The sequence below is a fragment of the Gallinula chloropus genome, assembly GCF_964237585.1.
Source record: "Gallinula chloropus genome assembly, chromosome: 28".
NCBI lineage: Eukaryota > Metazoa > Chordata > Aves > Gruiformes > Rallidae > Gallinula > Gallinula chloropus.
Window position 1 is genome coordinate 1399898 of NC_140113.1, and position 56673 is coordinate 1456570.

A 56673-nucleotide genomic window follows, 5' to 3' on the forward strand; every position below is an offset into this window, starting at 1 on the left:
AGGGCTGGCCCGGCCGCTGACTCACGGCTTGTTTACACGGCGTGCCCGCCAGAGGTACTCAGAGAAGTGTGTCACGCGTGGCGGAGCCCAGACACGCGAGCACGGCTGCGGGGAGAGGGGGGATGGATGGCAGGGTGCTGCCAGGTAGGCACCGGGCACGGATTCCTGCTGCAGCTTCCTGAGACGCTTGGAGCATCCTCCTCCTCTGCCCCGTGGGATGAAGGATGCTATTTGCAGGATGGGGTGAACCCCTCCCCATCCTGCCCCTCCTGCCCTCCCCACACACACGCTCTCCTGCCCTGCCCTCCTTCATCTGCAGAAGTGGAAGTGTCCCAGGAACATGAAACGATTACTCGGTGAGGAGAATCCAGCTCAGCACTTCTTGGCATTTGTTCACGGCTTTTCATCTTCAAAGCTCCTCGCAAACATTAGCTAACTAATCCCTGCAACCTTCCTGGGAGATAGCGCGGGATCAAGCGCAGGAGCGTTATCTCACCGCAGCAGATGGGGAAACTGAGGCACGGAGCAGTGACGCTGCTGCCCCGGGGCGCGGGGCGAAGCTCCGTGTCAGCGCTGGGGGCGGAGTGTGGCCGGCTGGGCCATGCCCCTGCTCGGCCACTCTCTCTCTCCCCAACAGCAGTGATGCAGCCATGAGCCATCAGCATCTCTCCAGTTCGCCCGGCTGCACCGTGCAGGCGCAGTGAGAAAATCCAGCCCTGGGGTCAGAGCTGCTGCAGCCGCCCTCTGCCTCAGGGGCAGCTCCCTCCAGGCCCTGTGCTGTGTGGGGCTGCTGAGGAGCTGGTGCTGCCCACAGCCCCGCAGGGCTGCGGAGGGTCAGCATCAAGGAGGACCCAGCAAGGGGAAGCCAGGCAAAGGTTGCCCTGAGCCTCAGTGTACCCTTCCAAGAGCATCCCTCAGAGCACGTGGCGAGTCGCTGCTGGTGATGGAGGGTGAAACTGGCTCCTCTCGACCACCACTCACTGGAGATGTCAGGGTGGCAGACTGCAGGCCACCCAGCCCACCCCTATCTCCACGTGTGCTTAACATCCCGAGTGTTGAGCTCCTGCGTCAGGGAATTCCAGAGGGACAAAGTCAGTGGAGCCGGATCCTTCCCCTCCCCACCCCACAGGCACCTGGCACCCATCTGATCAAGCGGCAACTTGTCCTCCACCATGAAACGGGAGGAGGGGGGAGGAAAAACGCATCCCCTGCCTGGTGCAGGGCCGCGGGCTCCGTCTGGCTCTGGGGCTGCCCCACGCCGGGTTGTCTAGACCCACCGCAGGAGTAAAGGCGTAGCAGGACTAGGAGCAGTTTACTCCTCGATAAGCCCGCGGAGGGCTTATCGCCGGCTGGGATCAGCCCTCCGGCGGCTGAACCGCCCCACGTCCGGTCCGAACCCTTCGCCCACCGGTTACCGAGACATCAGGCGGCTGGGTGCCGCCCCTCACCCCCCGAGACCCGTTCCGGGGTGAGCGGCACGGAGCTTCCCCGTCCCGTCCCGTCCCCTCGGCGGCTCCCGGCGCAGGAAGCCGGAGCGGCAAAACCCGGGCGGGGGATGCCACCTGCTGGAGGGCGGCGGGGGGCTGCAGCCCGGCACCCCCAACCCCACCGCCGACACCTCTGAACTCTTCAGCCCCCTCAGCCCTTAAGCCCTGAACCCCGCGGCCCCGGAACCCCACAGCCTCATCCACCCCCATCCCTGTCACCCCAAACCCTGCATCCCCATCCACCCCCAAACCCTGCAGCCCCATCACCCCCAAAACCCTGCAGCCCCAGCCACCCCCAAAACCCTGCAGCCCCAGCCACCCCCAAAACCCTGCAGCCCCAGCCACCCCCTAAACCCTGCAGCCCCAGCCACCCCCCAAACCCTGCAGCCCCATCACCCCCAAACCCTGCAGCCCCATCACCCCCAAACCCTGCAGCCCCATCACCCCCAAAACCCTGCAGCCCCAGCCACCCCCAAAACCCTGCAGCCCCGTCACCCCAAAACCCTGCAGCCCCGTCACCCCAAAACCCCGCAGCCCCGTCACCCCCAAACCCTGCAGCCCCAGCCACCCCCAAACCCTGCAGCCCCATCACCCCCAAACCCCGCCGCCCCGCCACCCCCAAACCCCGCAGCCCCATCACCCCCAAACCCTGCAGCCCCATCACCCCCAAACCCCGCAGCCCCATCCACCCCCAAACCCTGCAGCCCCATCACCCCAGAACCCCACCATGCAGAAACCCCCAAACCCCACACCCCCAGCAGCAACACCACCCCCCACTCAGAACCCACCAAACCCCACTACCACACCACGTAGACACCCCAACCCCCAGCAACCCCACCACACAGAACCACCACCATCACCCCAAGACCCAGCCCCCGGTGCCAGAGACCCCGGTGAGGACCGTGGGCACCCAGTGCACCCCCAAAAGCTGCTACCTCAGGAAAGGGCCAGGCTTGAGCTCACCCTCCGTGGGCTCCCCCCCACGCCCAGGCAGCAGGGCTGTGTGTACCCCCACGGGCACCTGCACCCCCGGCCCGCAGACCAGGCAGGAGCAGCCCTGACAAACGGACCCCCCCATCCCCACCCCAAACCTCCCTCAGCACCTGCCAACACCCGGGAGGCGATGGGCTGAAGAGCAACCGGAGAGCTGCCGGGGGTACCGAGGGGTGCGGGGATGTTTGGCGTGTCCCCGCCCTCTCTCCTTATAAGGACAAAGCTCCGCCCCCCACCCCACCCCGCCGCGCGCCTCTGCCCTGCGCCTCTCTTGTCCTCGCTCGGCCGCCGTTGGCCTCGCGTCGCGGGGCGGGGCGAGGCGGTGGCGGCGGCGGGGGGGGGGGGGAGGTGGGAAGATGGCGGAGGCTCCACCGCAGCCGGGACGCTTCTTCTGCCACTGCTGCTCAGCCGAGATCGCCCCGCGCCTGCCCGTGAGCGGAGGGGATGGGGCCGGGCGCGGGTCGGGACAGGGAGGGGGAAGCGGGGGGTTCGGGGAGGGAGCCGGGAGGAGCCCCGGCGGGTCGGGCACGTGGGGGTGAGGCCTGAGGGGGCCGGGGGGGCCTGAGGCAGGGCCGGGCGGGCAGGGCCGAGGGGGGCCCGGGGGCGCCTTAGGAGGGGCTGGTAGGGGCGTGAGGCAGAGCTGGGTGGGGGGTCGGTTCCGTTTAGGCCCTCGGGGGGGTCGTTAGGAGGGGCTGGAGCCGGTGGAGCCAGCGCGGCGGGAGGGAGGCCTCCGCCCTCCTCGGCCTTGGGGCGGCGGGGCGGGTGGGGGTGCGGGGCTGGGGGGGGCTGCCGCGGTGATTCGTCTGTGCTGTGAGGAAAAGGAGCTCCCGCCGGGCCCTGCCATGTCCTGCCGCACCGCAGAGCGGGTCGGTAGCGCCGTGGGCCCGACCTGCAGCCCTGCTCTGGGCTTCCCACTCCCCTCCCCCCCCTTTCCCTCGTGTCTCCAGGCGGTTGGAATAAGATGAGACCCCTCTGCACAAACACTGTCAATCCTCCCCCTCCCCTGATTTGTGGGGGCGAGCTGATCCCCGTGGACCCGAAGGGGTTTGTGTCTCTCAGTAGGGGTGAAACGAGCAGGAGGAAAAAGCTTGTGGGGTGAGCAAAAAGCTTGTGGGGTGAGGGTCTGTGGTGTGAAGGCATTTCCCCCTGCTAACACACAGGGCACTGTAGGCTACCTATGGCTACACAGCACGTGTGCTTTAATCACTGAGGAGAACCCTCACTTGGAAAGGAGTGATATTTTCCTGCTGTGGGTAGGAAGGGAGAGGTGGCTGTTGGAAAGGAACCAGCTGAAGCGTCCTGGTGGGTCACAGCTAGGTCTTCAGTCGATGCCAAACATCACGAGGCATTGAATTTGGTTTGGAGGATCCTACCAGCCTTTTACTTACCCTGGAACTTTTCACATCATCAGAACAAGGCAGAAGCTTGCTGGGTTTTGACAGCCAGCCCATAGCCTGGGTGCCAGCAGAGGTGTCTCTGTGCCGGGACTGGTCCAGACTTTCACCCTCCGTTTGGTTTTGTGACGCCCTCGGCCTTGCTGCTCAGGAGGGGGTAGGCATTGCTGGTAAACCTCCCAGCCTGTACTTAGGGGTGAGGACAAACCTCTAGATAACGCTCCTGCTAAATACAGAGACTGGCTGGAGAAAGGAGCTGGGGAGTTGAAGGTTGTAACCTAGAAAGACCGGTCGCTTGGTCTTGTTTAAACACCCCATGTTGGTCTGTGCAGGAGGGCACATCTGGCAGTGAAGGCACTGAGCTGTGGCAGGGAGCAGCTTTTGTTCCCTCAGGTCTGGTTAATTGCTGGTTAATGAACTTGTTTAGGTGGGGGGTCCCAAGTTCACAGGGTTTCACTTACTGCTGCAGACCTGGCTACTGTAGCACGTGCTGCGAAAGGAGCGATTCAAATGGCCTGAGAATGAGCAAACTCTGACATTTGTGCTGTTCCAGCTGCAGAGGAATGTGCTGATCCCCATGTTCAGAGCTGTCTGTAGGCACATGCACAGAAAAGCTGCCCTTAAATAGGGGAGTTGGGAGGAGTAAGTTACTTGCTGCTCCTGAGTGCGTAATTTACCCTCCCAGTGGTAAATTAACCAATCTGATTTCCTCCCCCTCTGCTCTGCCCTGGTCAGGCCCCACCTGGACTGTTGTGTCCAGTGCTGGGCTCCCTGGGATAAAAGAGACAGGGATCTGCTGGAGAGAGTCCAGAGGAGGGACAGAGATGATGAAGGGCCTGGAGCATCTCCCCTGTGAGGAAAGGCTGAGTGAGCTGGGGCTGTTCAGCCTGGAGAAAAGAAGACTAAGGGGGGACCTTATTAATGTTTATCAATATCTTCAGTATGGGATGCAGGGGGAATGGGCAGCCCCTTTTCAGTGTCTGTGGGGACAGGACAAGGGTCAGTGGCTGCAGGTTGGAGCACAGGGAGTTTCACACCAACATGGGGAAGAACTTCTCCCCAGTGAGGTTGAGGGAGCCCTGGGACAGGCTGCCCAGGGGGTGTGGAGTCTCCTTCTCTGGAGAGATTCCAGCCCCATCTGGATGCTGCCCTGTGTGACCTGTCCTGGGGAGCTGCTTTGGCAGGGGGTTGGACCCCATGGGCTCTGGAGGTCCCTTCCCACCCCTGTGACTCTGTGATTTCCTCCAACGGACGTGGGAGTTCCCTTGAGGGGATAACCAGCTTTGAGAAGGATCTGGATGGTACAGAAATGCCTTTGAAGTCAGCAGCTGTGGAAACTGCGTGGACGTGGCTCTTTCACAACAGCAGCTCTGGAGAGTCCTGCATGGGGAGAAGGAGCAGCAGCTTCTCCTCCATTGTTTCGAGGTCTCTGCGCTCGCCGCTCCCTTATCTTGTGGGGCAGGTGGGAGCTGCATTGAGTGGATCCCTGGCCTTTGCTGCCTCCTGCTTGGGCCTTATCAAGTGGCTCTACAGCAGCTGGAGGAACCATCCCAGATGTCTTATCAGGGCAAGCCCACGTGGCTGGCATCCTCTCCTCTTTTGGGGGAACCCATTGACGTTGCCCAAGGGCCCGTGCTGATTCAAATGTAGCAGCAACAAGGGGGAAGAATGGTTATTTTTAGACCTCTTAAATTTCTGCCACGCTGAGCTGGGCTCTGCCAGCACAGGGTTAGGAGCAGTTGTGTTCTCCTGCGGTGGTTGTTCCTCCTTGGGCCGTGGTTGGGGTGAGGTACAGGGTCTGTCTCTTCCTCTTCTGACTCAGCAGCACTTCTCGCGCGCCAAAAAGCGGAGCAATTTCCTTTCAGGCCCCTTCTGGGCTTCTGCTCTGCCAGGCCAGTCTGGTTGTTGGGGTGTAAATGCTCCACAGACACCAGGAGTCAGGAGGAAGAGCGACTGTTGCAAGGCCCTGAGGAGTCCTGCCTTGGCACGCTGTGCCTGGGCACTCAGTCTGCAGTGCTGGAGGCTCTGAGGGTGGCAGCAGCTCTGGGCAGCGAGCGTTGAGCGTGGGGGTGTTGTGTTCTGGTATTGTGTGTTGCTGAATGACCCTCTTGTGTCTTCTTGACCTTTGTGGTGTAAGCCCCAGCCTGTGCGAGGAGCAGCTTCCCCGTTCAGCCCTTCTGAGGGCAGTGATGCCCTGGTTAGCCTGCCCTGCAGTTCCCTCCATGGGCAACGCTTTGGCATGCCCCCCCCACACCCCCCCAAAATGCAGCTATCTAAACATGGGTGTTTGAGGGCTGCTCTTCTGGGAAGGCCGGTGGTTTTGCTTTCACTTCACCCAGAACTACATCAGATGTTACCTAATGCTTTGTCTCTACTGGGGATTAATTAGCATTATCCAAGTCTTTCAGGGAGCTGTGTCCCAAACAGGCTCAGGCGCAGCGGTTTGTCTCACCAGCCTGATGAAGGCAAACATCTCTGGTTTGGGGTTGGCTCGGCTCTGTGAAAGGAAACAGCGTGGCCAGCAGGTCCAGGGCAGGGTGTTGCAGTTTTGTGTAGCTGGGTTTTATGGAGGAGAGGGGGGCTGCAGGGGTGGCTCCTGCAAGAAGCAGCCAGAAGCTCTCTGCCAGCCCCAGACTGTAAACATGGGCTGATTCAAGGCCAGAGTCACTGCTGACCAAGGCCCAGCACATCAGCCATGGTCACAGCGCCTCTGGGAATCACAGGGAGAAGAGAAAAAACCCAGAAGCAGACACATTTTGCCCCCAGAGAAGAGAGTGAGAAGATGTGAGGAGCTGTACAGGCACCAAGGGCAGGGAAGGAGGGGGAGGAAGCACCCCAGGTGCTGGAGAAAAAGATGCCCCTTAAGCCCCTGCAGAAACCCATGGTGGAGCGGGTGCCCCCCCACAGCCCATGGACAAGGCCCAGACCCCCCCTGCAGCCTTTGGAGAGGCCCCACGCTGGAGCAGGGGCAGACAGACAGCAGATGCTGTGACCCATGTTGGAGCAAGGCCCTGCCAGCACTTGCAGCCCATGGAGAGAGAGAGAGACCCTGCACTCAGCACTGGGGAGGCTGCACCTCGAGTGCTGGGTCCAGTTCTGGGCTCCTCACCATCAGAAGGACATTGAGGTCCTGGAGCGAGTCCAGAGAAGGGCAACCAGGCTGGGGAAGGGGCTGGAGGGCAGATCCTCTGAGGAGCAGCTGAGGGAGCTGGGGGTGTTGAGCCTGGAGAAGAGGAGGCTGAGGGGAGACCTTCTCCCCACCTCCCCTGCCCTGCCAGGAGGGTGCAGCGAGGTGGGCGATGGTCTCTTCAGCCAGGGGCCAGGAGATGGGACAAGGGGCAATGGGCTCAAGCTGTCCCAGGGCAGGGTCAGTATCAGACATGATGGAAAAGTCCTTCCCCAAAAGGGTTATGGGGCTGTGGAACAGGCTGCCCAGGGAGGGGACTGAGTCCCTGATCCTGGATGGATTTAACAGACGGGTAGATGAGGTGCTCAGGGATGTGGTTTAATTGAGGATGGGTATGTTTGGACTCGATCTCAAAGGTCTTTTCCAACCTAGTGAGCCTGTGATTCTGTAATAATGGGTGTGCATTTGGGGCAGTGGACCTCTTCCACCCTGTCACACCAAAGGTTCTCTGCAGCTTTCACTTTCTCTTCTCATTCAGTGTTTCTTCTCCCTCAGGACTATATTTGCCCACGGTGTGAATCGGGTTTTATTGAAGAACTTCCTGAAGAGCCAAGGTAAAGTGCTGCCCCAGAGGCTGTTGCTGGAATGAACTCCCTCTGCTTTGCTCTTTTTTTCCTAGTTAAAAGGCAACGTTGGATGCTAAATACACCATATTTATTCCTGCTGCCCAACCCTTGGCTCATCTTTCCTCACTCTGGGTCTGTAGCGCTTAATTTGCATGGTTTGCATCTACAGGTAAATCAGCTGCTGGAATGCTGGTAAAGGGTGGGGGAGGAATGGGTTGATCCAAAACAAAGGAAAAAGGTGACTGAGAGGCTTTTCCCATGGCACATGGCAGCTCTGGGCTGGTCTGAGTCATTGGTGCAGAGATAACCCTCTGAGAGAGGAGTCAGTTGAACAGACAGTGTACGTATGCCTCAGTGTAAAATTTAATAACTTTCAGTGTTAACAGTGAAACATTTTGACTAAGACTTTGGACTCTGCACTGGAGCAGCTGGGATCAGCATTCACGTGCTTTGCTGCTGACTCAGTAGTGGGACTGGTCTCTGGCAGCATCTGGATGGGCAAGAGTAGGAGAAATGCCCCCCCCCCAAAAAACGTCAGGGACACGTTTGTCAGACATGTCTGTGCCTGGCTTTGAGAGCAGCAGCGTGCAGCCAGGCAGGTGTGCAGTGTGAGGGCACACTGAGCTGCCCAGGGGGTGCTGCCTGTTGAGGAAGGGTCTCCACATGCTGCTGTTCCTGTGCTGATGAGGTGATGTTTGGTCTGACTGCACCAACCTCGGAGGCTGCCAGTCACCCCTGGCTGATCCTGGCTGTATCAGGGATTCACCAGGACCCCAGGAGCATCGTGTAATCCCGGAGCCTTCGGTTGTGTCTTACCACATGTGTCAAAGCCTGGACCTGGATACTGAGCCCTAAACATTCCCACAGCTCTCCACAAGCAGAAGCCTAACAGCCTTAAGAGTTTTCCTGCTAATCTGTCCCATTTCATCACGTGCCTCTGCGATCGAGGAGTTCCTTTGATTCCAGATTAGACTTAAGCGTGTTTGGGTCATAGTGATCAGGGTTTGTACCTTAAGTCCCCTCTTCCTGGTCCTCTGGAGGATTAGCTGATTTGGTTGAGGTGGATTGTGCAGGGAATCCTTGCTTGGCATGGTGGGTCAATTGCTTCTCTGTAGCTTTGTGAAATCAGGATGGAGGTGGGTGAAGATGTGGGAAAACAAAGGTTATGGGGAGGGAAAAATGAACATTGATACAGATGATTAGAAAATCAGCAGGTGAGGATGGACTAGCTCTGAGTGGAGCCAGCCCTGCCCTGCTGTGGGAGGGAAGGTGAGCAGACCTCTGAGGTCCCTTCCAGCTTTGGCTTGGCATAAATGAACGGTTGACTTTCTGTGAGCTGTTAGCAGCTGTGCTGTCTGCTTTCCCTGCCCAGCTCCCATCCCTTGCTCCCTTCTGCTGGGAAAGTCATTTTGTAGCACCCTTCTGAGGCTTACCAGTGCTCTTCATTCCTCCCAGGAACACTGAGAATGAGACCAGCTCCTCTACATCGACCAGCGATGAGAGCAGGCATCCTTTTGAGGTGAGTGAGTGAGTCCTCTCTGCCTCCTCCAACACTTCCTGCTTTGCCACCGTGGTATTTTTCCACTAGTACTTAAGTGATGAAATTTGGGAAGGGAGGTATGAACATCACCCACATGCTGCTCCTGGAATCCCTGCATGTTTTTAATAGGACTGTCACTTGTAGCTTAGGCTTGTTGTGAGGGGGCTAAGCTGGGATTTAGCGAGCCGCCTGGGTGTGTTGCTATGCAGTAGCCTCAGCTTAAAAGGCAGCTAAAGAGAAACTGGGGAAGCTGCTGGTACTTCCTCCTCTGTGTGTGGTTTTGGTCTGCACCACTTCCTCACTGAGCTGCCTTTGGGGGATGACCTGCTGGAGAAGAGCTCTGTGGAGAAGAACTTGGGGATCCTGGTGGGTGACAGGGTGGCCATGAGCCAGCAGTGTGCCCTGGGGGCTGAGAGAGACAATGGGATCCTGGGGGTCATCAGGAGGAGTGTGGCCAGCAGGTCACAGGAGGGGATCCTCCCCCTCTGCTCTGCCCTGGTCAGGCCCCACCTGGACTGTTGTGTCCAGTTCTGGGTTCCCTGGGATAAAAAAGACAGGGATCTCCTGGAGAGAGTCCAGAGGAGGGACATGGAGATGATGAAGGGCCTGGAGCATCTCCCCTGCGAGGAAAGGCTGAGTGAGCTGGGGCTGTTCAGCCTGGAGAAAAGAAGACTAAGGGGGGACCTTATTAATGTTTATAAATATCTTAAGCATGGGATGCAGGGGGAATGGGCAGCCCCTTTTCAGTGTCTGTGGGGACAGGACAAGGGGCGATGGCTGCAAGTTGGAGCACAGGAAGTTCTGCACCAACATGGGGAAGAACTTTTCCCCAGTGAGGGTAAGGGAGCCCTGGGACAGGCTGCCCAGGGGGTGTGGAGTCTCCTTCTCTGGAGAGATTCCAGACCCATCTGGACGCCGCCCTGTGCAATATGAGCTGGGGAGCTGCTCTGGCAGGGGGGTTGGACCCGATGGGCTCTGGAGGTCCCTTCCCACCCCTGTGATTCTGTGATTCTCTGAGACTGCCCCAACCCTGGGGCACAGAGGACCCGAAGCACTAATCTCTGTTGGAAGGCTGGTCAGACACCAGCCACGAGAGCCCAGAGCTGTTTCTCTCCTTGTTACAACCACTGCCTTCCATTCTCTACCTCCCAGAACGTGGATCAGCACTTACTCACCTTGCCACAGGGCTATGGCCAGTTTGCCTTTGGCATCTTTGACGACAGCTTCGAGTTTCCATTCGGGTCCAACGTACAGCCAGAAGACAACAGGGATTCCGAGAGCCGGCGGGAGCGAGAGCATCAGTCGCGGCATCGATACGGCGCGAGGCAGTCCCGAGCCCGCCTGACCGCGCGCCGTGCTGCGGGCAGGCACGAGGGAGTTCCCACGCTGGAAGGGTGAGAAGGCTGCCTGGTTGTTGTGGAGAAATCCACTGGTATTTTCCCAGGGGCCTTAGCTCAAAACCAGCCTGTAGCTCTGTCTCGCTGCTGAGCACAGCCGCTCTGTGTAGGTGCCTGCGTTGCCCCCTGAGCAACATACTGCTGCGTGGTCAGGCTTCAGCTGGGCCTGCAGCCTCTTCCTGTAGCTCTTGAGCCTACAGAGGCTGTTTCAGCTGCACAGAGCAGCCAGGCTGTGGCATGGCTGGGGGCTCTGATCACTAACCAGCATGGAGAGAGCGTTCCCTGGTCCTTGCCATGTATGGCCACGGCGCTGCCTCGGTGTGAGGGGAAAGGGAAGGAACTAGATGAGGTTCCATGTTCCTTTAGCTGTGTCCCACTTGCCATCTTTGTCAGATGTGACCCCCTCACAAACACAATGTTGCCTTTCCCTTTCTCCATGAAGAATCAGCTCATGAGGTGCAGTCACTACAGGGTATTTTCCCTGTTCCCATGACGTGATGGGATGAGGTGCTGGAACAGGCTGCCCAGAGAGGGGGTGGGTGCCCCATCCCTGGGGGTGTTCAAGGCCAGGTTGGATGGGGCCCTGGGCAACCTTGTGTGGCTCCAGGCCTGGAGGTTGGTGTCCCTGCCTGTGGCAGGGGGGTTGGAGCTCTGTGATCCTTGGGGTCCCTCCCAACCCAGACCAGGCTGGGATTCTATGATTTAGCCACTCCTTCCATGTCACGTTTCTGGGCTGGAAGTTAGCAACCACCAATTCTTTCATAACCTCAGTTTTCTTGTCTTTCAGAATTATCCAGCAGTTGGTCAATGGAATTATTGCACCTACAACAATACCAAACCTAGGCCTCGGTCCTTGGTGAGTTGGAAGATGTTCTGCTCTTTCTGATGCTGTTGTCCCTACTCCCAACTGAGTTTCATTGTTGTCCTTACTCTTCAAGGGGAGTCTTGCATTCAAATCCCATGGACTACGCGTGGGGAGCCAACGGCTTGGATGCAATTATCACACAGGTAGAACTGGGGTTACCATGGCCTCTCCTGTCCTTTTGAGCAGGGCTCTGAGATTGCCAGCAGCTTTGGGGGGGCACAGGACACACACACACAGCACGGGAGGTGTGGAGGTGGGAGGCAAGGTCCAGAGTGCAGGCGACGCGGGGCTCGGGTGCCCTGGTGAATAAGTGAACAGATCCTGAGCGCTGCTGAGCTCACGTCTTTCTGCCTCCTGTGCCCTCCTGTTCTTCCAGTTACTAAACCAGTTTGAAAACACCGGCCCACCACCAGCAGACAAAGAAAAGATCCAGGCCCTCCCCACCGTACAGATCGCGCAGGAACACGTAGGTACGTCTGTCTCCTCCAGGGATCCTTCACAGCTCTCCCAAAGCTCAGTTTAACGTTTCCTTGGGACTTAGTTTGGTCTGGTGGGACCTTCAAGCCCTAAAACGTATCAGAGAGAGGGAGGAAGGGGAAATATCGCTCCGTTATACCCACACACACAGAACAGAGCGGTGCAGGCTGGGTGGATCGGCCCTGGGGAGGCGAATTGTTCCCATGAGTTCAGTGTGGCTGGAGGTGAGAAAGCAGAAGGGAAGGGAAGAGCCAAGCACACCCCAGGGGGTGACAGTGGTGGGAACTGCAGAGCAACGAGCTTTCCTCTCTGTAGGATGAAGCAGCAGTTGTGGGGAAGGGTAAAGGCGATGGGATCCCTAGTCAGGCTCTTGGAGTGTCATTAACCTTTATTGCTTCCTCATCACGACACCAGATTCCAGGCTGGAGTGTCCTGTGTGCAAAGAAGACTATACAGTGGGTGAAAACGTCCGGCAGTTACCTTGCAATCACCTCTTCCATAACAACTGTATAGTCCCTTGGCTGGAGCAGGTTGGTGCTGGCTGGGGGGCGGTGGGTTTGCAGCGCTTGGGTGGTGCCGTCCCCTCTGTGCTGAGGGGCCTGAGCAGGAGCAGTGTTCCAGCAGAGGAAGGAGCATCACCTGGTCCTTCCCCTGGTGCTCCTCCTGTGTGGTGTTTCTAATGCTGTTCCTCTTGTTCCTTGTTTTGTTTCTCTCTGCTCTCCAAAGCACGACTCGTGTCCTGTGTGCCGGAAAAGCTTAAGTGGACAAAACACTGCCACAAACCCCCCAGGACTCACAGGGATGAACTTCTCGTCGTCATCCTCCTCCTCCTCTTCCTCCAGCTCCCCAAGTAGTGAAAATCTATCAAACAATTCCTGAGTCTTAATCCCTCTGTCCCTGGGGCCCTGTCCGCTGCCCTTCCTCCCTCCCCAGCCACCAGAAGCAACGCAAGGGGCATCCAGAGCGGAGCGAGGGGAGGGTAGCAAGGGGGAAGCAGCACCCCCAGGATTCCCTTTTGAGTCCTGAAGACACGGTGGCTCCGGGTGCTTCAGAGAGGAGAAGCCTCGAGTTCTGTGAGGGGGAAGGGAGGGAAGAGCTTCTGTCTGATCAATAAAATCATCCATTTGCCCTGTGGACTCTTCACCGTTTCAGTGAAAGGCAGCAGCGCCCCACAGACGGGGAACCCCCAGGTGCTGAGTTAGCGGTTGCCATTCTGAGTTGCAAAGGTTGGTTGTATGGCTTTTGAATTGGGAGATTCCCTCCTTTCTCCTCCTCCTCCTCCTCCCCTTGGATACTATCTCTTCTGCTTTGGAGACTGAAGTCTGTAAAACGGAAGCGTAAGGATACTGCCTCCCGCCCCCCACGCCTGCGGCTGGGGAGGGCCAAGAGCTGCCACTGCAAACGGACTCTGGCAACAGACCCCCCGTTCCCCTGCCCCAGCTCGAGCCCCCTTGATATTTTTCTCTGTAACCTGCCCTTCTGATACTCCACACTGGGAGGGTTTTTATCATTTTAAATTATTACTGCTCTCGAAACGGCTCTTTCGGCTCCAGGAGACGTCTCTGCATGATCTGAGGCAAACTTCCAGGGCGAGCTGGCTGGAGGCTGCTGTGCTGAGCCATCCCGTGTCCCGGCGGGGCTTTGTCTGAGCTCTCCCTGCTGCCGAGCGAAGCCGCGAGCCCCAGGCACCAGGGGCCATCGTGACTGGCACCCGGAGGAGCGTGGCCAGCCTGTGGATCCTGGAGTGGTTGGCTGCAGGATTGCAACTGAAAGCATCCTCCCCTGGTCTCTGGTATTTTTTACACCTTCTCCCTGTCGCAGTCCTGCCCTCTGGCAGCCTGAGCAGACTTTTTCCCTCTGTGTCGACACCAGGACTGGGTGTGCATCAGAGCAAGGACCAGCCAAAAGTCATTGTGATCGAACAATACACAGGAAAAACCAACATTTTGGAGGGAAAAAAATGTATTTCAGAGTTATTTCAAATACAACTGATTAAAAAAGGAGAGAGAGACAAATACCCAGGTGTGTTTGTGACTCAGTTTCTGTGACAGCGCTGGAGCATGAGAAGAATGTGGCCGGAGTGGGCAGTGACTTACCTGCTGCCTCTGTGCTCTCCTGGGATGGGAGAGGTGAGAGCCTGGGATGCCTGGGGTTGTTTGGTGCTCTGGCTGTGGTCATCAGCTTCAGCCTGGTCACACATGTGGTGTGGGGCAGGTGCTGCTGGTGCCCCTTTGGCACCAGCACCCAGGGTGGGTGGTGGGTCTCCCTGAGCTGCTCCCTGGGTGGATGGAGGATTCAGTGGTCTGGGGGCTCCCTGCATCTTCACTGGGTTGTGGGGCCCTGGGAGTGGCCGGGGAGGTGCTGGTGCCCCTGTGCCAGGGTCCCGGTGCCCCTGTGCCAGGGTACTGGCACCAGCAGAGCTTCGGTGCTGCTTTCAAAGCAGCCTGCCCCAAGGACCTGGCCCTTCTCCCCTGAGCTTTGGGCAAAGGGAGGTGTCACTAGGCGGGGGAAGGCAGGAAGCACCTTTGGTGTTTCTTGGGACATTTGGGAAGGAAGGAAAAGACTTCCTGGGAGAAAAGGTTCCCCCAGTGCAGCTGCCACACAGCCATTGCCAAGCCGGCCGGGGCCGTGGAGCTGGTGCTGAGCAAGTCTCTGGGAATGTTTTTCCTCCTTGGCTTTGCCAGGGCGGCCCAGCGGTGCCTTTCATCTCGGGGGTGGATGCCTGTGGGACGAGGGTTTATCTCAGGACTGGTGTATCAGGGTTAATAGCTCTTCCTCTGCCAGAGGTTGAGCTTCTGCCACTGACATCCTGGGCTTGGGAGGTGGGTGGCAGCAGGGAAGTCCCTGCTGGTGCAGAGCGAGGGCTTTACTGTTAGTCACTGCAGCGCAGCCTTGGAGACCTGGAAGTGAGGGCTTCCTGGCTCCCTGGAGCCTGGGAGTGATGGCTCAGGGTGGGTTTGGGAGGGGTGTGTGGTGCTGCTGCCTGCCTGGCAGGGGCTCCAGGCCAGGACCGGTGCCTGCTGCGGTCACCACACGGTTAACCTGGTGGCTGTTCCTTCTCCTGGACTCATTGGGAGCTGGTTGGGTAAGAAATGGAACGAGTTTGGTGGTTTTCACCAGGGCCATCGCTCACGTCTGGCGTGACATGGTGACCAGGCTGTGATGCCGCAGAGGCTGGTGCAGGAACGTGCCCTGGCTGGGAGGCTGAGGCACTGCAGCTATTCCTGGCCGTGTTCCCCTCCAGACAAGGGGCTCATCCTCACCACCATGCACCTTCCCAGCCCCATCTCTGCTGGGGATGATGGAGGAGAGCTGGGCTGGGGTTGCTGTAGCACTGGTGCCACGTCTGGGCTCTCCCCCTCCCCATCCACTGCTTCCCCCTGCTCCTTCCTTTGTGCTGCTGAGCCACAAGCTGTGTTTTCCTGTGGGTGAGGTTTCGGGTTGGGTGCGTCTCCGCAGGCACGCTCGGAAGAGGGTGTGGGGCCGGGAGGAGCTGGACACAGCAGGGGATGACCGGGCTTCCCAAGGGTGGCAGGGACTACACGTGGCTACAGCCATGACACCGAGGAGACCAAGCCCACCCAGCCCACGCCAAGCCCACCATCGAAGCTCCAAGACTCACTCCCCCTTCCACACCACGACCACAGCTTTAATTGCCACGGGTGCTTGGACACAAGACAAACACAACCCACCAGTACATCCCAGCCCCGCAGAGACACCGTCAACAGAGTGACAGCTGCCTGGTCCGGACTGCACAGGTAGGGACATGTCGTTGGCAGCCCTGGCACACCATGGCCAGCTCTCCCTCAGCCAGACAGGGGGGATAGCCACATCCCTGTATGGCTGCAACTGGAGCATCCGCCTTCCCCATCCATCCTCCACTGAGCATGTTAAAATAAACCAATAAATAGCAAAAAAAAAAATATAGAGAGATGTACATAAATAGAATAACCCTCTGTTCCATCGTTTCCTACAGGGAGGCTCCGCGGGGCTCAGCCGATGAGCATGGGGAGGAAGTGGGTGGAGAGCTGCTGCCGGCGCGTCTTGGCCCCTCGCTGCGGCCTGCCCTTGCTACTGAGGGAGAGGAACATGGGGCGGCCGCGGTGCCGCCAGCGCAGTGACGCGTAGGTGTTGTAGCCGTTCTCCTCGATGCGCTCCATGAACTTGCAGTTGGGGCTGAATTCCTTCTGGCAGGAGAGGGAAGGGGGTGAGGGGTGGCTGGGCTTGGCCGGGGTCCGTCGTCACCCGGCTCTGGTGGGGTCGGACCCTGTGAGTGGGGCAGGGCAGGAGCCCAGCTCTCCCCGGTCCCAGGAGGGTCTCTGTGGGTGCAGCCCCTCCTGGGGAGCAGGTCAGGGTGTGGGAAACCAGGAGCCTGCTCCTGGGCACCAGTCCCAGCAGCTCTGGGCCCCTGCCCTGTTCCAGCTCTGCCCTGCGCCTCTGACCCCAGGCTGGTCCCTCCTGGGGAGGCAGCATCCGACCTACCGACCCGTAGAGCCTCCCCCGCTTGTTCATGGCCAAGTAGAAGCCGGTGTGCACCGCCCGGATGGCCACGACGCCGACACGCACCGACCGGATCTCGAGGATGCCTGCGGGACAGGGAAGCGCGGCCGTGAGACGGGGAAGGACGGGCGACCTCCCCAAGGGGCCCTGCCCCAACGCTGGGTCTGTGGCTCCAAAGTGTCCCCCCCCAGAAGGATGGGCTCACTGACCCTCCACCCACGCTGGAGCTGTGGGAGGGGTGGGATGGAAGGAGCCAGGCTGCACGGAGCCGAGCCAAGCAGGTCTATCCCCCCCTCACCGGCAGCTCTGCCCACATGTCTGTCCCCAATGTGGCTGTGGTGCCCTGGGGACCCGACCCATCCCTGGCAGCTGGCACGGCCCTTGCGGGGCAAAGTGTACCCAGAGGCAGCAGCGATGGTGCGCAGCCGTTACACCAGACTGAGGCACTGGGTAGAGGGCTGCAGCCAGGATGGTGCTGCCAGCACGCACTGGTGATGATGGCTAAGCTGGCACAACCATGGGACCACAGGTGGGAAGGATATGGCAGCACTGCAGAATGTGGGGATTGAGCCTGGGAGGTGGCTGCAGCCCAGCTGGGAAGTCACAGCTCGGTGTGCGTGTGCCCAGCGCCGCAGCTGCTAATGGGAAAGGCATGTGGTTGGACCAGCGGCTCTGCGGGGGAAACACCCAGAGCATCGCCAGGGCCTCTGGGCTCTGGTGCTCCCCAAAGAGCCACTGTCACCTGCCCGGCCCATGGTGCTGCAGGAGAGGAAGCAGGAGCCTCCAGACAGGGATGCAGGCAGGGATGCGGGCAGGGATGCAGGCAGGGATGCGGGCAGGGATGCAGGCAGGGTGTGAGCCGCAGCAGGAGCTGCCCATCGGCGCTGCTGCCCAGGGCTGGATGGAGCAGGAGGATGCACGGAGGCTTTGGCTGGTGATGTGAGCAGCGCAGGGGCTCGCAGCTCCTTTCGCAAGGTCTCAGCCCTGGCACTGCTCACGTCACCTGGGCAGCAGCAGCTCCCTCAGGGAGCTTGTGCCCTGGTAGGAGCAGATGAGTGGCTCAGAGGGCTGCAGGGCGTTTGGCTGCTTTGGTGAGATGGGGAAGGGGATCGTCAGCCCAGCTTTGGTGCTGCCGCCAGCATCCCACCCCAGCTGCCCCTCTCCGGGGATCCGCAGGGCCCAGCCCAATGAAGCTGCTGATGAGCAGCACCCATGGGGAAGGGCTGAGCAAATGCCTGTGAATCCATCCCACTTGATCACCATCTGGAGCTGCTGCTATTTATAACAAAGGACTTCACTTTGCTAAAAATAACCCCCCAGTGCTGCTCCCAGCGCCCTGGCTGGCTCCGCCGCGCTTCGCTCACAGGTGCCTGGCCAGCGCCCGGCTCTGTGCAGGGGGACAGGTCCCTGAGACGGGGGGGCAGCAGCCCAAAGGCAGCTCCCAGCACTCCCAGTCTCACACCCGCCACCCCTTGTGGGGTCCCAGTGAGGTTGGGGCAGATGTCAAAGTGGGGGACCCCCCAGGACAGCCCCACCACCCTACAGTCACCACTGGCAGGGCTGGTCTGGCAGCTGCCACTGAGGAGCTGAGCCCCAGCCCAGCCCAGGCACAGGTTTATCTGCTGCTCCGATAACCAGCGCGAGCGCCGTGCGACAGCCTGGAGCCGCTCCACCTGCCAGGCCCCATTGCCACACGGCCAAGGGAACGTGTTGGGGCACTTTGTGCTGGCAGCGAGCCCGGTCGGGACTCCTGATGGTCTCCAACACCTGGAGAGGCTGGGTGACATCGTGCTGCTGCCACCCGGCACAGGTTGGAGGATGCTGCTCCCACCTGCAGCACCCCTCCTGCCCCAAGTCCCGTTGCCCTGCATCCTGGGGATGCTCAGGTGTTCCCTCTTCCCAGCATCCCCACCCTGCTCAACCACTGCCCAGCCAGCACGGTGTCCCCATCCCTGCACAGGGGGGCCGGGACCCAGCACCCAAAAAGGGCTGGTACCACCGGTGCTGACACAGAGCTTGCGGTCCTGGCTCTCATTGTGGTGCTACCACGGTGCCATGTCCCCTGGGACCCCTCGGTGCCATCACCAGGGTAGCCCAGCTGGGAGCAGGTGGCCACAGAGCCAAGGGAGGATCCTGGTGCTTGGGTGCAGCCTCTCTGCTGGCACGGGGACCCCAGTGCCGGCCTCCGCAGCCGCCTCTTCCCGTTGCCGCACGCGGCTGCTCCTGAGGGCTGCAGGGTGGAGCAGCCCCAGCCCCAGCCCCAGGGGAAGGCCTAATCCTGCCTGTGTGCTCCCAAGCTCTGTGTCGGAGCACAGCCCGGGCAGCGCCAACGACACCCCGCAGCCTTCATCCCGCAGCCTTCATCCCACACCCTTCACCCATCCTTGTGAGGCCCCCAGGCCCCTCAGCAGGACCAGCCCTAGGGAGGGTGCAGTGAGTGACCCCACGCAGGCTGCACCCCTCCATGTGCAGGGGCTGACAGCTCCACGCCCTGGTCCCTGCACCACGGATGTCCCTGGGGTCCACCCACACCTTCAGCCCAGCAGAGCCCTGACGTGCTGGGGAGGCAGCAGATGCTCTGGGGGCTGCTCCGCTGTCCTGCTCCTGGATGCTGGGTTCTGAGAGCAGCATCGCCCCAAACCTTCCTCTGTCCTTCCTCCTCCTCCTCCTCCTCAGCCTTTTTCTCCCCAAAGCGGTTACAGGAACGAGCAGCCCCCTCTCCCCCAGTCCTCTTGGGATGAAGATAACCCAAGACGTGGGGCTGGGGGGGGCAGGGGACGAGGGACCCCCCAAAGGCCACGCCGGGTGCTGGGCAGAGCTGCCCAGGTGACACCACGACCCTGGCAAGGGCACGCTGCTGTCTGCACCCCCCCCTCCCGTCCCGAGGCTCCCGGGCTGCAGCGAGCAGCCAAAGCCCAGGAAAGCGGCTCCCGGGGGTGAGAGAGGGACCGCAGAGACCGGGGGGACAGCAGGGTCCCGCCGCCGTCCCGTCCCGGGGCGCTTCTGTTCACCCTCCGCCTCCCCCGCTCTCTCTCCGCCCCGTGTCCAGCCCCTGCAGCGCTGGGGGGTTCGCGGGGAGCGGGGGGGGAGCAGCCCCAGGCCTCGGCTTTTCCCAGCCCCGGTTCCTGTCCCGGTCGCGGCCCCGGCCCCACTCACTGCCCGGCCGCTCCTTCCAGCGCGTCCCCTCCACGCCGCCGCCGCCGTCGATGCGCAGGAAGAAGCGGGTGGCGGAAAAGAGCCGCCGCCAGCGCACGTCGCCTTCCAGGTGGCCGTAGCTGCGGGGGGGTCGCCGGCCGCCCCAGGCAGCGCTGCCCGCCCCCGGTCCCGGCCCCGCCAACACGGCGAGAGCCCCGGCGAGGCAGGCGGCAAGGGCGGCGGGGCCCCCGCGCCTCATGGCGGGGCGCGGCGGGGCGGCGGGCGACGGGCCATGACCGCGGCGGCGGCGGCGGCGACCGGCCCCGACGGCGCGGGCGGCCCGAGCGCGGGGCGAGCCCGCGGGGAGGGGGGGTGGGGGGGGCGGGCCGGGCCGGGGCGGGGCTGGGCTGGGGTGGGGCGGAGCCTCCCATTCAGAAATCGGCGCCCCGACGGCGAGCCCCGGTCCGCGTCCCCAGCATTTGCCTCGGCTCGCACGGCGGCCGGTCGGGGGGGAACGGACGGACGGACAGACGGGCAGGCGGAGAGAAGGGGAGGCCGGCTCCCCGAGCCGGACAGGGGACGCGGGGCCACGGCGGGCTCAGCCCCGGGGGCGGTGTGTCCGCCTGCGGTCCCGCACCGACAACGGGGCCGGGAAGGGCGAGGGGCAGCGCCGTCCCCGAGCGCCGCGATCCCCGCGCATCGCCGCCCCGTCCCGCCCCGTCCCGTCCCGTCCCGCCCCGTCCCGTCGGGGCCGGCGCGGCCGCCAGGGGGAGCCGGGCGCGGCCGCTCTGCCTCACGGGAGTTGTAGTGCGGCGGTGCCGCTCACCGCCCTCTCCCGGCCTGCACCGCGCGGCGCCTGCGCAGTGCGTGGCGGCGGCGCGGCATGGCGGCGTAGTGCGGGGGAATGTCGCTCCTGCGGCTGCGGGCGGCGCTGCTGGGCCCGGCCCGGCTGCGGGGCGCCGGTGAGGAGGGGAGGGGGAGCCCGGGGCTGGCCCCGACCGCGGAGTCCCGGAGCCTGGCCCTTAACCCCCGGGCGGGGCCGGGGCTGTGGGGTCCCGGGGCCTGGCCCTTGTCCCCCGGGCAGAGCGGGGCTGTGGGGTCCTCTGGCCTGCTCCTCGACCCCCGGGCGGGGCCGGGGCTGTGGGGTCCCGGGGCCTGGCCCTCGACCCCCGGGCACAGCGGGGCTGTGGGGTCCTGGGGCCTGGCCCTTGTCCCCCAGGCAGAGCGGGGCTGTGGGGTCCTGGGGCCTGGCCCTTGTCCCCCGGGCAGAGCGGGGCTGTGGGGTCCTGGGGCCTGGCCCCCGACCTCCGGGCAGAGCGGGGCTGTGGGGTCCCGGGGCTTGGCCCTCGACTCCCGGGCAGAGCAGGGCTGTGGGGTCCTGGGGCCTGGCCCTTGACTCCCGGGCAGATTCGGGGCTGTGGGGTCCCGGGGCCTGGCCCTTGTCCCCCGGGCGGGTTCGGGGCTGTGGGGTCCCGGGGCCTGGCCCTTGTCCGCCGGGCAGAGCGGGGCTGTGGGGTCCCGGGGCCTGGTCTTCAACCCCCGGGCAGATTCGGGCCTGCGGGGTCCCTGTGGTCTGGAACTAGGGCTGGTGGGATCCCCTGGTGTCCCCATGCCTCAGCTGTGGCAGAGCAGGGGGCTGTGAGGGTCTTGCTGTGCGAAGGGCCTCCCCGGATAGAGATGGGGACTGTGAGTGTCCTGGGCCACTCTTACTCCCAGAGGGTGGATGTGGGTGTCCCTGGGGCCCTGTCCCAGCTGTGGCCTAGAGTCTGCCTGCCCTGGGGGCCATGGCATCCCTGGGGTGAAGGGGGCATCCCTGTTACCTGAGGGCACAGAGCTGCCGCTCCCCAGCTCTGTGCTGGGGTTCTGGGAGCCACGGGAGGAGCTGGGAAATGCCACTCATGCTCTGCCTGGCTGTGGGGCAGGGCTGTGGGGCAGGGCTGTGGGCAGTGTAAGGGCTCCTCTGACCTCCTGCTCTTTGTGCCTTTGCACTGCAGGGGTCCCATGGAGTGTTCTCAGGAGCTACTCCTCTGCCAGTGCCAAGGAGAAGGCGAGGAGGACAGCCATCTGTGAGAGGACGGAGCTGCTGGAAGGTGAGTCTGAGAGGGCTGGGAGAGCTGCAGGGGTTTCACTTGTGCTGTGTCCTGGGAGGTTTTCTGGGGGTCTTCCCATTCCATTCTGCCATAAAGAAGATATTTGGACTGGAAATGCCTGTAGCCTGGGTAAGGATGTGGTGCTTCCCATGGACTTACTGCCCCCCCACCCCCAAGCAAGCTCTTGTCTTGCCTTGAGGACCTGGAGGCCCACCCTAACCTTGGGGAGCACTGAGTTTCTGTAAAACAAAGGGTGGTCCTCAAGGAGAGAAATGTGTGAGGGTCTTGCAGCCTGAGCTGGAGCATGCTCTGGCTTTGGGCTCTTTGCCCAGGTGAGCTGAGAGCATGAGGTCCTTAGAGAGGAGGTGAGCGTGGGTGGGTGCTTTTCCCTTGCAGTGACACTGTTGGGTGCCCTGGGGTGCTGGGGTGGGCCATGGCATTCAGGGGGGTCCCCAGGAAGTGGTGAAAGCAGCAGGGTTGCTGGGGGGAAGGCTGGCCAAGGAGGGAGGATGTCCTTGTGTGAACCCTCTTTTCCCACACGTGTTCCTGGGCATTCATAGAATCATAGACTGGTCTGGGTTGGAAGGGACCCCAAGGGTCACAGAGCTCCAACCCCCTGCCACAGGCAGGGACACCAACCTCCAGGCCTGGAGCTACACAAGGTTGCCCAGGGCCCCATCCAACCTGGCCTTGACAGTTCCAGCCCCTCACCACTCTCTGGAAAGAACTTCCCCCTAATATCTAATCTAAACCTTCCTGGAGGTGAGACCCTGGGTTGGGACTCAACCCTCTGCCACGTCGTGTGTCCCTTCACCTCTCCCTGGCTGTGTGTTTCTTGGCAGTGCTGAAGGCTCGGGTGAAGCAGCTCCAAGCCACTAATGTCCCAGAAGTGACACTCAACAAAGTGGAGTTGGCAGCGCTGAGGAATGACAAGTACCAGGACCAGCTGCAGAACGTGGTGGCTCCCAGCCCCACAAAGAAGCAGCGTGCTCCCAAGGGAAGGGGAGAGAGCCCAGCCCAGCCAGACAGCTGGGTTGAGAAGTTGAAGGAGGAGATGTCTGACCAGCCACTGAAGGTGGAGAAGAAATTACCCATCACTGCTTCACAGCTGGCTCAGGAGGGCCAGGCCAAGGCCAAACCAACAGGCAAGGCGAAGGCCAAAGCTAAAGCCAAGAAGAGCTTGAATATCCCAAAGGCTAAAGCAGCTGTTGCCTGGAGCGATGGCCATGCTGGCTCCCAAGGTGCCTGCACCCATGGCAAGCCCTGGATGGCTGTGACAAAGGAAGGTGCAAAGAAGGAGGGTGCAGAGAAAGGGGGTGCAAAGAAGGAGGGTGCAAAGAAGGAGGGTGCAGAGAAAGGGGGTGCAGAGAAGGAGGGTGCAAAGGCGCAAAGATCTCGGAGAGTGCTGGAGGACAAGGACAGCAGCCAGTACAAAACCCTGCAGCAGACCATCCAATCCAGCCTGGAATGCTTCCTGTTCCTGCAGCAGCCTCAGGAGGCTGAGCGCTTCCTCCTCATGTACCACAAGTCCCGTGTGAAGAGGAAGCTCCTGGATGTCAACGCCTACAACATCGTCATGAGTAGCTGGGCGAGGAAGGTACCGAGCTGCAGCTGCTGCCCTGCTCTGGCCAGCAGCTTTTCTGGGTGGCTTGAGGGGGGGACACAGGGAGGGGGCTGGCTCGGGAGGAAGAGCCTTGTTTGTGCTGGGAGAAGCAGTTGGTGGTGGCTTTATCTGCTGGTTCTGTCTGCCTTCGTTTGAGGGGTGCTTGGCTGGTGCTGAGGGGGGTGGAGCTGATGCCAGGCCCCCGAGCCCTCAGGCCCCCGAGCCCTCAGGCCCCCGAGCCTTCAGGCCCCCAAACCCTCAGGCCCCCAAACCCTCAGGCCCCCGAACCTTCAGGCCCCCAAACCCTCAGGCCCCCGAACCTTCAGGCCTCCAAACCCTCAGGACTCTGAACCTTCAGGCCCCCGAGCCCTCAGGCCTCTGAACCTTCAGGCCCCCAAACCTTCAGGCCTCTGAACCTTCAGGCCCCCAAACCCTCAGGCCCCCGAACCTTCAGGCCCCCAAACCCTCAGGCCCCCGAACCTTCAGGCCTCCAAACCCTCAGGACTCTGAACCTTCAGGCCCCCAAACCTTCAGGCCTCTGAACCTTCAGGCCCCCAAACCCTCAGGACTCTGAACCTTCAGGCCCCCAAACCCTCAGGCCTCTGAACCTTCAGGCCCCCAAACCTTCAGGCCTCTGAACCTTCAGGCCCCCAAGCCCTCAGGCCTCTGAACCTTCAGGCCCCCAAGCCCTCAGGCCTCTGAACCTTCAGGCCCCCAAGCCCTCAGGCCTCTGAACCTTCAGGCCCCCAAACCCTCAGGCCTCTGAACCCTCAGGCCCCCGAGCCCTCAGGCCTCTGAACCCTCAGGCCCCCGAGCCCTCAGGCCTCTGAACCCTCAGGCCCCCGAGCCCTCAGGCCTCTGAACCCTCAGGCCCCTGAGCCCTCAGGCCTCTGAACCTTCAGGCACCCAAACCCTCAGGCCTCTGAACCCTCAGGCTGCTGCTCCCTGGGATGTGGCTCCACGGGGACGAAAGGGAGAGCAGGATAGACGTGACTTAATTTGAACAGGAGCAGAGAGGTGCAGAGCTGTGCTTTGGGGCTGCTGGTGCATGAGTCCACAACCCCCTTCCCTTCTCTTCCCATCCCCAGGGCTGCTTGCAGCGTGTCAAACGGTTCTTTTCCATGCTGGAGGCTGGGGGGCTCCAGCCCAACCTGGACTCTTATGCAGCACTGCTGGAGTGTATGGGCCGGAACCAGTCGTCTGCCCAAGCCATCGAGAGGTAAGGAGCTGGAGGGACTTTGTGGTGACATAATGCTGCAGGTTGGGTGGGTCTGGGGGCCATCACTGGCCTCATGCACCCCTCAGCTCGCTGACAGGCTCCACACCCCTCCAAGGGAATGGGTTCCCCTTCTTTTCCTAAATTTGGACACTGCAGCAGCATGGCCTGGAGCCCTGAGCCTGTGCTGGGAGCACACGGGACAGGGATTGCTTCTCACCCTGCTCCCAGACTGCTGGGTCCCTTTGAGGGTGCAAGGTGGGAGGTCCTTTGTTTAACTGGGCTGCTGTGGGGTGGTTTTGGGGGAAGAATGGCTCTTCACAGATGTAGAGCTGTTCCTCACCAGAGCTCCTGCCTGCTCCCAGAGGTACCGAGGTCCAGCTGGGGTGCATGCAGCAGTGGGATTCACAGAGTGGGCAGTTGCAACTCTGGGTGCTGTTTGTCACCTCCTGGGCTTCTTGTACATTCCCAAAGGTGTCAGGAGCTTCCTCCTGCCTGCTTTTCTTCCTGCAGCTGGTGGGGGCCTGGCTGTCACCCAGGTCTGTCTGTCCTGCTGATCCCCAGGATCCCAGCTCCAGCACAGCAGAGGCAGGAGGATGTGGTCCCACAGCATCCTTGCTGGGGGTGGGAGGTGTTGGGGGCTGCAGAGGATTCTGATCCCCAGCAATGATAGGGGCTGTGGGGAAGGGAGCTGCCTTGCAAGAGCTGCAGCAGCTCCAGGTGCTCAGGCTGTTCCTGCTGCAGTCCAGCAAGCTGTGCTCCTGTTCCCTGGCTCCTGGGCTTGGTGTGGGAAATGCAGCCCCCTGCTCCTTGCTCAAGCTGTGACCAGCCCCCTGGGTTCCCTTCTGCTGGAGGGGAGAGCCAGGGTTATTTGAGGGTGAAAATACCTGAGCATCTCTTTGCTCTGTCTTACAATGGCAGCAGAGCTCAGTCTGCTCACCCTGGTGTGATGGGGAAAGCTGCCTGCTCAGCAGAGGTGTGGGCTGGAGGGGTGGATAATTGATCACTGTAACCGGAGGCGGGTGACCTTGTCGGGACAGGCTGTGCTCTGGAGCCAGCTCCCACCCCAGCAGCTCCTGCAGCCCCAAGAACTGGCTGCTGGCTGCCTGTGAAGGGCAGGGAGAGCTCCTGTCCTGCTGCCAGTTGTGCTTTTGGGGGGACTGAGGCATCTGCCTTCTGCAGATGGGCTGGTTGTGCCCAATTCTGCACCATTCACAGAATCACAAGGTTGGAAAAGACCTTTAAGACCATCAAGTCCAACTATTCCCATCCTGTGCTAAACCAGATCCCTGAGCACCTCATCTCCCCTTTTTTAAACACCCCCAGGGAAGGTGACTCAGCCCCTCCCTGGGCAGCCTGTTCCACAGCCTCACAACTCTGCCAGGGAAGAACTTTTCCCTCCCATCTGCTCTGACCCTGCCCTGGGGCAGCTTGAGCCCATTGCCCCTTGTCCCATCTCCTGTCCCCTGGCTGAAGAGACCATCGCCCACCTCTCTGCACCCTCCTGGCAGGGCAGGGGAGGTGGGGAGAAGGGCTCCCCTCAGCCTCCTCTTCTCCAGGCTGAACACCCCCAGCTCCCTCAGCTGCTCCTCAGAGGATTCACCCTCCAGCCCCTTCCCCAGCCTGGTTGCCCTTCTCTGGACTCGCTCCAGGACCTCAATGTCCTTCTGATGCTGAGGAGCCCAGAACTGGACCCAGCACTCGAGGTGCAGCCTCCCCAGTGCCCAGTCCAGGGGCACAATCCCCTCCCCAGACCTACTGTTCTTCCCTGCAGAGACTGGCAAGGCATCAGCTGGAGCAGACAGGAGTTGCTGCAAGGCTGGGAGCAGTTGCTGCTTTGATGAGCATGCAGGAGGAGGGAAGAGTCACCCCAGGGCAAGTGCACAGGGCTCTCAGAGCCTTTCCAGTGAGCCTGAGAGGTTGTATCCTGCAGCCCTGGCACCAGGGGCTGTACAGAGGAAGGCTGCTGGGAGCTGCCTGGCATGGGGAGGCCCTGCCTTGGGAGAGGGGTTTGTTTTTGTGGCTGCCAGGGGTTTGGGAAGGGTGGCTCCTCATCCTGTGGTGTCTCACGTGGGTCTGGGTGATGCTGTTGAGGGCACAAGTGATGAAGGAAAAGCCTGAAATGTTCAAAGCTCGAAAGGGGTGACCCCAAATGTCGTTCCCCCACCTCATTATCTGCTGGCTTCTGTCCAACAGAGAGAGTCTCCTTGGAGACATTAAGCCTGTCTTGCCTCCTCTTTTCAGATGTTTGCAGCAGTTAAAGAGCAGAGGCTTCCACGTGGATGAGCTCTTCCAAAAGTGCCTGTTTGAGGAAGATGAGCAGGAGCAGATTCTGAGGGCCATCAGGATTGTCCAGCCCAACTACCAGCTGCCTCCTCCACCCAGCCCCCAGTCCTGCAAGTCTTCTCTGCTCCAGGACTTCTACTCCAGAGTAAGCCACAGAGCTCAGGGCTGTCTGCAGCTTGGAGAGGTCTATGGACTGGCCAGGTGGTGTCACTGGTGTCCCCAGCTCCAGCCCAGGGCTCTAATATATGGGAGGGACTTTTTAGCTGGTCCCTGCTCAGTAGCTCATGCAAATCATCGGGCAACTTCTTGTTGTTCGAGGAAGTGAACAGTGGGGGTGTTGGGGATCATAGAATCCCAGATTGGTTTGGGTGGGCAGGGCCCTCAGAGCCTCCTGGTGCGTCCTGCCACGGGCAGGGACACCCCCACCAGCCCAGGGTGCCCCAAGCCCCATCCAAACTGGCCTTGAACCCTGCCAGGGATCCAGGGGCAGCCCCAGCTTCTCTGGACACCCTGTGCCAGGGCCTCCCCCCTCCCCAGGAAGGATTCCTGCCTCCCAGCCCCTCTACAGCTGCCCTCCTGCAGCTGAAGGCCGTTCCCCTGGGCCTGGCCCCCCTGCCCTGGGCACCAGCCCCTCTCCAGCTCCCCTGGAGCCTCTCGAGGGGCTGGAAACCTGAGATGACCTTTGTATGCTGGAGGGGGATGTCTGGGGGGGGATGCTTGGCCATGGCACAGGAACAGATCAGGCTCTAGAGAGCCCCATTACCCCAGACTCCCCTGGGGTTTGCCCACCAGACACCTCAGCGGTCCCAAAAATGCCTTCAGCAGGGACTGCAGCCTGGGAAGCTGAGAGAAGGAGCACACCTCCTCTTCCTCTGGGTGGTTTTTTTGGCACTTAACATCTCACTTTGTTGCAGGAGGAGACGGTGTCGTTCCCCAAGCTGGATTTCTCTGTGCAGGAGCTGCAGGAACGTTTCCAGCAGCAGCTGGAGATGGAGCTGGACAACACTGTCACCATCGAGTCAGTGGAGTCGACCAAACCTCTGACCCCACAAGCCATTCAGGCGGTAAAGCTCAGGGTGTCTGGGCTGGGAGGGGGGTGGGGGGCTGCACATCCAGAGGGAAGGGACCTGTGGGAGAGAGAGACACAAGGGTGAGCAGCCTAAAGCTGGAGGGGGGCAGCTCCCTGGTGACACTCTTCACAGCGTTCCTGTCTCGCTTCCCTTTGTGTAGCGCGAGCTGCTGGCCTCCCTTCGCTCCCAGTGGCACGACTCCCTCCTCCAGGCCCTGGAGAAGTCCAAACAGGACATGTCCAAGCTCAAGATGACATCAGGCTACAACGTTCTCTACCCCTACCTGTGCCTGCTGCCAAGTGAAGAGTATGTGGGCATCATGCTGCAGGTGGGACCCTGCCCTGCCCTCATGGAGGGGGACAGGGCTGCCCAGACAGCCCTTGGGCTGCCACAAATCATTGGTGTCCTGCTCAGGACAGCAGGATTGGAGCGTGAGCCTCAAAGTTTCCCAGGTTATTAGGTGCAGGCTCCATCTGCTCCCTGTGCTGAGCAGCCAGAGAAGTGCCTGCTCTGTCCTGGCCTTGTTTTCTTCCTCATCTGCTCAGCATCATGGGGATTGGCCTTGTTCTGTGCTCTCCACACAGGGTCTTTAACTCCTCCTTTGTCTCTTTGCTCCGTCTTTCTGTTCCCCTTTCCTTAAGACCCTCTTTGCCTTCCCCTTTCTCAGATCCTCAACACCCTCTCTCCACAAGGAGTATCCCTGGCTTTCTTGGCTCGGGAGATGGGCTCCAAAGTCTACAACAGATACATCACCCTGAGGAAGCTGCACAGCCACCATCTGGAGAAGGTGCAGGCGGTCTACAAGGACTACATCCACCTCCTGGCAAGGGACAGCCAGGTCAGTGCACCCTGGAGAGGGCTGGTCCTGGGGCCCATGGGTTAGAGCAGCAGAGATGAGATGGGGTGGGCTGGTTTGTCTGTCCACTCTCCTTGCAAGCACAAGGTCTGGGTTTTGGGAAGCTGCTACAGAGGCCACCAGAACCAGTAAGGCACCATGTAATGCTTGGTGGGCCCCATGGTTCTGGTGTTCCAGTGGGTACCACTGAGCCAGAAGGCTTTAAATGAGCAGTTGAGCCCTTGGAACCAGGCATATCATGCAGGAGAGCTCTGGGGCTTGAGGGGGGTGTGCTTGGCAGGGTGGGATGGGAGTGGAGAAAGGGCCTGAGGCCACTGATCTGGGCAGCTTGAGGGATGGATGAGCTGGTCCTTCAGAGCTGTATGTGGTGTGGGGGGAGACAGATCTGTGGCCTGGATGGGAGGGTGAGGATGGTGGGGGGCAGTGTGTCAGTCACTGACCTGCAGCAGAAGCAGGTTCTTGCTGTTGGGCTTCCCCCAACCACACCAGCTGTGCTTCCCCAGGGAAGGGAAGGGTCTCCTTCCACAGGGACACCCCTGAGAAGGGTCCTTCTCAGATCCGTGTTCCAGGTACCGAGCTCCCATCCAACCACCCCTTGGGAGCAGCGTGGCTGGTCCCTCCAGCTGACCCAACTTTCTCCTTCCATCTCCCAGCCTAACCAGTACTTGCCACGGGAATACTGGGAGAAGCTGGTGGCAGAAGCAGGTTTTGGGTCTTCCCTGACCTTGAAGGACTGCAACTGGCCGTTCATGCTCCTCATGCGCTTGGGCATGTACATGCTGGAGCTCATGGTGCAGGCTGTCAAGGTGCCCAGGAACATCCTCAATCCTCGCCTGGAGTCCAAGCTCATCCCTGCCCTCTACCACATCTACTCCTTCCGTGGCAGCTGTCAGCAGGTGAGCCTTGTCCCAAGGGTGCTGGGGCTATGCAGGACACTTCTTCATGGGAACTAGGTCTTTGCAAGGTGATTCTCCTTCCCTGTGTTTCTTGCTGAGGGACACTTTTGAGGAGCCTTTTGGTGTGCAGACAGTGCTGGTCCTTAACGTGACAGTTACATGGTGGCTCTTCCAGACTCCAACCCTAATCCTCTACTGCTGACCTTCATATCTGATTCTCCTCTCCAGGTTGGGCTGATAAAGCCCCATCCCATCTTCTCCCAGCTTATGGCAGACGCTGTGGAGACCATGCTGACCTTTAACTCCTCCAGCATACCTATGCTGTGCCCCCCAGTGCCCTGGACCTCCCCCCATTTTGGTGCCTTTGTCCTGAACGACACCAAGTTGATGCGCTTTGTGGAGGGGGCCGTCCAGCACCAGCAGCTGCTGGACCAGTGTCCTTCAGTGAACCTCCACCCCATCCTGGATGCCCTGAACCAGCTGGGCAACTGCGCCTGGAAGATTAACCAGCCGGTGCTGGACATCATCATCTCCATCTTCAATGACAAAGGTAACGAGAAGCTGGACATCCCACCACCCATGTCAGAAGCCCCCAGACCTCCTCCTGTTTCCAGCAATTCCTCTACCATGGACAAATCCCAGAAGCACGAGTTCTTGCTGTGCAAGAAGAAGGCTGCTGAAATGCACAGCCTGCGCATGGATGCGCTCTACAAGCTCTCCATCGCCAACTACGTCAGGGACAAGGTGTTCTGGTTTCCTCACAACATGGACTTCCGAGGCAGGACTTACCCTTGCCCACCTTATTTCAACCACCTTGGGAACGATGTCACTCGTGCCATCCTGCTCTTTGCAGAGGGGAGGCCGCTGGGTCCCAAGGGCCTTGACTGGCTGAAGATTCACCTCGTTAACCTCACGGGGCTGAAGAAGAAAAACTCCTTGCAGGAGAGGCTGGAGTATGCCAACGAGCTCCTGGAGGAGATCCTGGACTCTGCTGACCACCCGCTCACGGTAGGTGGGGAATGGTCTTGGGATGGAGTGGTGGGACCCTGAACCATGGAGTATCCACATGGGAACCAGCACCCAGGCTGGGAAGTTCCTCTGTGTTTGAGCCCAGATGTGCTGAGAAGAAAGGCTCTGTGTTGTCTTTAACTTCAGAGGTCACTTAGCTGATCTTTTTAATTAGCATAGCTTCTAGAAAGTAAGGGAAAATGGAAATCATAGAATCCCAGCCTGGGCTGGGTTGGAAGGGACCCCAAGGATCACAGAGCTCCAACCCCCCTGCCACAGGCAGGGCCACCAACCTCCAGGCCTGGAGCTACACAAGGTTGCCCAGGGCCCCAGCCAACTTGGCCTCAAATTAAATCAAGCTTTGAAACAAAAGCATTTTGGAAGACAGTGGCTTGGGAGGGAAAAGGGAAACAGCACTGCAGAGTTTCCTGACTGATGTTTCCATCTGAAAACACTGTGAAATACAGGGCAATTGGAGGTGTGGTGGGAGGAGGTGCCTTTGCCTGGTGTATCCCTGGAGCACAGGGGGGTTGTCTCTGCTTCTGGGTGCCACACAGGCGTGTGCTTTCCCATTCCCAGGGCAGGAAGTGGTGGATGGACACTGATGAACCCTGGCAAGCCTTGGCGTGCTGCATGGAGATCGCCAAAGCCCTGCGGTCCCCGGATCCTGCAGCCTACGTCTCTCACTTCCCAGTTCACCAGGTGGGAGCCAGATGGATCTGTGTGGCCTGAACTGGGGGGGTTCAAAAGGGGCAGGGTGGAAGCTCAGGGCAGGGTGGAAACATCCAGATCTCCAGTGTTGTGTTCACTATGCCACGTGGCCAGACTCTTTAAGAATGGGAGCCCAATCTGCAGGCGTCTTGGCTCCAGAGCTCCAGTAATTTGCTGTATTGCACAGCCATTAATGAGCTGGTCCAGTCAAGTGCTGCTTCCCTCCCTTTGGCTGGAGTAGAGCCTGTCTGAGAGATGGCTGTTGGGTGAGAGCCTGCCCAGTGTTACCTTTTCCAGCCACAGGATCAGGACCCTGGCTGGGTGGGACATGCTGTGGGTGCTCCTGAAGTGCTTCGTGCTGTCCCAGGAGTTTGGGGTACCCCTGCTCCGCTCTTGTGCTGGGGCTGGAGCGCAGCTGTTCTGCAGGAGCACAGGATGGGAAGTCTGGACTTTTGTAGGGGGGACAGAGATGGTCTGTTCCCCACATTGAGTGACATGGCTGTCACTCACCATGTGCCCCATCCTTCCTGGGTCCCAGGCATGCCCACGCTCCGAGCGGAGGAGCCGAGTGCTGCCACTCAGCCCTTTCTGCCTGCTGCATCCCAGCAGATCCACTGCCCAGCCAGCTATCTGTCTGCACTGATAAATCCCCTTGCTGCAGGGGAGACAATGATTAATTGTTTTCCTGGTGAGAGGGGTTTGCTCATTTATCTCATTAGAAGATCAGATGGCCCTAATGAAGTGTGTGTGTGTGTGTGTGGTGGTAGGGAGAGCATGGGGGTGTATTCTGCCTGTAGCAGTGGTCTGGAATATGTATGAGACTGTCTAAACTGATATTATGACAACAAAAGATCAAGAGAGCAGCTGGGGGTGTGTGGAGGGTGCTGCTAATGAAATTCAAGCAAGGACTTCTTCTGGAGGGCACCCGAGGTTCTTTGCACCTGAGTCATTGGTGCTTGGTTAACAGAGGCTGCTCCTGTGCTGAGCCCTGTCTGTTCTCAGCTCTGTGACTTGCTGCACTGCAGGGTGTGGGGAGGAGGAGAGGAGGGTTGGTCCTGCCAGCAGCTGCAGACTCCCTTTGACCTGGCAGAACCCAAGCGTGGGAGGAGCAGGGAGGGTCTGAAGCAGCAGCACATCTTCTGAGAGGAGCATTTCTGGCAGCACCAGGACCTTCCTGTGCCACTGTCTGAGTCCTGCTGTCTCCTCCAGGTTGATCTGGGTGCAGGAGGGCTGGGGGGGCAGCCGTGGTGACACATCAGTCAGCGTGCCTCTAACTGCAGCCTTGGGAAAAGCTGGCTCAGAGCTGTTTGCTGTCAGAGGGATGTCTTCATCAGCCACGGCACAGACGCAGCGCTGGAGCCTCCCAGTCAGCTCTGGCTTGCTGTGTGATCTTGGCCTGCTTCTGAGCCCTCTCCTGGGCTTTCCCAGGTTGTTTTTGCTGCTGGCTCCTGGGACTTCTCCAAGCATCCCAGGCTGATGTGTGTTTTCCAATGTTTCTGTCTACCAGTGTTTTCACAGAGCTCTGATGTCAGTGAAAGCTCATGGAGGGGAGGGGAGCGTGCTAGGAGGTTTTCTCTTTTTAAACCTCGTAGGTAGCAGGAAAACTGGCCAGAAAATAGCCTGGAAAAATGGAGACTGGTGAATGAGCAGTCAGAAGAGGCAGGGAAATGGCAGTGCCCTTGGCTCAGGGGGCTGTCTGTGCTGCAGAGCCGCAGGGGATGAGCACAGCTCTGGCCACACACTAACACTTGTTTCCCCCTTGCTCTCTTCCCATGCCAGGACGGCTCTTGCAATGGTCTGCAGCACTATGCAGCTCTAGGCCGGGACCTTATTGGTGCCATGTCTGTCAATCTGATGCCCTGCAGCGTTCCCCAGGACGTGTACAGCGCGGTGGCCCAGCAGGTGAGGCACAGCGGGGGCACGGGGGGGGTGTCTGTCCTCTTGCACCTAATGCTGTGTTGCCTGGGGTCACTCCAGCTTCCAGGGAGAAAGGTGGAGGGAAGACCAGTGAGGGTGAGGGAGCCCTGGGACAGGCTGCCCAGGGGGGTGTGGAGTCTCCTTTTCTGGAGATACTCAAGACCTGTCTGGACGCTGCCGACCTGTGTGACCTGTCCTAGGGAGCTGCTTTGGCAGGGGGTTGGACCCTGATGGGCTCTGGAGGTGCCTCCAACCCTTATGATTCTGTGATTCTGTAAAGAGCTCTGGCAAAGCACAAAGCTGGTCACAGACAGAGACTCTTCCCCACCCCCTCCCTGAATGGGAACCGTGGCAGCCACTGCCCTGAGGCTTTGTCTGGACATCTCAACTGACAGATAGCTGTGAGAAATCAGCAGGGATTTCTGCTGTCCTGACTTTTCCTCAATGAAGGCTGGGAGAGTAGGGTAGAAGAGACTGAAGAGAGCAGTGAGTGTTCCTCATCTCTTGGGCGCAGCTGGCTGGCCCTGCAGGTTATGGGATTTTCTTCATTTGAGCTGGCTGGGAGGGAGGGGGAGAGGGAGAGATGCAGCCCTTGGCACTGCTGCTCACTCTTCAGTTTCCTTGGCACGCCACAGCGTGAAAGGAGCCCGCTGGGAAGCGCACTGAGACGTGCCAGGCTCTCTGGACAGGCATTGAACCCTTGGCTCTCCCTTCTAGGTCTCTGCATGCTTTATCTGGGCAGCACTGCTGCAGAGGGCAGGGGGAGCACGTGGGGGGTGTGCAGTTTGAGTGGAGTTGCTGTTGGGGTGGCAGAAGCAGGAGAACTTTGAGTCCTGAGTCACAGTCCAAGCGCCCTGTCCTTGTGATGTCCGGCACCGCCCAGCTGCCGAGTGACACCGCTCTGCTGAGGCAGCAGTGGGAAGCTCTGGTCCCCACAGACAGGGTTATCTGTAAGCTCCAGATGCCTCTTGAGTCCTTCAGCAGATGATCTCTGCTAACGGGGCTGCAGCGTTCCTGATGGGAGCTCAAGCCAGGCAGCGTGCAGTTTGGAGGGTCCCCTGTTGTTCCCATGACCCTCCCCAAGCCGAGGAGGGTGCGCAGGCCAGTGTGGCTTATGGGAAGAAGGGGTGACCCCACGTTCTCTCCTCCCCCTCAGGTGGAGGAGTTTCGGAAGAAGGATGCTGACCATGGGGTGAAGATTGCCCAGGTGCTGCAGGGCTTCGTGAGCCGCAAGGTGGTGAAGCAGACGGTGATGACGGTGGTGTACGGCGTCACGCGCTACGGCGGGCGGCTGCAGATGGAGAAGCGTCTCAAGGAGATTGAAGAATTCCCTGAGGTAGCAATCCTGGCCTCCCCCAGCAGTGCTGGGAGTGGTACCCACACTGTCCTTCCTGTGGGTTTTCTTCCTGCCTTGTCCTGTCCTTACCCCCCCCACCCCGAATCTCACCTGGCAGAGGGAGGTGCAGTACTGAGCCCCCCCATACCTGGCTTGTCGCTAGCTATCTGTCAGCACATGTGGGTGGGGAGGGTCTCTTCAGGTAGGGCTGCTCCTCAGCCTTCCTGGGCCCAGCTTGGTGGTGTGACAGCCTCAGCGGGTGCTTCAGGTGCAGAACAAGGTTTGTAGAGCCGCTTTTCCCTCTGGAAGAGGCCCTCATCTCTAGTAGAGCTCTTGGAAGTTGGGTGAGTCCACCATGAGACAGCCCTTACCTACTCACCTGAGCAGGTGAGTTGCTGTGGCAGGTTGGTGCTGGGAGTGTTTCTGTTGCATGTTGCATTCCTGGGGCAGACAAGGCAGCAAGAGCCTTCAGTTTGCCCAGGAACCTTACAACGACCAGCCTGTCCTTGGACAAGTTGCTCTCTGAAATGCTGATCTCAGCCACCCTCTGTCACAGCCCACAGCCATCTGTAACAGCTCAAGGCATAGTGCAGTCTGTGATGGAGGCAGTTTTGCAGCACCTGGGAGTGGGGAGATACTCTTTCACCTTACCCTCACTCTCACTCCTTTGCTCCCCATCTTCTGCTGCCCTTTTGCCTGACCCCTGCTCTGCCCTGTGCAGGAATACTTGTGGGAAGCATCTCAATACCTCGTGAAGCAGGTGTTCAATGGCATTAAGGAGATGTTCTCAGCAACCCGAGACATCCAGGTAAGGTGCTGGTTTCCTTTTACCCCTCCCTGGCCCAGCCACACACAGACCAGGGGGTGTGCCATGGGTTCTTCTGGGTCTGTCCCAGCACAGGGTGTGCCCGTAAGCACTGGGCCATCATGCTCACCTGCACTGGGAGGGGATGGGATGGGGTGTCCCAGTTTCCTATACTAATTCCAGCCACTTTCTTCCCCACTCGCCTCTGCTAAAGAACTGGCTGACGGAGAGTGCCAAGCTCATCGCCCAGTCGGGAAGGACAGTGGAGTGGGTCACACCCCTGGGTCTTCCCATTGTGCAGCCCTACTATCGGTCCAAGTCCTCTGTGGTGAGTATCTGGGGTGTGGGACTCACCTCTCCATCCCCCTGCCACGCTGGGGAGCTGGGGGGAAGGGCAGCTGGGCTTGGTGGCAGCAAGGTAAAGCTGGGCAGGTTGGCATCTCCTGCGGGTGAGCCTGCAGAGCAGGTAGGATTTGAGTGTGCAGGCACATCCTCAGCCTCATCACTCCCTGCAGAGACCTGGAGCGTGTGGGTGGGCTGGTGAGGAATCGCTGCTGTTCCCACCCCACTCAGGCAGCTGGGGCACGGGCCCGTTCCCCGCACCGCGGAGCCTTCCTCGGGGCTCGCGTGATTCAGTCCTGCTGCTCTCGCCTCCCATGCGCTGCTGCCGCGCTGACTCACATCTCCCCAGCCTGTCTCACCTCCAGGAGCCCTTCTCTTAGCTCTCACAGGGGTGAATCAGCCTGTCGCTGGGAAGGGGTGAAGGATGCCTGCCAGCATCCTCGGGAAGGGAAAGCAGGCGAGGTGTCGCTGCCAAGTGACAGCTGTGGTGGTGACTGGGATGCCCTGAAAGGTCCCTGCCCAGACCCAGCGCTGCATCCAGGGATGTTACCTGCAGAGCAGAGTAGCTCCCGCTCCGTGGGAAGTGCAGGGCGGTGCTGGGTGTCTTGTGCTGGCTGAGCACAGTGTGACAGCTGATCCCTTTTATTTCTCCCTGCAGCTGACTTGTGGCATGCAGCACTTGACTGTGAAAAACGCCAACAGCAGCCAGTAAGTATGAAACCACGGTCCTCACCGTGCCCCTGCTGTCCCCAGCCTGTACTCTGGGGACAAAACCTTCCCATTGACAGAACCTGCCAAGGGGTGCCCAAGCTCCTGGTGTCCAGAGGAGCAGGGCCCCGTGCTTCAGCGGGGCCTTGGGGCTGCCCTGCCACTCCCAGCCATGACCTCTGTGCTGGCACTCTCATCTTTGGCCCTGGAAGTGCCCCAGCCCCTGTCTCTCCCCGCTCTGTGCTGCAGGAAGCCTGATACAGTGAAGCAGAAGAACGCCTTCCCACCCAACTTCATCCACTCCCTGGACTCCACACACATGATGCTCACAGCTCTGCACTGCTTCAGGTAGGGAGCGGGCAGCCAGGGCTCTTCCCTGGTCCTGGGACTCCATCCCTGCTGGGAAAGCATCACCAGGACAAGGCATGTGATACGGGAAGGTGGTTTCCTTGGCGGGAGGGTGTCAGAGGCTTCTGGCTGAGAAAGGTCGAGAGGTGGCTGGGCTGGGTTGAGGATGTCCCATGGTTAGCTGGCTCTGCAGGGAGTCCCCCTCCTTGTGTGGGTCCCTGCTTATGTTCCAGCACGAGGGTCTGCGTGGCGTAGGGGACGTGGTAGGGAGGGGCCTCTCAACGCTGCTCCATGGCGCTTTCTGCTGCCTCCCAGGCAGGGCCTGACCTTCGTCTCCGTCCACGACTGCTACTGGACTCACGCGCTCACCGTGGATGTCATGAACCAGGTAAAAGTGTCTCCCTGGGTCCCTTGTGAGCAGGGATCTTGCTGATCTGTCCTCTGGGCACTTGCCAGCCCTTGCTTCCCCTGGGCTTTGCTCCCTAGGCTGAATTATTTATCCAGGTGAGGTGACCCTGGGGTGCTTTCGCTGGTGGTTGCAGCTGATCTCCTAGTGCCGTAGCCCCATCTCCTCCCACCCCTTCAGGGAGTGTGTCCCTAAGGCAGTGCTAAGCACAGTGCCTGGCAGAGCTGGTCCTGGGCTCTCCCCTGGAATGCTGCGATTGAGAAACAGGGATTGGCCTCTGCTTCCCAGGCTGATTCCCTTCACCCTTGTCTGGCAGTCCCCCCTTCTCACTCTTGCCTTCTGCTTTCCCTGCCCCTCACCTCTGACCTGTCTTGGCTGAGGAGCGCTGAGGGGAAGGAGGGGGATACGCCTGTTAACCTGCAGCTCACTGTTCCTCCCTGGATCAGATCTGTCGGCAGCAATTTGTGGCTCTGCACAACGAGAAGATCCTGCAGGATCTGTCTGAGTTCATGCTGGAGAAGTACTGCAGGTATTCCTCACCTCTTGGCACCCATTCCCTCTCCCTGGGGCGGTTGTCCCTAAGTGCTCTAAGTACACTTAGAGGTTGTCCCTCAGTGTATCATCTGCCCAGGGGTTGTTCCAGAGGGAAGCTGTGCTTCCATCTTCACTGACTCCCAGATTCCTCTAGACCTCTGTTGTGGTTTTGCCCCAGCTGAGAGCTGAGCACTACGCAGTCACTTGTTCTTCAAAAGGCAGTGGGTGGGGGGAAGTTGAGGGATGGGGGGAGAGGGAAGGGAAAAAACCCAAACCCAAGGAACCAAAACCTCATGGGTTGGGATAAGAAGAGTTTACAGGGATAGCAGAGAGAGATATAACAATGATAACAGGACTTTATAGCAACATATATGAAACTGGTGATCCACAATGCAGTGTCTCACCAAACCAAAGCAACTCTCAAAGCTCCTGTACTGATTTGCTTTCCTCCTGCTTCATCCAGCCCCGGCACAGAGACTAGAGCCCTCTGGCAGAAGAAACTGATGGAGCAGCTCTCTAACGTCCCCAAGACAGGTAGGAGCAGAGGCTGGGAGCTGCCAGGCTCAGTAAGTTTGGAGGCACAGGGACCAGGAGATGGAAAATGGCTCTGAAATCACCGAGCTCATGTGGTGTCTGAATTGGGGTGCTGAGGGGCTGGCTGGCCGTGCCAAGCTGTGCCCCAGGAGCAGGTTTCCTGGCCTGGGCTGTGGAGTGTGGGGCAGTACCCTGAGACGCTCCCTCCAGCCTCCCTGGGAGTGATCCTGCCTTCCCTGGAGCTGAGCCTCTGGGATTTTCCTCAGGGCGACCCAGTTTATCCCATCCCCTGTCTTCTCATTCCTCTCCCATCTGTTTCCAACCACGAGGCATTTGCCTGGAGATGGGGGGGGGGAAGGGGGGGGGAATTGAGGGGGATTGGGGGGCCCTCAGCATGGTAATTGCCAGAATCTAGATGATACACATGCAATGGGATTAAGGCAATTAGTTTAACTCTCCTAATCTCTCAGCCCTGCCTCTGCCAGCCCATCTGGCTAACCCTGCTCCTGCCTTTGCAGAACCAAACAGGCCAGTGCTCCAGTGCTGGTGAGCAGCCAGCGTGGTGGGCACAGTCCCAGGGCAGGTTCATACCCCAAGGCAGTGTGCTCCTCTCTTCCTTCCCTGCCCCCACTCTTCTGTCTTGCTCCTCCTGTGGCTGTCCCAGATAAACTGGGAGGATAAACTGGGAGGGAGTCAGTTCCTGGAAGACATCAGAGATCCTCCCTGCCTTTGACCCACCCCCACAGCAGGGCTGAGTTGAAGTAGTTTTCTGCAGGAAGCTGAAGTGGGGCTCAGGGCAGCTTCTGTCCCCACTGTCCCATCTCCTCCCTGCCCTCCCCTGACCTCTCCTCTCCCTTGTTTCCCACAGGTGAATTCAACCTGAAGAACGTGATGGATTCCACCTACTTCTTCAGCTAGTGGGGGCTACCCCTGGGCTGCTGCCTGCCAGTAGGCACTGGCCAGGAGGCTCCTCTGTCCCACATCTCCTGGGGAAAGTGGGGATGGCCACCAGCCCAGTGAAAGATACCTGCCCCGCTCTGAGATACTGGGGCAAACTGGGACTCTGAGGAGCAGCTAGAAGGGGCTGGTGGGGGATGGGGTGTCTGCACTGTTCACTGTTACTGCCTGCAGCTTGGGGAAGGGGCATTGAGCCCTGGGCAGGGCCACAGCTTGTGTTGGGGGGTCAGAGGGGCAGTGGTAGATGGGGCTGGCTCCTCTCCATCCTCACACTGATACAAGGAGCCTGCTGTGACCTCCAGCAGCTCGCTGCCCCTGCCTTGAGGGGTGGGTAGCTGGCCACAGCGGGAGCCTCCTGCTCCTCATTGCTCAGGGTGGGTGCTGCTCTACAGCTGCTGGGCCCCCTTGCTGCAGCCTCTTCTTTCCAGGGGTTGGCTTCATGTCTGCTCACTGTGTCTCAAGCAGGAAAACCACTAACCCAGGGGGAGGGTGTATGATACTGTAAATAAAGTGTTTTTTGAAATACAGGCTGGGAACTGCATCCTTCAGTCCACAGGCTGCTGCACTCTTCTTATCCTGGGGAGGTGGGACTGATGTGTGTGTGTGTGTGTGTCCCACAGCCGCTTTGCTCACAGGTTGGGCTTTGGTGTCACATTCTGAACCTGCTTTTGTAGCAGAAACAGAGAAAACTTCCCTGCAGCCCAGAGGGAGCTGGTGCAGCTGCAGCAGGGCTCTGGCAGGAGCTGAGCGCAGCTCCCAGTCCTCCTCCTTCCTCACCCAGCCTGGGCAGCTGCTGGCAAAGCCAAGGCTTTTGTGGAGGTGGCTTTTCCCTCTGGTCATTTTTCTGGCAGGGAAGCAGCTCTTCAAAGGCCAAAGCCACCTCCTGCAGCGTGGCCTGGGGCTGTGCCCGATGGCTGAGCTCCCAGGGCTGTGAGCGAAGGGAAACTGGGGAGCAGCTGGAGCCGCGGCAGGGAGGGACGGCGGCGAAGGAGAAGCAGAGGCGGAGTCGGGTGTAGCTCTGTCAGTTGCTGACGTTTATTGCACAGGATGGGCTGGATGGAAAGGTGACGCTTTGGAGCAGGGCCCTGGCCCGCCGGCTGTGCAGCTACAGGCGCCGGGCCGGCTTGTGGCCCCTTGCGTGTGGTCACTGCGTACATTCAACGTGGAAGGCTCCAGAACACTAGGCAGGGGCAGAAGTGTGTGTGCACACACACCCCCCAGCCTTGCACACCCGTGCAACACACAGCGTGTGCCTTCCCCAGCGTCCTCACGCTGCCTGGGGGGCAGGCAGGCTGCGTTCGGCCCCATGCTGGGGCAGTGTGTGCGGGGTGAGGGGGGAGCTTGTGAGCCTTGGGGTGGCCATCCCTCAGACCTCCCCTGCACCCCTCCCCAAAACTTACCTCCAGTCCTGGACCCTCACCCCTCAGGTCTGCGGGGAGGGGCACGCAGGCGCCGGGTCTGGCCAGTGTGCCTAACGCCCGGGGCGGGTGTCCTGCAGATGCACACGGACAGGTATGGGTTGAGGTCATAAATATCACGGACAGCGGCGAGCACGGGGCAGGGGCAGCTGTGGCTTCTATGGGGCGGCCGGGGGCAGCGGGATTCGCCGCGGCGAGCGGCAGACGAGGCTGGACTTTGGTTGGCGGCGACGCAGCGTGGGGGGGGGTCAGCCCAAGCCCGGCTGTAACCCCCCCCCGGCAGCTGCCCCGCTCTGCGGCGTGGGAAGCCGGGGAGAGGGTCTGACGCCATGGCTGGGGGCACAGGACCGGTGCTGCAGCCCCCTCCTGCCACGCCTGTCCCCGCACCCAGCGTGGTGCAGAGGTCACAAGTTGGAAGACAGCCTGGACTTGGCCGGGTCCGTGTCGGGCGTGCTGGCCGCCGAATCCTTGCGAGCCGCCGCCGAGTCCTGCGGCAGGGAGGGCGGCCCAGGGTGCACGGAGCCTGCAGAGGCCGGGTGGGCCGGGGCCCCCCGTGAGGGTGCCTGGCTCCGCAGCCCAGCCTGAGGGCCGGGGCCCGGCGAAGCGGCAGACGGACCCCCGCCGATGGAGGCACAGGACTCACGGGCCGAGGCCGGGGGGCTCTGGGTGCTGCCGGCCGCCAGCCCGTGGGGCAGCGAGGGCTGCGAGGCCGAGAGGGGCCGCGAATCCTGGCTGAGGCTGGTGGTGTGCAGCGCCTGCGTGCTTTTGTGGGCGGCCAGGCGCTGGGGCGAGCCGGGCGTCTGCTGCTGGCTGAGGGAGAGCTGGGAGCCCCGCTGCCCCGGGGCCCCTCCATAGGCGAACGTCCGGCTGGCCAGGGGGCTTTGGGACGGCGGGCTGACTGTGGCCGCGGCAAAGGCGCTGGTGGAGGCTGGCAGGGTCGCGGGCTGCGCCTGGTCCTGCGAGGGCGAGGGGTTGGCGTGGGGCACGGGGGGCTGCGGCTGCTGAGGGGGGCTCTGTTGCAGCAGGACGGGGGAGACAGCGAACGGGCTGGGCACGGCCTGGGCGTACTGCAAGCGGCGCATCATGCGGGGCGAGCCCAGGGCCATGGAGCCCACCAACGGGCTGGCCATCTGCGGGCAGAAGCTCATGGCGACGGCTTGCTGGAGGGTGGCGATGGCGGAGGTGACCTGGGGCTGGACAGGGCTGTAGACGGCCGTGTGCTGCTGCAGCTCCGCCTGCTGCACCATCTCCCGGTCGTACTTGACGATCTCCTGGATGATCTCGTTCTCCTGGTTGTTGAAGACGCCCGAGTTGAGGTCGTGCTGCACTTTGTGGAGTAGGATCGAGTTCTTCTTCCCTGTGGGGAGGGATGCCGGGATGGGGAACACTGTGAGACCCTGTGCTGGGGCCCCTACCCACTCTGTCCATGGCCGTGCCAAAGTGCCAGGGCAGACCTTCACCCCCCAAAGCCCTCCCCCAGCCTTACCAATGCGGTCGAGGCGGTCGATGGCCACGGTCTCAAAGGCCCGTCTCATCATGGGGTATTCCTCCAGCACCTCGTTGAAGTTGTCCACCGAGAGCGAGTAGAGGCGGCAGTAGGTGTCTGCCCGGACGCTGGCCGTGCGCCGGCCACGGGTCAGCAGGCAGATTTCTACAGGGGATACAACAGCACCCACATCAAAACATGGGGACATGAGCGAGGGCAAGGGGAAGAGCCACAGCGGGTGGGGGCCCTGGGACAGCACCCCGTGCCTCGCAGAGCAGCAGGAGGACCCCTGGGCTCAGCCCTGCCAGCGCGCACCTCCAAAGTAGGAGCCGTCGGAGAGTTTCATCTCCTTGTTGCCCTTGGTGAGGATGCTGACCACCCCGTGCTGGATGAAGTACATCTTCTTGCCGATGGTGCCCTCGCGGATGATGTAATCACCCGGCTGGAACACCTCAAACTTCAGCTTGGTGAGCATGGCCGTGACAAAGTTGGGGTCCGCGTTGGCGAACAGCGGCATCGAGGCCACCAGCTTGCGGCAGTTGAAGTTCACGATTTCCTGCATGGAAAAGGGGTGAGGGACAGGGGACAGGCCAAGGGGATGCTCCCAAATACAGGCGTCAGAACACGCAGCCACCCCAGCACACAGCCCATACCAGACAGCCCCTCACACTGGTGGGGTGGTGGTGGGGGGGTCCCATCCTCACCACAGCATCCCACAGCCGGTTCGCCAGCACCCCAGGGCCTTTACCTCGCGCAGAGGCTCGTTGAGCTCCCCCAGGATGCTGTCCTCATCAAACATTTTGCCCTGGTAGCGGTGCTCGTAGTAGTCGTGGATCTTCTGGCGGAAGTCGGCAGGCAGCTTGTGGAAGGACATGTACTGCTCCACCTGCTTGTACTGTGGGGAGAAGGGTTGTCAGCGCCCAGCCGGGCTGGGGCTGCGGGGCCAGGACCCCCCACCCACATCCCTACTCCATGGGGAGGGGCCCAGGCCCCTCTTGACTGGTGGGTCCCATTCCTCTGCCCCACAAACTGGGAGTCTTGGCTGTTGGACAGGGTGCAGGACATCACCCACGGACCCTGTCCAGCCCCGTCCTACCTTCTCCTGGTACTGGCGCCGGGAGGAGTCCAGCGACTGGATGAGGGCGGTGGCGTGGCCGATGAACATGGCGTAGCAGGTGGCCCCCACGATCATGCTCAGCATCGTCAGCCAGATGTCTGTCATGCTCTCAGGCGCCTGCTTCCCATAGCCGATGCAGAGCATGTGGCTCATGGATTTGAAGAGAGCAAAGGAGTACAACTCGCTCCAGGAGTCGTTCTGCAGCGAGAAGGGACGGTGGTGGCACTCAGCTTGGGCTGGCACACAGCTGCTCACACATCTGTCTGTCTGTCTGTCTGTCTGGGCACCCGTGGGTACAACGCCCTGACTCAGCCCTGGGACAGGATCCAGGTTCCCAGCTTCCATCCCCCCACCAGCGCTCTGCACGGGGATTGTTTTCGTAGAATCATAGAATCCCAGCCTGGTCTGGGTTGGAAGGGACCCCAAGGGTCACAGAGCACCAACCCCCCTGCTACAGGCAGGGCCACCAACCTCCAGGCCTGGAGCTACACAAGGTTGCCCAGGGCCCCATCCAACCTGGCCCTGAACACCCCCAGGGATGGGGCACGCACCCCCCTCTCTGGGCAGCCTGTTCCAGCCCCTCACCACTCTCTCTGTGAAGAACTTCCCCCTAATATTTCATCTAACCCTCCCATCCTTCATATTCACTCCATCCCCCTTGTCCTGCCATTATCTCCCCTTTGAACAAGCTGATTCCCCTCCTGTTTCTCTGCTCCCTCCAGGGACTGGGAGGCTGCAATGAGGTCCCCCCACAGCCTTCTCTTCTCTAGGCTCTTTTGTTTGAGTCTCCTGGAGCAGGTGAGATCCAACAATCCCACAGCTCCCTGCTCCTTCCCGGCAGGTTTTGGCACCTCACCGCCTGCCTGGCTGTGCTTTAGGGGCACAGCCACTGTGGCTGCTTCAAGCCAAGGCACAAAACTGCAGCGAGACCCTCACCCAAACCTCCCTACCCCCCTGAAATGCTGTGATGGGAGGGAGTGTGGAGTTTGCTGAAGCTGCTGAGTTTCTGCTGCAGACAGGGACAGGCCCCCCCAGCCCAGCCCTGGTGCCCCCCTGGGAGTGATGCAGCCATGGAAGGAGCAGGGATGGGAGGAAGTCAGGCTGGGGGATGGAGCCGAGATGGAAGCGCTGGCAGAGCGGGATGAGGTGGGGGTGGGGGGGATGGAGACCAGCCATTTGTAGTGGGCTGCAGGGTTGAGAGGGAGCAATTAGAAACGTGGCCCATTATTTATTAATAGCAGCTTCATTGCTAATGAGCAGGAAGGAGAAGGTGGCAGAGGATGGGTAGAGAGCCATGTCAGCATCTTCCTCCTGCCTGGAGCCATCGGCTGCCCAAGGTCCCATGAGCCCACCCACGGCACATCATGGGGAGAGAAGCCAGATGCCAAGGGGATGGCTGATCTGGGGAGAGCAGGCAGGGAGCACGGTGAGGTCAGGGCCAGCACTCACCACCATCCCATTGATGGAGACCCAGCAGTTCTGGGGGAAATCCTGCAGCATGGGCACGAGGAACTGGAGGCAGCCGTCCCAGTGGCAGAGCAGCAGCATCATGCCGATGAGGTTGATGATCCGCATCACCGCGCTGGCCAGGTCGTAGGTCATGTGGAAGATCTGCAGGTGGGATGGCAGAGGGTGAGGGCAGACACCAGCCCCAGCCCCACTCCAGGCACTGACCCACAGCGCTGGGGGTTGGCCCAGCCTGGCCTCTGCCTGCCTATTTATAGCCGGCGGGATGCCGCCACGCTGCCGCCCCGCGACGCGCTAATGGCTGCGAGCTTTGGGGAGGATAAGCTGGCGCCAGAGGATGCTCAGGGACAGCCAAACACCACGGGGACTGGGGAGGGAGCAGGGCTACCCCTGGGGCAGTGGTGGGGCTGGGATCAGGCATGGGGCAGCTCTTGGTAAAGAGGGTCCGGGGTGGCTCCAGGCAGCCCACTCTGCCTGAGATCTCACCCTGACAGGCCAAGAGCCAAGAACATCAACCGCTGAGACCCATCAGAGACACCCTGGGAGAGCCCCTAGCCTGGGGCAGGGTGCAGGAGGGAAGCCCTGACTGTGGGGACCCACTGTGGTGGTCCTGGCACCCTCAGCCCCAGCTGTGGTGGGGGTGTGTGGCAGGACTGTCCCTCTGGGATGCTGCTCGGTGCTCTAAGCACACCCCTCGCTCCCAGCTCCCGCAGCTGACAGAGGGGCTTCCTCCCCCCACCACGTCCCCATCCCAGCCTGGCCCTAGCACCCATTGCCCTGGGACACCTGCACAGGCAAACCTGGGGGTTCTGGCTGCAAACTAAGCTGTGGGCTGAGGACCTGTTCCTTTCCCCTTATTTATTGGGTCCAAAAAGAAGCGGGGGGAACAGATGGCAAAATATGAGCCCCCCCCCACCCCTTGAGATGAAACCCCAGGTCCAAGGCTGAAGCAAGGGCACTGCCAAAGGCACATTGTGCCCCCTGGTCTGGCCCACTCGGGCCAGTGGCAACATCCCTCCAGGCAGCCCCTTCCCCTGTCTGGGGACAGAGTTGGGTACACACGGCATCCACGGACCCCCCAGCCCCGAAAGCAGGCGAGGTGCCCGCAGGGATTGGGGCTGAGCTGCCTCCCATCCCCGGTAAGCGGATGTGATTACCGGGATAATCCGCACGGCCGCGCACCAGTTTAACTCATCCCCAGGGCTCGCCCGGCTGCCCTGAAAGTGAAATGGGTGAGAGCCGGAGCACTGAGGGAGACCGGGGGAGCTGGGACCACCTCTGGGGTGGGGTGCAGGATGCGTCTGCAGCAGAGTCTGGCACCCGAGAAGGATGCGGGCAAGGGGATGCAGGCAGGGGGATGCAGGCAGGGGGTGTGGGCAGAGGGGTGTGGGCAGAGGGTTGTGGGCAGAGGGACCCAGGCAGGGGGATACGGACAGGGGGGACATGAGCAGGGGGACGTGGGCAGGGGGATGCGGGCAGGGGGATTCGTGCAGGGGGATGCAGGCAGAGGGGTGTGGGCAAGAGCCACTCCCCCAAGGACCGGGCAGCCCCCAACAGCTCTGCGAGGCTCAGGGCTCTGCCGAGACCGCTCAGCCCGGTGAGCCCAGGGTGTGCCAGAGGCCGGGGTCTCTATCGTGGGGTCAGGCCAGGCCGGTCAGAGCCATGGAGCTGTGTCAGCCGGTCACCGTGCCCAGGCTGCACTGCTGGGGGGAGGGGGAAGGATGCCCTCCCAGGGCCTGGAGTCACACGGCAGCAGCGGAGCAGCAGGAGGAGGAGGAGGGTGTGGGTGTGTGTGTGTGAAGGCCCTCACCCTGCCTCCAGCCTGGGGCTGTGCGGGTGCTCGCTGCAGCGTGGAGCCGGCTGCGCAGCCCAGAGCCGCCAGCCCACGCGCTGGAGCCACGCGGCAACGCCGAGCACGCCACATCCCGACAGCACATCCTGACACTGCATCCCAGCAGCACATCCTGACAGCACGTCCCAACACCGCATCCTGACACCACATCCTGACACCACATCCCAACAGCACATCCTGACACTGCATCCCAACAGCACATCCCAACACCGCATCCCAACACCGCATCCCAACACCACATCCCGACAGCACATCCTGACACCACATCCCAACAGCACATCCTGACACCCCATCCTGACAGCACATCCCAACACCGCATCCTGACACTGCATCCCGACACTGCATCCCGACACCGCATCCCGACACCGCATCCCGACACCACATCCCGACACTGCATCCCGACACTGCATCCTGACACCACATCCCAACACCGCATCCCAACACCACATCCCGACAGCACATCCCAACAGCACATCCCGACATGTCCCCTCACAGCCCTGGCTGCGCCAAGCCTCAGCAGCACCCAGCCCCCTGCCCTCAGCACCCAGGGGGTCCCTGCTGCTCCCCGAGGGTCCTGGTGCTCCCCAGGCTTGGAGCAGGGAGCTGGAGGGGACCGGAGGCAGGGAGCAGGGAGCTGAGCAGGGGGACGTGGCCGAGCTGCTGGCAGGGCACCGTGGGTGCTGTACCACGGTGGCAGGACTGGGACCAGCTGTGCAAAGCCCAGCACCCCCCACACCCACCCACAGACACAGCCCGAGGAGCCGGAGATGCTGCCCTGGAGCAGCCCCCACGGCAAGGCTTTCCCACTGCCAACAGAGCAGAGAGAAGGTGGGGGCCCCCCCCAAACCTCTCCCCACATCACAGAGCGTCAGTCACAGCCACCCACCAGCCCTGCACACCCCACCCTGCCCAGACTCCCCCAATGCAACAGCTCCTCGGGCAGTGCTGAGCCCCCCCTGCCCTCACTGGGGTTGCTCCCAGCTCCAGTCAGGGGGTGGGGGGAACCCCCATGCTGGTGTCCTGTGGGACCCTCACCTCTTCCCACTGGTGGATGTAGCGGATGAGGCGGGAGAGGCGGAGGAGCCGCAGGAGGCTGAGGATCTTGGTGAAGCGGACGATGCGGAGGGCACGGGCTGTCTTGTACACCTCCGAGTCTATGCCCTTCTCCACGATCAGGAAGACGTAGTCCACAGGGATGGAGGAGACAAAGTCCACCACAAACCAGGTCTTGAGGTACTTCTTCTTGATCCTCTCAGGGTCCAGGATGATTTCTGTGTTGTCTTCGATGACGATCCCTGTGCGGAAGTTCAGCACCAGGTCCATCAGGAAGAAGGTGTCAGAGACCACGTTGAAGACGATCCAGGGCGCCGTGGTCTCCTCCTTGAAGAAGGTGATGCCCACGGGGATGATGATCAGGTTGCCCACCATGAAGAGCAGCATCGTGAAGTCCCAGTAAAACCTGGTGAGCGAGAGGATGGAGGAGGGTGTCACCAGCTCCCCAGAGGGGACCTGTGCTACTGGGGTGCTGTCACCCCAATGTCACCATGGTCCTATGCACCAACCCCCCCACCTCTACCCAGGAATCATAGAATCATAGAATCCCAGACTGGTCTGGGTTGGAATGGACCCCAAGGGTCACAGAGCTCCAAACCCCCTGCCACAGGCAGGGACACCAACCTCCAGGCCTGGAGCTACACAAGGTTGCCCAGGGCCCCAGCCAACCTGGCCTTGAACACCCCCAGGGATGGGGCACCCACCCCCTCTCTGGGCAGCCCCTTCCAGCCCCTCACCACTCTCTCTGCAAAGAACTTCCCCCCTAATATCCAATTTAAACCTCCCCTCTTTCAGCTTTAATCCATCCCCCTTGTCCTGCCATTATCTCCCCTTTGAACAAGCTGATTCCCCTCCTGTTTCTCTGCTCCCTCCAGGGACTGGGAGGCTGCAATGAGGTCCCCCCACAGCCTTCTCTTCTCCAGGCTGAACCAGCCCAGCTCCCTCAGCCTCTCTCCATAGGGCAGCTGCTCCAGCCCTCTGATCATCCTCATCACCCAGAAACACATCCTGCTCCCCCCTACCCAAACCCCCTGCCCCAGAGCTTCACCCTGCAGTCAGAGGGGCTGTGCAGGAGGTGCAGGATGAGGCTGGGGGCTGGGTGCTGTAGTGGGCTCATCCTGCTGCACTGGTTTGGCTGGGGGCAGGTCCTGGGAAGCCCGTGGAGGACACCCTCCTGCCGAGCCACTCTGGGGCAGCAGGTGGGCTGGGGACAACCCCTCCTCCCCAAACCACCCACCATAGTGGGGCCGTCGCGCTCTCCGCTCAAGGTCGCAAGGTGGAGGCAGGAGAGGGGAGCCCCCCCTCCCCACTCCCCACTCCCCACTCCAGAGATGGGGGGAACCTGAGGACAGGGACAGAGTCCTGGGGACAGCCAGGGGTCAGCCCAGGCTGCAGTCCCAGTTTTGGGGTGCACAGGGGGGGGCTGCATGTCAGACAGCGGCAGCGCGGCGGCGGCAGAAGGAGCCAGCGCAGCTCCCGGCGCAGCCGATCACGCATGGCTGCGGCTGCAGCCGGCAGCCCCCAGCCCGCTGAGGCAGCAGGGAGGGGGCTGCTGCCTTTGCCTCTGCCTCATGGCTCCGCTGCCTCCTCCTGCCTCAGCATCCTCCCCCCCTCCTTTCTCCTTGCCCCCGACTTCGGGGCCACCCATGACCTTCCCGAGCACCCACAAGGTCATGGGTGGCCCCGTCCCAGCAGGACCGTGCAGAGTAGGGGGGGGACCCCAGCCCCTTGTTTCCTGCCTTCTCCACACCCAGGGACTGGAATTGGGGAGTGGGAGGGGGGATGCTCCTCAGAGCCACAGACACGCAGACCCACAGGCTCTGCTCAGCCCACCCTGCCCCCCCAGGTAGGAGTCCCCAGAAGCTGCAGGCTGATGGGCAGGGGATGCTGTGGGGACTGGTGGGGAGGGGTGCAAGACACCCCCCACCTCCCCAATCAGGAGCAGGAGACAGGCTGAATACAACCCCCTCCCCACCCCCACACCCCATGCAGATTAGCGCAGGACCAGGAGGAGCATCCCAGCTCCTGACCTTTTTCCAATGACACCTTCCCCACGTGAGACGTTGCCGTGGCAACCATGAGTGATGTCACTGCTGCACAACGATGACTTCACGCCCAGGGCCGTCTCCTGGGGTACCCTCACCAACTGCCAGCTGGGAGGGATGGCCGTGCTTCCCCCCCCACACACACACCTCCCCACAAGCAAGCCCTGCACCCAGCAGCTCCAGCACCCCACTAACCCCAATGGCAGTGATGCCACGGCTGTGGTGGGTCCTGCTGTGTCCCGGGGTTCTGGCTGCACCCCACGGCCCACCCAGAGATGCTGCTGGTGGCAGAGCAGCTGATGCTGGGGCAGCACAGGGCTGGGTCTGTCCTACACCACCCCCCCAGCAGCTCCTGCTGCAGACAGACCCTCTGGGGGGATGGTTGTGGGGGGCATCAGGCATGCCAAAGGTTAAATAACGGCGCCAGCCAGGCAAAGCTCGCCTCTGGCTCAAATCCCTTGGAACTGGAGGAGCCAGGGCAGAATTCAGCCTGATGAGAAAGATAAACTGTTCCTGACCCCCCCTCCAGCCCCCCCTGGCATAGGGCTGACTCAGTGCGATCTCTTCGGGGACCCGGGTGCGATGCCAACACTTCCTTCCTCGGAGGGCAGTGTGTGCAGAGGCAAACGATCCAACCCAGGCTCCTAAAAATACCCAAACCCAAACTAATTAGGATCCTCAGCACCCCCTCCCTGGCTTCTGACCCACTTGAACAGCAGCGATGGTGACAGAAGCTGCCGAACGCCACTGCGCGCGGCGGCTGCGGTGCTCTGGCACAGCGATGCCGCCCCTTGGGTCCTGGGCAGGGGCTGAGCTGGAGCTCAGCACCCTTGCTGAGGGCACCCCACTGCACTCCTGTCCCTGAGACACCCCCACCTCACCAAGCACATCCCTCTGCAGAGCTGCCACCTCCCCGACATCTCCAAAGCCCCCCCAGAGATGCTGTGGGTGGAGAGGCTCAGGGCAATGCCAACAGCTGCACCATCAGTGCCTCCACAGCTGCCCACTGCTGGGGAGAGGGCCTGGACACCCCCCCCAAAAATGTCCAGGGGGGCACAGCTGCTGGGACGCCCCTGCTGAGCTCCATCATGGCACACACAGCTCCAGGGCTGCTGCTGACAATCTGGCTGCCCGTGTATCTGCTGCAATCCCCTCAGCTGGGCACTGAGCCCCCCACCTCGCTGTCTGCTTGGGGGGATGATGTTATGGTCCTGAGACCCCCCAAGGGCTGAGCTGAAACAGCCAGGGCTGCAGGTGGGAGCAGTGCTGGATTGGTGCGGGCTTGGTGCAGAATTGGCGCTCCCAGTCTAAGAACGAGGTCACTGGTAGAAGTGGGTTAAGAAGCCAACGGCAGAAGTTTGCCCAAGCACCACGATGGATGGTGCCCAACACACTGCCCATACCCCCACCACCCAGTACAGCCAGTTGTGGTGACAGACCGGTGCTGCTCTCCCTGGAAAAGGGTTTTCCAGGGAGAAAAGGGAGCAGCAAGGGAGCAGAAAATGGAGAAAGAGGGATAAAGGCTTTGCAAACCGCTCAAGGACCTAACCCTTGAAGTTCCACCGTGGGTTACAGCCCTTCTGCCCCAAGGAACTCCCAGCCTGCTCTCAGTACCCCCAGCCTGACTGCCCCAAGCATCGGAGTGGGAAAGCAGCTCCCAGACACCCCATGGAACCGTAACACTGGGACCAGCCGCATGGTGCTGGCACGGCGCATCGGGAGCGCCAGCACCAAGCCCAGCCCCTCGGCTCGGAGCCCAAGGGTGGCAGGAGCACGGTGGTGGCACCATCCAGGCAGCAGCAAAGCCCATCGTGAGCCTGGGTGAGGAAGGCTCAGGCCAAGGAACACTGGGGACAGCTGTGCTGGATGCGGCGTCACCTCCGGGACTGGCTCTTGCCCAGATGTTTGGGAGCAGTGAAAACCCACGGCTCTGCCCCAGCTGCTTGTGGCAGGATGTTCGTGGCAGGATGCTCACGGCAGGATGCTCACGGCAGGCCCTGGGTGCCAGGCTGGCGGGAGGGGATGCCGATGTAGCCGCATCAGGTGACCCCACCGCGGTCACGGCGACACGGGCACCGCCACCGCGTCACCAGCCGCGTGCCGCTCGCTGCTGCATCCAGCCTGGGCTGAACCCTCCTGCCTCTCCCTGAAGGGATCCACCAGCCAGCTGGAGCACCTGGTGCCTGGGCTCCCACACCCCGGGATGCACCCGGCCCCCCAGGAATACCACCAACCTCCTCCTCAGCCCTGACCCCCCAACAAGTATCAGCCCCTGGCCCCATGCCTATGTCTATGGGATATATAGACCAGCAATGTCCCCCAGTCACTGTGAAACAAGAGCTGGATGTGGGGGACCCTCCAGCTCCCCATCCTGCTGCAGAAACACCAGCAGAACTAAGGACAAACTCAGCCTGGCTTTTCCCTCCCACTGACAGCGACTGAGAGCTGCCAAACGAGCTGAGAACTGCCCAGCACCAAAGCAGTGGCTCTGCTCTGCTCCCTTCTGCCTACTTCAGCACAGGCTTTACACATCGCTCCTACCAGAGCTGCAGCTCAGGACCCCAACCAGCCACCCAGGCAGCTCCCTGCTAATCCAATATTTATGGAAATAGGGACTTCTCATTCCTGGAGCAGGGAATCTTTGCATGAATAATGGCAATGCTGTGTCCATGAGGAGGCAGGAGCTTATGAAATGATGTCACATACGCAGATGGGCGATGAGTTGATGGGAAAATGGGTTTTGCAGGGCGAACGCAGCCGGGTTGCTGCTCCATTATCATTATTAAACATCATTATATTTTGTTTTTTAAAGGTGGGAGGAGGTGGGGGAGGTGGACACACGCTCTGGGAGCAGAGCAGGCGGCTTGTGGCCGGGCTCTCAGCCCCACGCTGAGCTGAGCCTGTTTATGTGCACGTTGGTAGACCCAGCCGACGCCGTGGCTCTGCCTGCAGCTCCTCCCCGCTGGGCAGGGAACTCTCCTACGCCACTTGCAGCATCAAAACACAGACAGCAGCTCTTCCCCAATGGGTTTCAAGTCTTGATAGCAGCGACTCCAGGAGACACGGAGCCGACGTGGGGCAGGACGGGCCAGGGTGACTCCCCAAGGTCACCCTGGCATGGCCCACTGCAAGCAGCGTCTTGGGGAGCGATGCTGCTGGACCCTGGGGAAGCCATCCAGGCCTCGCTCCAGCCATGGGCTCACTGCATGGAGACCCTGCTCTTGGCAGCACCACGGGCTCTGCCACTGGGATTGTGGCTCTGCCAGCTTGGAGGAGCAGGGCAGGCTCTGGCCCCGGCGCAGTCATGGTGGGGCTTGGTGGGGCCAGGTCATCACCCCGCTCCCAGGCTCCCCAGCCAGCAGTTGCTGAGGATGGAGAGTGGGGACACGAAGGGGCAGCATCCCCCAGCTCCCAGGGCTCTGCCTGGCACTGCCCAGCTGTGGCAGGGAGCAGCAATGGCCAGGCAGTGCAGCCCCTCACCCCAGGAGAGCGGGTCCCCAGCTGGTGAGACAAGGGGGGGCTCTGAGGGATACCCACAGCGGGTTCCCAAGGGGAATGCCTGCCGTGAGGATGTGAGCCCACTGTGCAGGAGATCAGCCCTGGGAGGAGGCCGAGAGCCTCAGCTGCTCCTCTGGAAGATGCCAGAGCAGCCTGGGAGTAACACAGGAGGTGCTGGGCCCTGCTCTGAGCCTGCCCAGCCAGGACAGACCCCACCATCCACAGCCACCTCTGCCTGCCCCAGGGACGCCCCATGCCATTGGGGACCCATCAGCATCACTGGTGAACAGAGCCTGGGTCTGGCTTGGGGGTGTCCCCTGCACCGTGCACCCAGGGAATCATGCCTCGAGCCTCCCTGAACCACACACCACAACAGCAGGAGAACGATGCAGCACTGAGCCCCTCAATCCTCCCCAGCCAAAGCCCCCCCCCAGCCCCACCAAGGCCACTGGACAGGGTCCCAATGGCTGGCTCACCAGCAACACCAGTGCCGTGCTGTCTGCCCCAGCCGGTCGAGCTGCACATCCCTCCCAGCTGCCTCCCTGCGACCTGGGAAGCGTTTCCCACTTCTGGGCTCCCCCAGGGCTGTGGGGGTGGAAAGGAGATGGAGATGCAGGGACACCCCCTCCCCCGGGTCTGCCGCTCCTCAGCACAGGCTGGATCCGGGGGATGCTGGTCCTTTGGGGAGCCAGACAAATCCCCCCCCGCCGATCCCCCGAGCCTCAGGGACAGGATCGGGCCTTCTCGGGGGAGGGGGAGCCCGCACAGAGCTCTGCCTGGCAGAGGGGAGCGCAGCACGTCCTCTAGCCCGGGCCCCCAGAGAGGATGGAGGGAAGGGTGACCCCTTCCCCGGGGGACGGTTTGCGGGCAGAGCCAAAGCCCAGTGGGGCTCCCGAGGGGCTGGGCAGAGCCGGGCCGGGCCGAGGTGCCGGAAGGAAAAGGGGATGCCCTTGCCCGGGCGCCCCTCGGTCAAAGCAGCGGGGTCCGGGCATCCCCGGATCGACCGCTGCTCGGCTGGGAAGGGGATGCCCGGCCGCCGGCCCCTCCCTGCACAGGCGAGCGGCATCCGCGCCGCCACCTCCAGCACAGCTCAAGGTGCCCTCTCCCAGGGCACGGCTCGGTTTTCCCTTCTCTCGCCGGTGGGGCCGGCCCCGGGCTCCGTTCACCCCTCCCGTTCCCCGCCCGCGGTCGCCCGGGCCGGATCCCGCGGCCCGGCCCGGCCGATGCTCCATCCCCGAGGGATGCTCCGACCCGGCCCGATGCTCCATCCCCGAGGGATGCTCCGGCCCGGCCCGACGCTCCATCCCCGCGGGATTGCGACGCTCCATCCCCGCGGGATGCAGCCGGGCGCGGGGCCGCGGGGTCCCGGGCTCTGCGCTCCCCCCCGCCCAGCCGGCCGGGCGCCCACCTGAAGTCGCTGTAGGGATGGATGATCCAGGCCCCCGCCGACTTGACGCGCTCCTGCTCCCGCTCCACCGCCTTCTGGGAGCCGAACATCCGCAGCGAGAACTTGTTGACGCCGGGCTGGAGCATCGCCCCGAACTGCCGCTGCATGAAGCTGGCCTGGCTCCCGCGGGCCTCCTCGCCCGCATCCTCGCCCTCCTCGGCCGCCTTGGCCCCGCCGGGGGACGCGCCGCCGCCGCCGCAGGAGAAGGAGACCTTGGGTTCGCGGGGCGGCTCCGGGCCGGGGCTTCGCGGCGGATCCCCGCGGCGGCACTCGCCGTTCGGGGATCCCTTCCCGCCGCGGCCCCGCGCCCGCCCCGCCGCTGCTGCTGCCGCCGCCGCCGCCCCGCCGCGCTTGGCCGCCTCGGCAGCCGCCGCCGCCGCCTCCTCCTCGGCCACCGCCTCCCCCCCCGCCGCGCCGCGGCCCGCCCGCATCTTGCCGCTGCCGCCGCCGAGGCCACCGGCGGCCGAGTGGCGCCCGCCGCCGCGGCGGGGGCGGGCCGGGGCGGGCCGGGGGCGGGCGGTGGGGCCGGGCCGAGGGAGCGGGAAGCTCCGCAGCTCCCCCCGCCGGTACAGGCCTGGCAGCTCCATGACTGGAGGGGGCGGAGGAACAGGAGGGGAATCCGCTTGTTGAAGGGCAGAGACTGGCAGGACAAGGGGGATGGGGTGAAGCTGAAGGAGGGAAGGTTTAAATTACATATTAGGGGGAAGTTCTTTCCAGAGAGAGTGGTGAGGGGCTGGAACAGGCTGCCCAGAGAGGGGGTGGATGCCCCATCCCTGGGGGTGTTCCAGGCCAGGTTGGATGGGGCCCTGGGCAACCTTGTGTAGCTCCAGGCCTGGAGGTTGGTGTCCCTGCCTGTGGCAGGGGGTTGGAGCTCTGTGACCCTTGGGGTCCCTTCCAACCCAGCCCAGTCTATGATTCTGTCTCTAGTATGTGTAACATGGGCTGGAGCCCATGGCCACTCTAGGGTTCCTTGAGCACAGGTCAGGAGGAGCATCGTCAGGGCTTGGACTGGCAACACGAGCCCAGCGTTTCTATTTACCAGCCTGTGGGGTGCTGAGAGAGAAAACAGAGACTTGTTCTGGTGGGGAAAGTCCAAACAGGTCACCCCTTTAGAGAGAAGGAAAAACCCATCGTGCCCTAATCCTGTGCGTTGCCCCACTGCTGCCTGTAGCTTCCCAAGCACGTGGGCCACGAGGTTTAGTTGTCATAGGCCCAGTACCAAGGGATGGAAGAGCTACCCTCAGAGGCTCTCCTGGCTGTGGTGTTGCTGAGTGACCTCTTTTCCCAGTAGATGGAGCTGTAAACTCAGTTTTTACAGAGCGAGCTCAGCTTACAGGGCTTCAATAGGCCCCTATCGATTCTTGAACTGATGGAGTATTTTGGGAAGTGGAGTATCCCATTGAGCCTCACACGGTTTGAGGTGCCTTTTCAATAATAATCCCATCTGATAGGGTAGTATGGGGTGTGGAATACCCATTCAATTCCTTCTTGTTTTCCCCAGCCTTGCACTTCCTTACATGACCAATGTCACCCATTATCACTTTGGATAACACCAGGAACAGGCAGATGGAAGAACCAAAGCACTTGCACTGTGTTTCCTCCATTGGCTTTCCCAAACTTAGTTGCCATAAATAAGCCAGAGACTACTTGTAGTCCTGTAAGGATGCACTGATACCCTGCAGAGGATTTGAGTGGTCCAATATAACCAATTTGCCGTGCAGACCATCAGGTTTTCCCTTCATTGACATGTAGAGCTGGTGCTTCAGCAGGGTGATCTGCTTGCAGTTTCAATCTACACTGAGGACACTCCAAGAATAGTTCCACAAGTTTGTGTGGAACAAAAAAGTGCTTCTTTACCTGGGTGGCCTAAGTTTTGATGCAACCATTCTCCTAATCAATACCACTCAGGATTTAAGGTCCTTGCCCAAATTTTAGTTATCTCATCTACCTTTTGATTCCATTTCGTGGCTGGTTGATTATTCTTAGCATAAACTTTTACCCATCCCATATTAAAGGGTGTCTTCCTGGCCATATCTAATAATATGTGCCAGTCTTTGTTTCTCCACACTGGAGATCTATTTACTTCCCAATTCAAGGTTTTCCATTGACAGAGGCACTGTGTGGCA

General features: G+C 61.1%; 4 protein-coding genes across 4 annotated transcripts; 2 read left to right on the forward strand and 2 right to left on the reverse strand.

Annotated features, from left to right (window-relative positions):
- Nucleotides 1-2825: 2825 nt before the first annotated feature.
- RNF126 (ring finger protein 126) lies at nt 2826-13910 on the forward strand. Its single transcript, XM_084276376.1, has 9 exons — nt 2826-2911; nt 7557-7615; nt 9083-9146; nt 10320-10561; nt 11352-11420; nt 11503-11572; nt 11806-11899; nt 12321-12436; nt 12633-13910. Exons 1-9 carry the CDS (start codon nt 2837-2839, stop codon nt 12783-12785), a joined length of 942 nt encoding a protein of 313 aa, XP_084132502.1. The 5' UTR covers nt 2826-2836; the 3' UTR covers nt 12786-13910.
- A 1953-nt stretch (nt 13911-15863) lies between these two features.
- Nucleotides 15864-19800, reverse strand: FGF22 (fibroblast growth factor 22; the record flags this gene model as incomplete). The annotated part of the gene is made up of 3 exons (XM_084276134.1): nt 15864-16093; nt 16389-16492; nt 19563-19800. 3 exons carry the CDS (start codon nt 19798-19800, stop codon nt 15899-15901), a joined length of 537 nt encoding a protein of 178 aa, XP_084132260.1. The 3' UTR covers nt 15864-15898.
- Nucleotides 19801-20445: 645 nt separating this feature from the next.
- On the forward strand, nt 20446-39691 carry POLRMT (RNA polymerase mitochondrial; the record flags this gene model as incomplete). The annotated part of the gene is made up of 21 exons (XM_084276303.1): nt 20446-20503; nt 21536-21631; nt 22474-23228; nt 24323-24453; nt 26695-26881; nt 27651-27800; nt 27967-28134; nt 28474-28644; nt 29316-29558; nt 29787-30566; nt 31146-31268; nt 33057-33179; nt 34351-34530; nt 35252-35338; nt 35550-35663; nt 36336-36385; nt 36635-36733; nt 37049-37121; nt 37586-37668; nt 38137-38207; nt 39076-39691. The coding sequence occupies 21 exons, from the start codon at nt 20446-20448 to the stop codon at nt 39123-39125; spliced, it is 3792 nt and encodes a 1263-aa protein (XP_084132429.1). The 3' UTR covers nt 39126-39691.
- Nucleotides 39692-40187: 496 nt separating this feature from the next.
- On the reverse strand, nt 40188-54993 carry HCN2 (hyperpolarization activated cyclic nucleotide gated potassium and sodium channel 2). Its single transcript, XM_084276306.1, has 8 exons — nt 54509-54993; nt 47540-47963; nt 44635-44796; nt 43165-43383; nt 42817-42963; nt 42384-42624; nt 42069-42233; nt 40188-41939 (listed from the first exon to the last, which is right to left on the reverse strand). The coding sequence occupies exons 1-8, from the start codon at nt 54976-54978 to the stop codon at nt 40987-40989; spliced, it is 2781 nt and encodes a 926-aa protein (XP_084132432.1). The 5' UTR covers nt 54979-54993; the 3' UTR covers nt 40188-40986.
- Between the last annotated feature and the right edge of the window lie 1680 nt (nt 54994-56673).

Bases quoted from the DNA above. Each gene is read 5' to 3' on its own strand.
- HCN2 (XM_084276306.1), bottom strand. From the start codon at position 54,978: ATGCGGGCGGGCCGCGGCGCGGCGGGGGGGGAGGCGGTGGCCGAGGAG. The intron at 43,384-44,634 runs GTGAGTGCTGGC...TTCTCGCTGCAG, and splicing joins TCTCCATCAATGGGATGGTG to AACGACTCCTGGAGCGAGTT. The intron at 42,964-43,164 runs GTAGGACGGGGC...TTCTCCCCACAG, and splicing joins GGCGCCAGTACCAGGAGAAG to TACAAGCAGGTGGAGCAGTA.
- RNF126 (XM_084276376.1), top strand. From the start codon at position 2,837: ATGGCGGAGGCTCCACCGCAGCCGGGACGCTTCTTCTGCCACTGCTGC. The intron at 7,616-9,082 runs GTAAAGTGCTGC...CATTCCTCCCAG, and splicing joins GAACTTCCTGAAGAGCCAAG to GAACACTGAGAATGAGACCA. The intron at 11,421-11,502 runs GTGAGTTGGAAG...TTACTCTTCAAG, and splicing joins AACCTAGGCCTCGGTCCTTG to GGGAGTCTTGCATTCAAATC.